Source organism: Budorcas taxicolor, chromosome 3 (assembly GCF_023091745.1).
Source record: "Budorcas taxicolor isolate Tak-1 chromosome 3, Takin1.1, whole genome shotgun sequence".
Classification (NCBI taxonomy): Eukaryota; Metazoa; Chordata; class Mammalia; order Artiodactyla; family Bovidae; genus Budorcas; species Budorcas taxicolor.
The window spans coordinates 54,268,221-54,340,309 of record NC_068912.1 but is presented as its reverse complement, the minus strand read 5'-3'; the positions used below and the strand labels follow the sequence as shown (position 1 = coordinate 54,340,309).

The 72,089-nt window shown below is 39.0% G+C and overlaps 1 protein-coding gene and 1 pseudogene across 1 annotated transcript; both read right to left on the bottom strand.

Moving 5' to 3' along the window:
• Positions 1 to 13,274: 13,274 nt before the first annotated feature.
• Positions 13,275 to 46,333, bottom strand: LOC128045565 (guanylate-binding protein 4-like; annotated as a pseudogene).
• A 1,158-nt stretch (positions 46,334 to 47,491) lies between these two features.
• Positions 47,492 to 67,509, bottom strand: LOC128044640 (guanylate-binding protein 6-like). The gene is made up of 10 exons (XM_052636989.1): positions 67,320 to 67,509; positions 66,421 to 66,548; positions 58,190 to 58,299; positions 57,799 to 57,995; positions 55,988 to 56,233; positions 50,520 to 50,800; positions 49,617 to 49,829; positions 49,194 to 49,296; positions 48,639 to 48,832; positions 47,492 to 47,716 (listed from the first exon to the last, which is right to left on the bottom strand). Exons 1-10 carry the CDS (start codon positions 67,507 to 67,509, stop codon positions 47,492 to 47,494), a joined length of 1,887 nt encoding a protein of 628 aa, XP_052492949.1.
• Positions 67,510 to 72,089: the final 4,580 nt, after the last annotated feature.

Genomic DNA, 72,089 nt, shown 5'->3' with positions numbered 1-72,089 from the left:
AGTAATGGAAAAAGTTTCAGTAGTAATAACAATATGAGATTAAAAAAAGGATGTACAAAAACCCTGTTTCAAGAGACAAAGAAGACCAAGTCACCACATCATTAAGATAAGACAATTTTAAGGTGACATGCCCCAAACATCTGGGCTTCAAAATATACGAACCAAACAGTGAGAGAATTGAGCAACAGACCACTCAACAATAATAGCAGGAGACTTTAATGTCCTACCTTCAGTAATGGGTAGAAAAACCAGACAGAAGATCAGTAACAAAACAGAAGCCATGAACAACTCTATAAATCAACTGGAAGAGGGCAACAGAGGATGAGATGGTTGGTTGGCATCACAGATTCATTGGGCACGAACTTGGGCTAACTCTGGGAGATGGTGAGAGAAGGGAAGCCTGGTGTGTTGCACTCCATGGGGTCGCAAAGAGTCAGACAAAACTTGGCAACTGAATAACAACAACAAGCACCCAACTGAACAGGAGAATACACATTTCCCAAGTGCAGATGAAGTATTTTGAAGGATAGAATACATGTTATCAAACAAATGCATTTTAATAAATGTTTAAAAGACAAATCATACAAAATACCTTTTAGGACTACAATGAAATGAAACTAGAAATAAACAGGAGGAGAAAAACTGGAATAAGTATGGGAAAGTAAACAAACCACTTTTAACTAATAGGTCAAAGATGAAATCTTAAAAAGTATTATATAACACTCAGAGACAAATGAAATAAAAGCACTACATAACAAACCTTACAGTGTATAGCAAGATGGTGTTAATATGGAAAGTTGTAACTTTAAATGATTACAACAAGAGGAAAAGACTCCATTAATCAACAACCTAAATTTACCACGTAAATAGAAAAAGAAAAATTCTGGGGCTAGCAGAACAAATGAAATAAGAAAAGTTAGAGCATAAATTAAAAAAAATAACCAATAGAAAACAAAAGAGAAAATATTTTTTAAAAACTATTTTCTCAAAAAGATAAAAATATTTGACAAATACTGAGCTAGTCTGACTAGGGAAAAAAGAGATGACTGGATGACAAAAAGAAAAACAAATATCAAAGTGGTTACACAGTTACAGATTCTATAGAAATAAAAAGAATTATAATTATACTGTGAATGAATGATATATGCCAATAAACTTGGATAACTTAGATGAAATTGACCAATTCCTAGAACATAAAACCTACCAAGGCTGAATAATAAAGAAACAGGAAATCTACATAGACTTATAATGAGAAAGGAGATTGAATAAAAGAACTTCCAACAAAGAAAAGCTACGAGTAGATGGTTTCACTGGTGACTTCCAACATTTAAAGAACTAACAATGCCAGCTCTTCTTAAGTCTTTCAAAAAATAGTGAAGAGGAGAAAATATTCCCTTACTCATTCTATGAGAAAAGTATTACCATGATACCAAAGCCATGTGAAGATACTACAGGAAAAGGAAAAGCTAGAAGAATATATTCTGTAGTGATTTATGCACAAATTCTCAACAAAATACTGGTCAACCAAAATTGGCCACATATTAAAAACATTATACATCGTGACAATGCAATGTTTATTCCTGAAATACAAGGATGTTTCCTCATACAAAATCATTAATATGTAACACCATATTAGAAGAATAAAAGGGAAAAAGATTACAGGCTCATCAATGCAGAAAAAGCATTTGACAAAATTCAACACTTTTTTATGATTAAAAACACTCATCATTTAGGAATAGAAAGAGACTACCTCAACATAATAGAGGCCATATGTGAAAAACTCACAGGTAACTTCATACTCTGTGATGAAACACTAAAATCTTTTCCTCTAAGATCAGGGACAAGACAAGAAATCCTGTTATTGCCATTTTTATTCAACATAGTATTAGAGGTTCTAGCCAGACCAATTAGAAGAGATAAAGAAATGAAAAACACACAAATTAGAGAGGAAGAGATAAATTATGTCTACTACAGATGACAAGATTTTACAGGAAACAACTCTAAAGATTCCACAAAACACTATTAAAACAAACAGATGAATCAGCAATACTGTAAAATATTGTGTAAACACATAAAAATCAGTTGTCTTTCTATACATTGACAAATGAAAAACAGAAAGGAATTTAAGAAAATTTCATTTTCAATAATATAAAAAAGAACAAAATACTCAAGAATTAAGTTAACCAAGAAGGTGAAAGACTCACACAATGAAAACTATCACAGTCTGCAGAAAGAAATCATAAGTAAACAGAACGTCATTTTGTGTTCATGGATTAGAAGACTTAAAATTATTAAGATGCAAATATCAGCAAAATTATCTACAGATCCATGAAACTCCTGTCAAATCTGAACAATATTTTTTTCACAAAAATAAAGGTCTTTGAATTTTTAAATGAATATAGAATCGCAGAGAATCCTGGATAGACAAAAGGATCTTGAAAAAATAAATAAATTTGGAAGTATCACATTTCCTGATTAAAAAATTTACCATAGAGCTGCATAAACAAAAAAAGTGTGGTTCTAGCATAAAATCAGACATATACATTAAGAGAACAGAAAAAAGAGTTTGGCAATAAATCCTCCCATACATAGTCAAATGATCTTCAACAAGGGTGCCAGGACCATTCAATCTGGAAAGCAGTCCTTTCAACAAGTGTGACTGAAAAAAGAATCAAAATAGACCATGAAAAGAATGAAGATAGACAATCACCTTAACACCATATATAAAACCTAACTCAAAATGTATCAAAGACCTAAATATAAGAGCTAAAACTATTAAAAATCTTAGAAGCAGCACAGAGAAAACCTTCATGTCATTAGATTTGGCTTTCTTGGATATGACACCAGAGCATGGGCAAAAATTGTCAAAAATAATAAAATGGGCTTCATCAAAGTGAAAACTTTACTGCATTATCATTAAGAGTAACAAGGGCAAACCACAGAATAAGAGGGAATATTTCCATACCATACATCTGATAAAGAGTTAATACCCAGAACATATAAGAACACTTAAAACTCAACAACCATAATGAGATTTAAAAGTGGGCAAAAGACTCAAATGGAAATTTTTCCAGAGAAAATACACAAATGGCCAGAAAGCACATGCAAACATGCTCAGCATTACTTATCCTTAGGTGGATGTAATCAAAACCACAATGAGCTATCATCTCATACCCATTAGGTTACTATGAAGAAACCAACCAACCAACCAGCCAACAAACAAGTGCTAGCCAACATGTAGGGATATTGGAACACATGTGCTTCACTGGTGGGAATATAAAAGGGCGCAGTCACTGCAGAAAACATTACAATGGATCATCCAAAGGGAAAAAAAATAAAACAGTTACTATTTGATCCAGCAATTTCACTTCAAGGTACACAAACAAAAATATTAAAAGAAGGAACTTGAACAGATAGTTATATACTTATGTCCATAGCAACTGTGTCCACAATATCCAAAAGGGGAAAACAAACCTAATGTCAATCAAGGGATTAATAAATAAACATAAGGCAACATATCATACTATGGAATGTTATTCACCTGTAAAAAGAATGAAATTCAGATACATGTTACATTGATAAATCTTGCAGACATGATGCTAACTGAAAAAAGTCAGAAACAAAAAGACTAATATTTTATGGTTCCACTTACGTGTGGTAGCTAAAACAGTCAAATTAATACAGACAGAAAGTAAGATAGTATTCACCATGGGCTGGGGCAGGGTCTGCGGGAGAGGGACATTATTGTTTAAGTATATTGAGTTTTCATTTGTTGTTGCTGCTGTGTAGATACTAAGTTGTGAATGACCCAGTGGACTGTAGCCCACCAGACTCCTCTGTCCATGGGATTTCCCAGGTAAGAATACTGGAGGGGGTTACCATTTCCTTCTCCAGGGCATCTTCCCTATCCAGGGATGGAACCCATGTCTCTTGCATTAGCAGGCAGATTCTTTACCACTGAGTCATCTGGGAAGCCCAAGTTTCTATTTGGAATAATGTAAATATCTGGAAATGGACAATGGTGATAAAATCGAAAGTGTTAACCACTTAGTCAACTGTAGCCTTCCAGGCTCCTCTGTCCTTGGAATTCTCCAGGCAAGAATACTGGAGTGGGTTGCCATTCCCTTCTCCAGAGGATCTTCTTGTCCCAGGGATTAAATCCGTATCTCCCACATTGCAGGCAGATTCTTTACTGTATAAACCACCAGGGAAATTCTATTTGGAATGATGTAAATATCTGGAGATGGACAGTAGTGATTGTGTCTGACTCTTTGCAACCCCATGGACTATACAGTTCATGGAATTCCCCAGGCCAGAATACTGAAGTGGGTAGCCTTTCCCTTTCCAGGGGATCTTCCGAACTCAGGGATCAAAACCAAGCCTCCTGCACTGCAGGCAGATTCTTTACCAGCTGAGCCACAAGGGAAGCCCAAGAATACTGGAGAGAGGAGCCTACCCCTTCTCCACTGGATCTTCCCGACCCAGGAATCAAACCGGGGTCTCCTGCATTGCAGGCGGATTCTTTACCAACTAAGCTATAAAAGAAGCCCAAATATCTGGAGATGGACAGTAGTGATAGTTGTACAAAAATGTGAATGTAGTTAGTGCTACTGAATTGTACTTTTAAATATGATAAAATGATAAATTTTATGTTAAGTGTATCCAGTCTAGAGTAACACATTACTTGGCAGAATAATCTTTCTCAAACACATTGGTTGTCTTAGAATTCCTCTATCAATAACGTGCAGTAGCTTTCTAGCGACTATCGTACACCAAATGTGCACTCCACTGCTCATTGGTTCCCAAGTGCTCATTTTTTATCTGCAGGTGTAGAAGAATGATAAGTGAAAAAGGCAGTAGCTGTGTGGTAATTAGGCCAATCTAAAGCTTGAGAAACCTACATGCAGGTCAGGAAGCAACAGTTAGAACTGGACATGGAACAACAGACTGGCTCCAAATAGGAAAACGAGTACATCAAGGCTGTATATTGTCATCCTGCTTAGTTAACTTCAATGCAGAGTACATCATGAGAAACACTGGGCTGGAAGAAGCACAGGCTGGAATCAAGATTGGTGGGAGAAATATCAATAACCTCAGATATGCAGATAACAAAACCCTTATAGCAGAAAGTGAAGAGGAATTAAAAAGCCTGTTGATGAAAGTGAAAAAGTTGGCTTAAAGCTCAACATTCAGAAAACTAAGATCATGGCACCTGGTCCCATCACTTCATGGGAAATAGATGGGGAAACAGTGGAAACAGTGTCAGACTTTATTTCTGGGGGGCTCCAAAATCACTGCAGATGGTGATTGCAGCCATGAAATTAAAAGACGTTTACTACTTGGAAGGAAAGTTATGACCAACTTAGATATCATATTGAAAAGCAGAGACATTACTTTGCCAACAAAGTTCCGTCTAGTCAAGGCTACGGTTTTTCCAGTAGTCATGTATGGATGTCAGAGTTGCACTGTGAAGAAAGCTGAGCACTGAAGAATTGATGGTTTTGAACTGTGGTGTTGGAGAAGACTCTTGAGAGTCCCTTGGACTGCAAGGAGATCCAACCAGTCCATTCTAAAGGAGATTAGTCCTGGGTGTTCGTTGGAAGGACTGATAACTAAAGCTGAAACTCCAATACTTTGGCCACCTCATGTGAAGAGCTGACCAATTGGAAAAGACCCTGATACTGGGAGGGATTGGGGGCAGGAGAAGAAGGGGACGACAGAGGATGAGATGGCTGGAGGGCATCACCGACTCTATGGACACTAGTCTGAGTAAACTCCGGGAGTTGGTGATGGACAGGGAGGCCTGGCATGCTGCAGTTCATGGGATTGCAAAGAGTCAGACACGACTGAGCAACTGAACTGAACTGAACTGAACTGAACTGAAAGCTTCAATCTCTCTTTCAAAAAGGGAAGGCAGGAGAATCTCCTGAATAATCCTTAGCTGAGAAGGGTCAGGTTTTTTGCAACTCCCACAAATGAGGATAAGAATAAGAAAAAAAAATAATGCAAATATCAGTTTATATTATACTGAGAGACATATGCACATATTTAGAGAAAAAAATTTGACAAAATGTTACAAAAAGATAAATTGAGTTGAAAGAAATATGTGATTTCCTCATAATGTTTTTTTTTTTTAACTTAGTTTTTGGCCATGCCCCTCAGCATGTGGGATCTTAGTTACCTAAGCAGAGTTCGAACCTGCAGAGGAAGTGCAGAATCTTAATCACTAGTCCTCCACAGAAGTCCCTCCTTGTAATTGCTTTTTAAAGCAAAGTTTACTTTTAAAAACTAAGTACCAAAGATGCAATTAAACCATAAGTCTCCTGGCATATTTGTGTTTGTCATTTATATTAATTCGATTTTCTACAATATCTATGCATGTCACATAATTGGAATATGTAAACATATTACACTAAAATGTCTCAAATATTCAGTCTTATATTTATAGGTCAAATGTTGAATATGCATTTAATACCATCAAAAATATCAGTTTCCTCAGTTATTACTTGTATGTCCTTACATAGGGATCCTTACCTAGTTAAACATAAATTTTTAAAGAGAAGTATAGGAGTACTGTGAATAAAATTATAGGTCCAGCCTGGAGGATATTTTGAGGATAAAATTGATACTATAATCCTATTTCTTAGTATAGCATGCAACATATGTTTGTTGTGTTAGGTGGAGATTTATTCAAAATAATTGCACTGAACAATTTTGTTCATTGGGTCCATTTCAACACAATCTGCAAATGCTAGGCTACCAAGAAGAAAAAGTCTACAAATGAAAAAAGCAACCGAGTTCAAACACTCTTCCTGCACCATCTCCTTTTGTCTGATTCCTCAGTTGAGGAAGCAAAGAATAGGAAGGTAAAACATGAGCCTCTAACAGTTATTATAACTAATTGTCTTAAGTCATTCTTTCCAGTGAAGACTTAAAGGAATCTGTAGGAAGATGTGAGAGGAGCAACTGCAAACAGCTTTACAGAATCCAGGTTTGTGGCTTCTTAGTTTGAATGAGTCAGAGGACTTTTAACTTCAAATTAACAAAGCTTTTCAATCCTGTTTAGGACTGATCTTCAAAATTGGATCTACAGAACAATCACTGGGCAGAATTGATTCTCCATGTTGAATAAATGTTACAAATGACTCCAATGTAATTATGAAAAACAGACCAACAGACAGAGAGTGATCACAAGGGCCAGTGAGAGGAAATGAGCAAGAGGGAGAGAGAGCAAGAGGGTTTTGAACAATAGTAATTTTTAACAAATAAAGATCAGGGATCTGGGGACAATGCTTACCTCCACATAGAGATTTACAGAGCTCTCACTCTGAAGCTTCCTTAAGTATGATTAATCTAAATATTTAAAAGAAACTATCCCTTTAGCTTATAATTGCTTGCAACCTCCTTAAAGGAGACTGTCTTGTTTTATGAAGTCTATGGAGAAGATTTTTGAGAGTCCCATGAACAGCAAGGAAATCCAACCAGTCAATCCTAAAGGAAATCTGTCCTGAATATTCATTGGAAGCAGTGATGCTGAAGCTGAAGCTCCAATACTTTGCCCACCTGATGCAAAGAACCAACTCATTGGAAAAGACTCTGATGCTGGGAAAGACTGAAGGCAGGAGGAGAAGGGAATGACAGAGGATGAGACAGTTAGATGGCATCACCGACTCTATGGACATGAATTTGAGCAGGCTCCGGGAGTTGGTGATGGACAGGGAAGCCTGGCATGCTGCAGTCCATGGGGTCACAGAGTCAGACACAACTGAGTGACTGAATTGATGCCACCTACAGAGCTTGACAAGCAAGATAGGCAGGTAGGTTCCTATGAGTTTTTCCACCCCACTTGCTGCCCCGAGTTGACTTTCTCAGATAGGACATAGTGTTTCTGGTGATCACTTTGCAGCCTCTACTGTTCTAAATGGAGAGGCTGAGCTTACTGTGAACTAAAGCCAACCACAGACTCCTGCAAGCCAGACAATAGGCAATGTGCCTTCCTGCCCTATCCAATTGTTACCTTTAACCTGAAATCAACTTGGAGTTCAAGCTGAAGTTGCACTAAAAGATATGGACGTACCTGCTCCACACACCACAGGTCCAAGAATTCTTCTCAGTTGCCTCTCACCCGTTGCTCACTCGTGCCTTTCACCTTTTTGTCCTTCATTTATCAAAGGTAAAAAAGACTCAATTACTCATTTCTTCCAGTAAAATGGTGTGGTTTCACTGAAATTGAAAGTATAAATAATTCCTGGTATTTTTAGAGTTATCAGAGTCTTACCAAATCCACTGGTCATACCAGGAATACAGGTGTGTGGTGAAGATTAGAAAAAGTCAGTTACTCAATGGCCACATCCTAAAAAGATATTTCTACAGCTTCTTTTAGGCCTTCCCATGTTGGAAGGCCTTTATAGCTTCTCTTCTCTATACCTCTCTCTCAGTTGGCTTCAGTTTTCTTGGCAACAAGAAAAATAGAAAATCCATAGCACAAATGTAAGCAAAACTGTATAAAACAAGTATATTTCAAGCATTTTTCCCTTAGCTGGGATTCCTGGGTAATTTGGTTAGGGAAGCACTTTTAATATATTTCATAATCTATATACTTAATTTACAATATCAAAAAGGAAAGACACCACTTTGCTGACAAAGGTTTATATATCAAAGCTATGGTTTTTCCAGTAGTCAAGCATAGACATGAGAGTTGGATCATAAAGAAAACTGCATGCTGAAGAACTGATGCACATTTTATGCACATAACTTGAAAGGATGAACAGAAAAATGGTCTCTGCCCCCAGATGAGCTTTTAGGTGTTAAAATACTGAAAATATTTATTGAAAAAGTACTGAAATATTTACCACCTTAAAATAATTACTAGACAGCAGTTAATTATACCTGGATAAGGACTCTAGTAATTACTTGCTATTACCTAAACCAATATGGCCCTACTTTAACAGGGGAGTGTGTGCATCTTTCTGGTATCAGGGTAAAAATGCCAAGTTGGATCCTGAGTCAAGCCCTTAAATGTCTCATTTCCTGACTGCATATCTACTTGAATAAATAGTCCCCCAGAGGGAGATAGAAAAATTCATTTTTATTTTTCTTGTCCTGGAGTCTCAGGATCCTTCTTCCTGAGGATCCAGATCCTCCAGGTAATGAATTCCTGATCTGAAACTGGCTCAGATCAAGACTAGGGATTGAAAAACTTCTTTGGGGCTATAAATTGATCGCCTCCTCATAAGTGGAGAAGGCAATGGCAGCCCACTCCAGTACGCTTGCCTGGAAAATCCCGTGGAAGGAGGTGCCTGGTAGGCTGCAGTCCATGGGGTCACTAAGAGTCGGACAGGACTGAGAGACTTCACTTTCACGTTTCACTTTCATGCACTGGAGAAGGAAATGGCAACCCAGTCCAGTGTTCTTGCCTGGAGAATCCCAGGGACGGGGAAGCCTCATGGGCTGCCATATGTGGGGTTGCACAGAGTTGGACATGACTGAATCAACTTAGCAGCAGCAACAGCAGCCTCATAAGCTATCCTTGACCCCATCCATTAATTGTTTTCTCCCTATTTCACTTGACCATGTTTTATTCATCCTCTTCTGAGTTCTCTGTGGTCAGGCTCCACTGTCACTTCAACATTGCCACACAACTATCACTGCATCCACCTGGCTTCTGATGTGTAAAAGCGAACACCTCACCTCCAGGTGACAGGGTCTCTCATCTCTCCTGGTTAACACCACCAGGAGTCCAGTTCTGAGGTGGCACGTCATCCCACCTGCCCTGACACATAGCAGGAAGGTCAGCATGGAATGTTTTAAGAATGACAGGATCCCTCTCAACAGCGCACATTCTTTTTTCTTTTTTGGCTAGTTTTCCTTCTAAAACCTTAAAGTTCCATTCAGAGACAAACAATGAAGGCTACTGCACTATTTCAAAGGATCACCAGTAAATTTTTACCTTAGTTTAGAAGTGAATATAAGAATTAAAGAATCAAGGCCAAAATGAAACAAAAAGATTAGGATGCAAATTTTGTGTTTTCCAGTCCTCGATTCTTAGCCTGGCTGACGTCATTTCTTGGAGCAAGGAAGAATTCATCATTTAGTGGTCAGTTTCACATCCCATTAGTACTGATTATTAGTATTTTATTATAATTTCTGCTTTATTTATGAATATTGTTTTTACACATTGTTTGATTCTTTATTTACTATTATAATTTCTAATTTAAATTTATTTATTACAAAATTTCAAAGGTAGAATATATAATGTAAACTATGTGTCCTTCCTCCGCCTGATCCCACCCACTTTTCCCCAGAAAGAACCAATGTCACCACTTTTCATGAATTCCTCTTTTTTATCCACAAAAACTACACTAGACTCAAGTTTTGACAACTCATTTTTTTCACCTTAAAATATATCTTGAAGATTTTTCTATAATAGTATATATAAACTCCGTTGTCAAATTATTTCAGTGGCTACATAGACATCTACTACATCTGTGTACTAATTTTACCTTTATATTGCAGCTTTTATTATTTATTTTTATTAACACCACAATTTCTCTCATTTATGTGTGTGTGTGTATAATCGTGTGCATATATTTTCTTAAAAGTGAACATGTTATATCAAGTCATACACATATTAAACATAAGATATATAAAGATCAATTCTCAACAGAAATTTTATAATTTATACTAATGGCAACCCACTCCAGTACTCTTTGCCTAGAAAATTCCATGGATGGAGGAGCCTGGTGGGCTACAGTCCATAGGTTCACAAAGAGTCAGACATGACTGAGCAACTTCACTCACTCACTCACACTCCTATATGAGATAGCCTTTCTTTCCATGCTTTCTCACATAACATAACTTGTTATCAAATATTTTTACTTTTGTCAACCTGAGAAGTGAATGATTATATTATTTACTAATTATGAATAAGTTTGAATATGTTTTAGTTATTTTCTGTTAACTGCTACTCACATAATCTCTTTCACATTGTTTAAATGTGAAACTTTAAGCTTTTCCTATGATAAATACCTCAGATATGCAGATGACACCACCCTTATGGCAGAAAGTGAAGACGAACTAAAAAGCCTCTTGATGAAAGTGAACTGGAGAGTGAAAAAGTTGGCTTAAAGCTCAACATTCAGAAAACGAAGATCATGGCACCTGGTCCCATCACTTCATGGCAAATAGATGGGGAAACAGTGAAAACAGTGTCAGACTTTATTTTTTTGGGCTGCAAAATCACTGCAGATGGTGATTGCAGCCATCAAATTAAAAGACACTTACTCTTTGGAAGAAAAGTTATGACCAACCCCTATAGTATATTCAAAAGCAGAAACATTACTTTGCAAACAAAGGTCCGTCTAGTCAAGCCTATGGTTTCTCCAGTGGTCATGTATGGATGTGAGAGTTGGACTGTGAAGAAACTCAGTGCCGAAGAATTAATGCGTTTGAACTGTAGCATTGGGGAAGACTCTTGAGAGTCCCTTGAACTGCAAGGAGATCCAGCCAGTCCATTCTGAAGGAGATCATCCCTGGGATTTCTTTGGAAGGAATGATGCTGAAGCTGAAACCCCAGTACTTTGGCCACTTCATGCGAAGAGTTGACTCATTGGAAAAGACTCTGATGCTGGGAGGGATTGGGGGCAGGAGGAGAAGGGGACGACCGTGGATGAGATGGTTGGATAGCATTATGGACTCGATGGACGTGAGTCTGAGTGAACTCTGGGAGTTGGTGATGGACAGGGAGGCCTGGTGTGCTGCTGATTCATGGGGTTGCAAAGAGTCGGACACAACTGAGCGACTGAACTGAACTGAACTGATGATAAAAGTTGAAGATGCATTTTCAGAGAGCCTTTTGTCTTTTGGTTTTTTGAACATAAAGGATTTATTTCAGTTTTATGCACTTGGAAGGACTGGTGTTGAAGCTGAAGCTCCAATATTTTGGCCACCTGATGTGAAGAACTGACTCATTTGAAAAGACCCTGATGTTGGGAAAGATTGAAGGCAAGAGGAAAAGGGGACGACAGAAGATGAGATGGTTAGATGGCATCTCCGACTCAATGGATATGAGTTTGAGATGAAAGTGAAAGAGGAGAGCGAAAAAGTTGGCCTAAAGCTCAACATTCAGAAAACGAAGATCATGGCATCCGGTCCCATCACTTCATGGCAAATAGATGGGGAAACAGTGGAAACAGTGTCAGATTTTTCTGGGCTCCAGAATCACTGCAGATGGTGACTGCAGTCATGAAATTAAAAGACGCTTACTCCTTGGAAGAAAAGTTATGACCAACCTAGATAGCATATTCAAAAGCAGAGACATTACTTTGCCGACTAAGGTCCATCTAGTCAAGGCTATGGTTTTTCCTGTGGTCATGTATCGATGTGAGAGTTGGACTGTGAAGAAGGCTGATCACTGAAGAATTGATGCTTTTGAACTGTGGTGTTGGAGAAGACTCTTGCAAGTCCCTTGGACTGCAAGGAGATCCAACCAGTCCATTCTGAAGGAGATCAGCTCTGGGATTTCTTTGGAAAGAATGATGCTAAAGCTGAAACTCCAGTACTTTGGCCACCTCATGAGAAGAGTTGACTCATTGGAAAAGACTCTGATGCTGGGAGGGATTGGGGGCAGGAGGAGAAGGGGACGACCGAGGATGAGATGGCTGGATGGCATCACAGACTTGATGGACGTGAGTCTGAGTGAACTCCGGGAGATGGTTATGGACAGGGCGGCCTGGTGAGCTGCGATTCATGGAGTCACAAAGAGTCGAATACGACTAAGCGACTGAACTGAACTGAAGTGATGTAATCTGGGTTTTGTGTCTTGCTTAGAAAAGACTACCACATTCTGAGATTTTCAAAACTTTTTTGTGTTAACCAACTTGTATAATTTTAATTTTCATGTTTAAATGTAGGAAATCTGGAATTTACTCTGCCATTATATATACATATGTATATTTATATAAATAATATATAATCTTTTTTTTCTAAGTGGCTGTCAAGTTGTCTTAACATGATTTATTCAACAGTTCATTATTTCCCACTAATATGAAATAAAATCATCAAGATAGCTTCTAGAAGTGTTTGTCTCTATCTCTAGACTATGTAAACTGTTCTGTACCTTTGTCTGTAAAAGCTAATCCTATTTAAACAGTGACCTCAGGTTCTTCAGACCCTGGCCAATTAGTTTAGCAGGAGCAGACAGAATTGCAGGTACTTCAGTGGCAATTGTGTCCAAGCTCTGTGAAATCCAGGGAGCTTTATCCTTTTTACTCTTCTCAATTGTTTCTGAGATGATTCATCTCTGCTTTCATCCCCTCAGCTATCCCACTAAATCCTTCAATAAGCAGATTGATCTGAACCTTGATTTGAACCTAAAACAGAGGAACGTAAGAGGAAAATGCAAGGTTTGAAAAATCTTATTTTTTCAAAAATCAGATTTTATATTTAAGAACTTTGCTAAATTATCTGTTTGACACATATAATTATTCTCTCTTATTAGATCATCATGGAGAAGGAAATGGGAACCCACTCCAGTGTTCTTGCCTGGAGAATCCCAGGGACAGGGGAGCCTTAAGGGCTGCCGTCTATGGGGTCGCACAGAGTCGGACACGACTGAAGCAACTTAGCAGCAGCAGCAGTGTTAGATCATCAAAGGGTAATATTTACAGCAGAGAATATCTTCTGAGTTAGATCTGGACAGTGAGAGGAAGAATAGTTCCCAACCTTACTAACATTCACACACCATTAGGGTGTGAATTTTGCTCAGCTGCTAGGGAAGCTCCCCTGGAGTAGGAAATGGGAACCCTCCAGTCCCCTGCCCAGTGATATTTCCTTTCATCTGCTCCAGGAATCAAGGAGTCAGAATTACATGTAGTTGTACAAACTCACAATCTCATATGTTTGCACATTTACTTGGGGCTCTTCCCTTTGAATAACATCTCAATTTCAACAACATGTACGAATATTTCCATTTATATCCCCCTCCTTATCCAGGGAATTTTCCTAAACTATGTGCCCAATGTGAAAATCAGACTCTAATATATGCTGCTGTTCTCTCCTGCCTCTTGTGAGGTGTGTAACTTTAGGCAAGTTATTTAGCCATCCTGTGCCTCCTAGATCTGTAACATCTATAAAAGCAGATTTTTTATAAGCATTATGGAACATTTTTACCAGAATTAAATAAAACTGTTTAGAGAAACAGCTTAGCAGTATGCCTCTAGGCAATAATGCTTCAATATACTCTGGTGTGTTATTATCATTAGGTTTATTATCACCATCAGTGAAGCCCAGGATCACAGTTACATAAAGTGCTATCCCTCTATATGCAATTGTCTATTTATTTGACTTCCTCTTGCATTTTGATCCAGCCTTGAATACAAAGATTCTGACTTTGCATCATAAATCCTCAACGTGACACATAAAATGTTACTTTGTTATATGAAGAAATGAATAATTTCTGTTCTGTCTCTTGTGATTTTAGAAATCCATTTCAGTGGGGTGGGGGATGGACATTTCTCCTCAGGGATAAATACCATGTAGTGGGCCTTAAAAACTAAAGCTGTCATGATTTTTTTATGCTCTCTCATTACCCACACATGGTGTTTTGCTCTCAGATTTTCAAGAGATCCCCAGACTCTATTCTGTAGGCTCCCCATGCTCCCCTTGTTCCTCACCTTCACTCCTTTCGTGGGCACATGGAAATAGTTCCATTGTAACCTTTCCATTGCTTTCCTGTAGAGTTTGTTCCCTCCAGGAACAGAGAAACTTCCTTCTGAAATACTTTTCATTAGGGCCTTTGAAAGTAGATCAAGTATAGCCTGGCAGTATTTAGTAAATGCCTCTTCATTCTGCAGCAATAAAACTTCTTTATTCTTTTTAAATGCCTACAGGGTAAATGTAGAGGAATGTCACCAGAAGCATGGAACAGAGAAGATAAATTTCCAAGGAATATGGTAGAAGAATTGGTCTAAGGTGGTCCTCATGAGAAAACCATTCCAGTGGAACCACACAAGCAATGTAGCCAAAACACAGATGTTTATTCCCAACTCTGAAACCTCTGCGGGCTTCCCAGGTGGCACAAGTGGTAAAGAACCTGCCTGCCAATGCAGGAAACATAAGAGATGTGGGTTCAATCCCTGGATTGGGAAGATCCTCTGGAGAAGGGCATGGCAACCCACTCCAGTATTCTTTCCCGGAGAATCCCATGGTCAGGAGAACCTGGTGGGCTATAGTCCATAGGACCACAAAGAGTTGGACACAACTGAAGAGACTAACCAGGCATGCACACACTGAAACCTCTGCAAGAGTATGATCTGTGAAATACTGTGGTTATCTATTCTCTATCATTCCTAGCAGCTATAGCATCCCATGGCTCTGTCTTCAATAAAACAATGACAACTAATAAAGAAAGTAAATAGAAAGACAACTAATAAAGAAAATAAATATAACACACTTGCTTTTGTTAAGAAAGTTTGCCCATGGAAATCAAATATCAAGGAATGTTGTTCAGTCGTGTCCAATTCTTTGTGACTCCATGAACTGTAGCACACCAGGCTTCCCTGTCCTTCACTATTTCCTGAAGTTTGGTCAGACTCATGTCCATGAAGTCGGTGATGCCATCCAATTATCTCAACCTCTGTCTCCTATCTAGGAACAGGAATGATTATACCCAGCAAACAACCATCTCAGGAATGACTTAGTGGAGTTCTGGAACCATGCGACAATCACTAAAGGAGAAATCAATGCTCAATGCTACTTTTGCTTGAGAAATCAGAGAGATCCTGAAAACTTTCCCAAGCTTTAAGGAAAAAGAAAGAAAAATAGTCCTCTAGCATTCTCTCTCTGTCTCTCATGAGAATCCAGACTACTTTTCCCTGAATAGCAGATAAACCCCAGGCATCACTCTAGAAGGGCAAGAATCAAAAAGGACAAATACTAAGACAAAGTACCATGAGCTTCTTCTGGAATTTCTATCAGTCATCCTTGAAGGACCACCCCCATGAATATGACAATGGATTCCCTTTCACAGGTTACGTGCACTTCCAGCAGCTCCTGGAGCATGTCTGCAGGGAAGCTCATTCCCTGGGTCTGCAGGGAGGCTCATTCCCTGGGTCGTCTGCTCATTGTAGTGATCAGCTGCCTTCTGCACAACTTCTGAATTCTCCAACTGGGCCAGAGTTGTCACTGCATTCTCCAAACAAGGAATTGTTCCAGTATTAATGGCATCCACCTAAGTTACCACCAGAGTAGCCAGCCCTGAATAAAGTAGAAATATGAATAAATATCAAGTTCTCACTCAGTGAGATTCAAGGTTGTGAAATTACAGTTCTTAAACCAGACACACACATTCACACACACACACACCTACTTATTTCCACTGTCGTCACCTTCATTTTCACACTCTTTATTATTCTCTAGTTCATAACATTAAAAATATTAAATATCTATCTTCATCTAACATAATTAGAGGTATCTGAGAAAAATTATTTCAGGTTAACACAAATTAAAAGAAGAATATAAACTGCACAAATAAATTCTACAGGATAATAAAAATAATGTTTATTCCTAATTCCTAAACTGTTCATGGATTTTCAGGGACTCAGAAACTAATAGTTATTTTGGACTGCAGTAAATTCTTAAGAAGTCTCCTTGAGAAAAAGACATAGTATAGAACTTTCCCTGAGAAGACAATGTCCTCTATTTTTATACCCAGCTAGTGATTTTATTACCAATGGTGGGATTTTTCTTAAATTCAGCAACCCCAGATAGCAGTGACAAGGGTTTTGGAAAGGAATTTGTTGATCCCATAATGACAATGAATTTCTAAAACATTTACTTATTTATGTCTGAGGCATGACAGTTTTTAAAATAACTACACACTTCTACTTACAAAACAAAACTACTAAAGAAAATATATTATAAATAATCAACACATAACAGGCCACACAGAAATATAACTTTGAAAAAGCAAACTCACCATTTCCAGTGACCTTCACCCCTTCCCTGAGGGTCTTGGTCCTTGCATGGATAAAGATACAAAAACAGAAATTATTTGATTGTTCCTTGAATTTAGGATCCACTTGTCTTTCCAAAATTTCCTCAATATGGGCTAGGAATTCCTTTTCATATACTGGCTGGACAAAGATGAAACATTTCCATTTTGGAAAAAAGATGCCTGATACACTCCCTGGATATGTTGGAATTTTTAACTTTGGAATTCTGACCTAAAGAAGAAAGAAAACAATAGAGTTTGGCATAAGGCAACTAAAAGTTTTATGAGTAGGTATATTTTTTTATCTTTGGAGTCTTCTATTCTCAATATGACAGCAAATTTGGAAAACTCAGCAGTGACCACAGGACTGGAAAAGGTCAGTTTTCATTCCAATTCCAAAGAAAGGCGATGCCAAAGAATGCTCAAACTATTGCACAATTGCACTCATCTCACATGCTAGTAAAGTAATGCTCAAAATTCTCCAAGCCAGGCTTCAGCAATACGTGAACTGTGAACTTCCAGATGTTCGAGCTGGTTTTAGAAAAGGCAGAGAAACCAGAGATCAAATTGCCAACATCCGCTGGATCATGGAAAAAGCAAGAGAGTTCCAGAAAAACATCTATTTCTGCTTTCTTGACTATACCAAAGCCTTTGACTGTGTGGATCACAATAAACTGTGGAAAATTCTGAAAGAGATGGGAATACCAGACCACCTGACCTGCCTCTTGAGAAATCTGTATGCAGGTCAGGAAGCAACAGTCAGAACTGGACATGGAACAACAGGCTGGTTCCAAATAGGGAAAGGAGTATGTCAAGGCTGTATATTGTCACCTTGCTTAGTTAACTTCTATGCAGAGTACATCATGAGAAACGCTGGACTGGAAGAAACACAAGCTGGAATCAAGATTGCCAGGAGAAATATCAATAACCTCAGATATGCAGATGACACTACCCTTATGGCAGAAAGTGAAGAGGAACTAAAAAGCCTCTTGATGAAAGTGAAAGAGGAGACTGAAAAAGTTGGCTTAAAGCTCAACATTCAGAAAACGAAGAGCATGGCATCCTGTCTCATCACTTCATGGCAAATAGATGGGGAAACAGTGGAAACAGTGTCAGAATCACTGCAGATGGTGATAGCAGCCATGCAATTAAAAGACGCTTACTCCTTGGAAGGAAAGTTATGACCAACCTAGACAGCATATTCAAAAGCAGAGACATTACTTTGCCGACTAAGGTCCGTCTAGCCAAGGCTATAGTTTTTCCAGAGGTCCTATATGGATGTAAGAGTTGGACTGTGAAGGAGGCTGAGCACCGAAGAATTGATGCTTTTGAACTGTGGTGTTGGAGAAGACTCTTGCAAGTCCCTTGGACTGCAAGGAGATCCAACCAGTCCATTCTGAAGGAGATCAACCCTGAGATTTCTTTGGAAGGAATGATGCTGAAGCTGAAACTCCAGTACTTTGGCCACATCATGCGAAGAGTTGACTCATTGGAAAAGACTCTGATGCTGGGAGGGATTGGGGGCAGGAGGAGAAGGGGATGACCGAGGATGAGATGGCTGGATGGCATCACTGACTCGATGGACATGAGTCTGAGTGAACTCCAGGAGTTGGTGATGGACAGGGAGGCCTGGCGTGCTGCGATTCATGGGGTTACAAAGAGTCAGACACAACTGAGCGACTGAACTGAACTGAACTGAACTGATTCTCATAGAACTCCTCTAACACATACATAAATATTAAAAGTGAAACTCCCTAGGATGGCATGTCCCTGGAGAGCAATTTTTGGAAACAGCAGCTCTGAATAAGAAATTTACATCTTCAAAGCACAGAAATACACATGGTACTCAGTTCATTAGATGTTTATCAAATAAAAGATTTAATGAATGATAATAATATCAATTTCTGGTTTACTCCAACTCATCTTGGAAGTAAACCTTAGGAACAAAATGAAGAGAAACTACAAACAAAAGTAATGGAGTAATGATTAACATGGGACATAGATACCGTGTTCAGTTAAGGAAAACTTCATTGATTAAATTCACATAATACAAATAAGACTAGCCATTTTGGGTAGAAACTCTGAAGACTAAAAGGAACCTAAATGTAATTTGAAGAACTTACCACTACTCCATAAGCACAGCAGTTTTTTCCAGTACTCACCCACCTTTAAATGTAATTCATTACAATGACTTACTAATTTAAAATAGTGACCAAGTAAGTAAATATGCCTAAATAATGACTAAATATGTTAGAATAAAAAGAATGATATGATGAGGAAAATAAAATGAAAGATCAGGTTGTTATCAGAAATAATGAAAAAGTATAGGTTGAAAAATCATCAGGTTTTTTAAGGTTTAAAGTCACATTTTGTAGAAGATACAACTATCCACACTTTAGAAAGTTATAGCCTTCCTATCCACACTTTAGAAAGTTATGGCCTTCCTATCCACACTCCAGAAAGTTATTTCCTTGAGAAGAATAAAAACTAAGGAAATATATCTTTCATTATAATTTTAGGCCTAACAATTATCATTGTTTTTCTCAAATCAAATCAGTTCAGTTCAGTCACTCAGCTGTGTTCGACTGTTTGTGACCCCGTGAATTGCAGCACTCCAGGCCTCCCTGTCCATCACCAACTCCCAGAATTCACTCAGACTTGCATCCATCGAGTCAGTGATGCCATCCAGCCATCTCATCCTCTGTCGTCTCCTTTTCCTCCTGCCCCCAACTCCTTCCAGCATCAGAGTCTTTTCCAATGAGTCAATTCCTCACATGAGGTGGCAAAAGTACTGGAGTTTCAGCTTTAGCATCATTCCTTCCAAAGAAATCCCAGGGCTGATCTCCTTCAGAATGGACTGGTTGGATCTCCTTGCAGTCCAAGGGACTCTCAAGAGTCTTCTCCACACCACAGTTCAAAAGCATCAATTCTTCAGCACTCAGCTTTCTTCACAGTCCAACTCTCACATCCATACATGACTACTGCAAAAACCATAGCCTTGACTAGACGGACCTTTTTGGCAAAGTAATGTCTCTTCTGCTTTTGAAGGGAGAAGCATAATAAGGGAAGCAAGCATCTGGTTCTTGAAAAGTCTTAGTTCCCTATTGTATCTGAATGTTAAGGTACAAATTATCTTCAGTACAAACTAGTTTTGAATAATTTCACTTTGTTAAGCCCTATTCTTCTTGGGTGAGCGTAACTGTAGTCACTAGAACTTATCAAGGAATAACAACCTAGATCGCAGTCACCATTTCTATGGCCCTTGAACAAGTTTCGAATATAAAAGCAACCCCAGAGATAATGGACAGTATTTAGTAGATCCCACCCTCTACTTGACTACTCACTGCCTAGGCCACGCTCTGATACCTCTAATCAGCTTCAAGGCATTGTCCAAGTACTCATCTTCTGTGATAGGATAAACATGTACCTTCAACTTCAGGGTGAAATCCCATACAGCCCAGATAAAGTCTGGAAAGAAATCCATATACTCTGTGGAATTTTTTACTTCATCCAGTTTGGAGTGGACTTGGCCCTGGTGATTTCTGGGAGCTCTGACACATAGCTAGGACTTGGTTAAGGAAAAAGAAATTTCTACCCACAATTCCCACAGTTTCCTCATAAAAATGATTATAAACATTCTCCTTTGCCCTTGGTCCCCACTGTTCCACAAAGGCAACTCAGCCACAGGGAAGGGAAATCCAATTCGGTCTCCATTCTCATCAATTTCTCAATAAAACTGGGAAGGATACTGCAGTTTCTCCAGTGCATCATTGTTGATGGTGCTCATGCTGTTGTTTACCAGAGAGCTGCTCAGAAGCACAGCTAGGGCAAAGATCACCCTGGAAAACATATTAGAGCAAGCACTAGCAGTCTTCTCAGAAATTCATTCTTATTTCTTTAATCAGTTTTCCATTTGTTATTTCAGATAGTAAAGTATTGATACAAAGGAAAAAACCTTGAAAACAGAATTAAAAGTAAAATCTGAGTTTTGTCAATTACATTGACATTTCCTGTGTCCTCAGTTTCCTCATCTAAAAAGGAATTCTGATAATACATTCCACAAAGAGCCTCCTTTTTTTTTCCTGAATGGGATAAAATGAGATAGTAAAAAACAACATAGAGTGCCTTTAAGCAATTCATTGTTCAATAATAAGCAATATCACATATTCATTTAACAAAAAGTAAGTCACAATGTATACTATCCTAGTCACAACTGAAAACTCAGAATAGATCTAATTAAATTAAATGTCTATGTACTGTTACTAAACATTACTTATCTTTATTAATTATAAAAAGCAGATAAATATGATAATGAATACACTCAAGAAGACTATTTCATAATATTTACAAACATTTTAAAACACTTGAAAAACAAATACAATGAAGATGACAATATATTCAAAGGGTTTACATATTAGCAGTGAGCCTAAGCAATAAAATTGATAATCACTATATCAAATAAAAACAATGAATATGTCAGGGAGACCAAATAATGGAATAGAAGGATGTGGAGCTTACCTCCTCCTATAGACACTTCAAAAATACATCTACTGTGGAACAGTTCTGGCAGACTGCCTACTGAACCCTGAAAGAAGATCTCATACAATCAACACTGTAAGAAAGATCACCACATAACCAAGCAGTGCCAAGTAGGAAGAAAGAAAACAAGGAATCAGGATAGGAACTGCAGCCCTAGGAGGAAGCTGTGAAAGAGGAAATGTTCCCTCACCCTGGGAACACCCTTAACCAGCCAGGAGATCAACTGGGACAGATAGGGAGTTTTGGAGGCTCAGAGGAGAGAGCACCAGCAAGCTTGCAGCAGGCAGAAGAGAGGGAGACCAGCACAGAGGGTCCATGCCCATCACTGCACTCCCCCTCCCAAGGTATGCCTTGGCTGGTGCACACAGAGGCTGGGTAAGGAAACTCAGGTTTCGGTGGACAGACTTGAGGAGAAGACTGGGACTGGCTCATAAATACAGCCTGAAGGGGCAGGAATGTGGTACAAGCTGCAAACAAGAGTGTTTGCAGGGTGGAGCCCAGATCCCCCATAGAAGCCCTATTGTTACAGCTTGGATATTGAGGCATAGGGCCCGCCATCACAGCCACAATCTCTGCCTGCTTACAGTGGGTGGCCTCCATCTCTAAGAGCTCTGGGAACCCATCAGTACCTGTGAGTTGACCACAGGCAGAGGCAGGGCTGAAATCTGACCCTTGTCCCAGCAGCCCTGTGATCTGTGGTTTACACTGCTTGTAAACTCAGCACCTGTGGGACATCCAAGTAGATTACTGATGCTCTCATGGCTGGGGTGGGTCTGATGCCAGCAGCTGTGAGTGTTGTGGGTGCTTGCACACTGAGGGGGGACCTGGGATCTGGGCTGATTCCACCGCCTCCACAGCAGGTCCAGGTATGTGATGACAGCAGTCCCAGTGCCTGACCTTAGAATATCTATGGTGACAGATCTGCACTGCTGGTTTTATCAGCACAGCACCTGAGGGGCACCCGGGCTGATAGCCTGCATCTCCACAATTGAGGCAGGGCCAAGAGCAGTGCCAAGAACAGTGTACCCTGTAAGCCAGCACAGTGGGTGGCAGGCAGCACCACAGAGTGTACTCCCTGGTGGATTGGTCCAGCAGAGGAATACTCAGTGGCTTTTCTCCCAGCCTCTCCTAACACAGGCCATGTCTCAGAAACAGATGGCTTCATCTCCAACAACTGGGGAGCAGACTCTGCCCCCAGCAGGGCCATGACAACCACAGAGCAAAGAGAAGGCCACACTCGACATCCAGTGCAGGCTCTGTTCACCACAACACTAATCACTTGCCCATTAATGGACCCCACTCACCGAGGAAAGATGGAGGCACCAGGGCTAAGAACAGCACTCTCACCAGAAACATTAGACGCATGCCAGCCACACAGGAACTCTCCCACATAAAAACGGCCCTTCTAGACCACAGCAGATAACCGAATTCTGAATTCTTATCAATTCATTGAAGTTCTCATTTGTTCAGAGAAAAGTAAAATGAAGAAGCAGAAGAACCACTCCCAATTAAAAGATCAAGAGAATTCCCCTGAAAGAACAATGAAATTCTTTGTTTCACTGTCTACCAGACTCTGAGTTCAAAAAGAAGGCTATAAAAACGCTAAAGGAATCAGGAAAGACTACCAATAAAAATGCAGACCCCTATAACAAAAAACTAAAAACTACAAAGAAGGACCAGCTGAAATTAGAAAACTCATTTGCCAGGATAAAAGCTAAGCTAAAAGCAATAAATAGCAAACTAAATAATACAAAAAAAAGGTAAGTGATATGAAAGATAGAATAATGAAAATCACCCAGGCAGAACAGCAGACAGAAAAATGGTGGTGGTGGTGGGGGGAGCAATATATCAGATTATAAAATAATATAAAGCATGCCAATCTACCCAGAGTAGGGATCTAAGAAGAAAGAGAAAGGAGGATTTAAAAAGCATTTGAAGAACTTATGGCTGAAATTTTTCCAAACCTAAAGAAGGAAACAGATATTCAGGTACAGGAAGGAAAGAAGACTCCAAACAGATGAGCCCAAAGAGACCAAACCAAGATACATTGTAATTAAAATGGCAAAATCCACATGATCACCTCAATAGATGCAGAAAAAAGTGTTTGATAAAATTCAACATCCAGTCATGATAAAAAAAAAAAAAAAAACCTCTCACTAATGTGGATATAGAGGGAACAAAAAATAAAGCTGGTGATGTAACCCTTCCAGACTATGCTAAAATATACAGTTATTAACACAGTGTGGTACTAATACAAAAACAGGCATATGGATCAATGGAAAAAAAATTGACCCCAAATAAACCCATACAACTATGGCTCGTTATCTACAACAAAGAAAGGAAGAATATACAAGGAGAAAAGATAGTCTCCTTAAAAACTCATATAGGTAAAGCTGGACAGCCTCATGTAAACCAATGAAATTAGAACACTGTCACATTTTATACAAAAATAAACTCAAAATCATTTAAAGACCTATAAAACATGGTACCATAAAACCCCTATAAGAGAGCATAAGCAAAACATGCTCTGACAGAAATCATAGCAATGTTTTCTTGGCCCAATCTCCCAGTTCAGTTCAGTTCAGTTCAGTTCCATTTCTCAGCCATGTCTGACTCCTTGTGACCCCATGAACCGCAGCACGCCAGGCCTCCTTGTCCATCACCAACTCCCAGAGTCAAGCCAAACCCATGTCCATCGAATTGATGATGCCATCCAACCATCTCATCCTCTGTCATCCCCCTCTCCTCCTGCCCTCAATCTTTTCCAGCATCAGGGTCTTTGCAAATGAGTCAGTTCTTCACATCAGGTGGTCAAAGTATTGGACTTTCAGCTTCAACATCGCTGAACACCTTCCAATGAACACCCAGGACTGTCCTCCTTTAGGATGGACTAGTTGGATCTCCTTGCAGTCCAAGGGACTCTCAAGAGTCTTCTCCAACACCACAATTCAAAAACATCAATTCTTCAGTGCTCAGCCTTCTTTATAGTCCAACTCTCACATCCATACATGACCAATCTCCCAAGACAAAAGAAATATAAACAAAAATAAACAAACGGGTCCTAATCAAACTTAAAGGCTTTTGCACAACAAAAGAAACACAAACATAATGAAAAAACAACCCTTGGACTGGGAGAAAGTATTTGTAAATAGTGCAACCAATAAATACTTAATTTCCAAAATATACAAACAGCTCATACAACTCATATCATAAAAACAAACATTTCAATCAAAATGTGGGCAGAAGATCTAAGTAGACATTTCTCCAAAGAGGACTCGTGTCCGACTCTTTGTGACCCCATGGACTGCAGCCTACCAGGCTCCTCAGTCCATGGAATTTTTCAGGCAAGAATACTGGAGTGAGTTGCCATTTCCTTCTCCAGAAAGAAGACATACAGATGGCCAAAAGCACATGAAAAGATGTTCAATGTCACTAAGTATCAGAGAAATGCAAATCAAAACTACCATGAAGTATCATCTCACATTAGTTAGAATCAGTTCAGTTCAGTTCAGTTCAGTCACTCAGTCGTGTCCGACTCTTTCAACCCCATGAATCACAGCACGCCAGGCCACCCTGTCCATCACCAACTCCTGGAGTTCACTCAGACTCCTGTCCATCGAGTCAGTGATGCCATCCAGCAATCTCATCTCTGTCGTCCCCTTCTCCTCCTGCCCCCAATCCCTCCCAGCATCAGAGTCTTATCCAATGAGTCAACTCTTCTCATGAGGTGGCCAAAGTACTGGAGTTTCAGCTTCAGCATCATTCTTTCCAAAGAAATCTCAGGGTTGATCTCCTTCAGAATGGACTGGTTGGATCTCCTTGCAGTCCAAGGGACTCTCAAGAGTCTTCTCCAACACCACAGTTCAAAAGCATCAATTCTTCAGCGCTCAGCTTTCTTCACAGTCCAACTCTCACATCCATACATGACCACAGGAAAAACCATAGCCTTGACTAGATGGACCTTAGTCGACTATGGCCATCATCAAAAAATTTGCAAATAACAAATGTGGAGAAAAGTTACAATTCCACACTGTTGGTGGAATTGTAAGTTGGTACAAACACTATGGAAAACAGTATGGAGGTTTCTTTAAAAAAAAACTGAAACTGGGGCTAGTATATGATTCAGCAATACCATTCCTAGGCATATATCTTGAAACATCTAATTCAAAAAGATGTTTGCATCTCAAAGCTCATAATAGCACTATTTATAATATCCAAGACATGGAAACAACCCAAGTACCCATGTACGTAATCAACAGATAATTGGTTTATGAAGACATGGTATGTAATTTTACATGTATATATAAATATATGTAAATATAAATATATAAATGTATAAAATATATAGATTATATATGTATATAATATATACATGTTACATATTATAAGTTACATGTTACATATTATAATATGTATAATACACATTATACATAGGTATACATAATACATATGTATATGGGGCTTCCCTAATAGTAACGGTTGGTAAAGAATCTGCCTGCAATGCAGGAAACCTGGGTTTGATCCCTGGGTTGGGAGATCCCCTGGAGAAGGGAAAGGCTGCCCACTCCAGTATTCTGGCCTGGAGAATTCCGTGGGCAGTCCATGATGTCACAAAGAATCAGACACAACTGAGCAACTTTCACTTTCATTTTCACATATATATGTGTGTGTGTGTGTGTGTGTGTGTGTACACGCGCGCGCATGCGCACACTATGTCACTTCAGTCATGTCTGACTCTGCGTCCCTATGGCCTATAACCTGCTGTGCTCCTCTGTCCATGGGATTCTCCAGGCAAGAATACTGGAGTGGGTGGCCATGCCCTTCTCCAGGGGATCTTCCTCACCCAGGAATCAAACCCCACATCTCCTATGTCTTCTGCACTGGCAGTGGGGTTCTTTACCATAAGCACCTCCTGAGAAGCCTACACACATATATATATATATACATATATAACAGCATATTACTCAGCAACAAAAAAGAAAGAAAGAATGCCATTTGCAGCAACATGTACAGACCCAGAGATTTTCATACTAAGTCAGACAAAGACATATATGTTATGATGCCACTTATATGTATAAACTAAAAAAATAATATCAATGATCTATATACAAAAGATCAACAGGCTTAGAGACATAAAAAACAAACTTATGGATATGAAAGGGGAAAGGGAGGGAGGGATGGGATAAATTCAGTTCACTTCAGTTCAGTCGATCAGTCGTGTCTGACTCTGCGACCCCATGAATTGCAGCACGCCAGGCCGCCCTGTCCATCACCATCTCCTGGAGTTCACTCAGACTCATGTCCATCGAGTCCGTGATGCCATCCAGCCATCTCATCCTCGGTCGCCCCCTTCTCCTCCTGCCCTCAATCCCTCCCAGCATCAGGGTCTTTTACAATGAGTCAATTCTTCGCATGAGGTGGCCAAAGTACTGGAGTTTCAGCTTTAGCATCATTCCTTCCAAAGAAATCCCAGGGCTGATCTCCTTCAGAATGGACTGGTTGAATCTGATTGCAGTCCAAGGGACTCTCAAGAGTCTTCTCCAACACCACAGTTCAAAAGCATCAATTCTTCGGCACTCAGCCTTCTTCACAGTCCAACTCTCACATCCATCCATGACCACTGGAAAAACCATAGCCTTGACTAGACGGACCTTAGTCGGCAAAGTAATGTCTCTGCTTTTGAATATGCTATCTAGGTTGGTCATAACTTTCCTTCCAAGGAGTAAGCGTCTTTTAATTTCATGGCTGCAATCACCATCTGCAGTGATTTTGGAGCCCAAGAAAATAAAGTCTGACACTGTTTCCACTGTTTCCCCATCTATTTCTCATGAAGGGATGGGACCACATGCCATGATTTTCATTTTCTGAATGTTGAGCTTTAGGCCAACTTTTTCACTCTCCTCTTTCACTTTTATCAAGAGGCTTTTTAGTTCCTCTTCACTTTCTGCCATAAGGGTGCTGTCATTTGCATATCTGAGGTTATTGATATTTCTCCCCGCAATCTTGATTCCAGCTTGTGTTTCTTCCAGTCCAGCGTTTCTCATGATATACTCTGCATAGAAGTTAAATAAGCAGGGTGACAATATACAGCCTTGACGGACTCCTTTTCCTATTTGGAACCAGTCTGTTGTTCCATGTCCAGTTCTAACTGTTGCTTCCTGACCTGCATACAGATTTCTCAAGAGGCAGGTCAGGTGGTCTGGTATTCCCATCTCTTGAAGAATTTTCCACAGTTTATTGTGATCCACACAGTCAAAGGCTTTGGCATAGTCAAGAAAGCAGAAATAGATGTTTTTCTTGAACTCTCTTGCTTTTTCCATGATCCAGCGGATGTTGGCAATTTGATCTCAGGTTCCTCTGCCTTTTCTAAACCCAGCTTGAACATCAGGGAGTTCACAGTTCACGTATTGTTGAAGCCTGGCTTGGAGAATTTTGAGTATTACTTTACTAGTGTTTTAGATGAGTGCAATTGTGTGATAGTCTGAGCATTCTTTTGCATTGCCTTTCTAACAGATACAAACTACTATACATAAAATATATAAGCAGTAAGGGTTTATTGTATAAACAGGGAATTATATTCAATATATTATAGTAACCTAGTTGAAAATAATCTGAACATATATATTATATATATGTCAACTATATTTCAATTTTATTTTATTTATTTTATTTTATTTTTTATATTTTAATTTTAAAAAATTCCTTTTCTACATTCCCCAGACCCTCAGTGTCCAGAAGGACCAAGGTGTGGCTCTCCTTGGAGTGGTGAGGCACACACCACATCCAGATGCCCTTGGTTTCAAACTGCACTGTGGAGCCCAGATGGAAACCTGCAACAGAAGGGGGGAAAGCAACATTCAGTGACAGCAGATAATGTAAGCAGCCCAGGAGTTATGATATTAGACTCATAGGATTGTAGGTGCCCTAGAATAGAGCATGGTGCTTTCTCTACTTCAAGGATGCTTACTTTTGTGTACCACCTAACAACTCATATCTTTAACAGTTAAATTCTTTCACATAAGTTTGGTTTCTTCATAATTCTAATTTCATTTCCCAGTGTGAGGAAATATCTATGGATGCCCACGTGGCCTAATAGTGTACTAGATGAGAGAAAGGGCATGCTATATGGAAGAAAGTTTTGATTTTTTAACCGTTCAACAATCATGACTCCCTAAAGAAGTTAGGCTAGTTAAATGCATTTTAATTAGATCAAGAACTTAAAATAGTCTGAGGAATAAATAAGACAATTTATTCAATAATTATCTATTAATTACCTACTTAGGTTTCAGGCCTGTGAGAGTTGGGCTATAAAGAAAGCTGAGTGCTGAAGAATTGATGCTTTGAATTGTGGTGTTGGAGAAGACTCTTGAGAGTCCCTTGGATTGCAAGGAGATTCAACCAGTCCATCCTAAAGGAGATCAGTCCTGAATGTTCATTGGAAGGACTGACGTCGAAGCTGAAACTCCAATACTTTGACCACCTGATGTGAAGAGCTGACTCATTTGCAAAGACCCTAATGCTGGGAAAGACTGAAGGCAGGAGGAGAAGGGGATGACAGAGGATGAGATGGTTGGATGGCATCACCGACTCAATGGACATGAGTTTGAGTAAACCCCAGGAGCTGGTGATGGACAGGGAGGCCTGGCGTGCTGCAGTCCATGGGGTTGCAAAGAGTCGGACATGACTGAGAGACTGAACTGAACTAGGTTTCAGACATTGGGAACATGTTCAGGATAAGGAGATACAGCAGTCACAAAAAGAGACAAGAACACCTGTTTTTTTGGAATCTTACAGCCAGTGAGTGCTGAAACTGCTATATAGCCAGTTTATGGACAAGCCAGATGAAATCTGGTCTTAATGGACTGGAGAGTAAGGGATTGGTGGGAAAAAAGCAGACACAAGCTCTCATAAAATGTTGTGGCTACATCTTACTTCTTACTTGTTTTGAAGATACTGTGAATCACAGTTAATTCAAGGGATCTCAGCGGCAGTTAAAACATTTTCTAAGAGGGATATTAATATCACATTACATTTATACTGATTTTTCCAAGTTGTGGGAAAACAAAACTTCTGAGTGTCCTACATAGAACCAAGATAGATGTGGTATCGATGGGTGGTTGATGCTGTTTCTATATTCTCATTTTCTGCCCAAGAGACTCAGTAAATAGTCCTCTGTTTTTCTCAAGACCTTGTACATATACCCAGTGTCTGATACTCTTTACATTAAGCCATACTCACAGGCTTTGTAGGATTTGGATATGCTAGTCTGCAAGGTATTACACAATACCAAGGTACTGGGCTCTAATCAGATTTTTCATGAGGCCTAGCTAAAGCCACATAAAAATAACACTGAACTAATTAATATTAGTGAACCCCATGTCCAAGGAGTGGTGGCTGACGGGCGCAAAAGGACCTAGAGGAGCTATCCCATGTTGATGGTCAGGAAGGGTGGTGGTGAGGATATACCCTTCATCCAAGGTAAGGAGCAGTGGCTGTGCTTTACTGGAGCAGCCGTGAAGAGATACCCCATGCACAAGGTAAGAGAAACCCAAGTAAGATGGTAGGTGTTGCAAGAGGGCATCAGAGGGCAGACACTGAAACCATACTCACAGGAAACTAGTCAATCTAATCACACTAGGACCACAGCCTTGTCTAACTCAATGAAACTAAGCCATGCTCACAGGGCAACCCAAGACAGGCGGGTCATGGTGGAGAGATCTGACAGAATGTGGTTCACTGGAGAAGGGAATGGCAAACCACTTCAGTATTCTTGCCTTGAGAACCCCATGAACAGTATGAAAAGGCAAAATGATAGGATACCAAAAGAGGAACTCCCCAGGTCAGTAGGTGCCCAACACGCTACTGGAGATCAGTGGAGAAATAACTCCAGAAAGAATGAAGAGATGGAGCCAAAGCAAAAACAATACCCAGCTGTGGATGTGACTGGTGATAGAAGCAAGGTCCGATGCTGTAAAGAGCAATATTGCATAGGAACCTGGAATGTCAGGTCCATGAATCAAGGCAAATAGGAAGTGGTCAAACAAGAGATGGCAAGAGTGAACGTCGACATTCTAGGAATCAGCAAACTAAAATGGACTGGAATGGGTGAATTTAACTCAGATATAGCTACTACTGCGGGCAGGAATCCCTCAGAAGAAATGGAGTAGCCATCATGGTCAACAAAAGAGTCCAAAAGGCAGTACTTGGATGCAGTCTCAATGACGACCCTGTATGCAAGACAGGAAAAAAGACACAGCTGTGTATAATGGACTTTTGGACTCAGAGGGAGAGGGAGAGGGTGGGATGATTTGGGAGAATGGCATTCTATCATGTATACTATCATGTAAGAATTGAATCGCCAGTCTATGTCTGACGCAGGATACAGCATGCTTGGGGCTGGTGCATGGGGATGACCCACAGAGATGTTATGGGGAGGGAGGTGGGAGGGGGGTTCATGTTTGGGGACACATGTAAGAATTAAAGATTTTAAAATTAAAAAAATAAAAAACTATTTTAAAAAAAAAAAAAAAAGGACAGAATGATCTCTCTTCGTCTCCAAGGCAAACCATTCAATATCACAGCAATCCAAGTCTATGCCCCAACCAGTAACGCTGAAGAGGCTGAAGTTGAACGGTTCTATGAAGACCTAGAAGACCTTTTAGAAGTACACCCAAAAAAGATGTCCTTTTCATTATAGGGGACTGGAATGCAAAAGTAGGAAGTCAAGAAACACCTGGAGTAACAGGCAAATTTGGCCTTGGAATGCAGAATGAAGCAGGGCAAAGACTAATAGAGTTTTGCCAAGAAAATGCACTGGTCATAGCAAACACCTTCTTCCAACAACACAAGAGAATACTACACATGGACATCACCAGATGGTCAACACTGAAATCAGATTGATTCTATTGTTTGCAGCCAAAGACAGAGAAGCTCTATACAGTCAACAAAAACAAGACCAGGAGCTGACTGTAGCTCAGATTATGAACTCCTTATTATCAAATTCAGACTTAAACTGAAGAAAGTAGGGAAAACCACTAGTCCATTCAGGTATGACCTAAATCAAATCCCTTATGATTATACAGTGGAAGTGAGAAATAGATTTAAGGGACTAGATCTGATAGATAGAGTGCCTGATAAACTATGGGTGGAGGTTTGTGACATTGTACTGGAGACAGGGATCAAGACCATCCCCATGGAAAAGAAATGCAAAAAAGCAAAATGGCTGTCTGGGGAGGCCTTACAAATAGCTGTGAAAAGAAGAGAGGTGAAAAGCAAAGGAGAAAAGGAAAGACATAAGCATCTGAATGCAGAGTTCCAAAGAATAGCAAGAAGAGATAAGAAAGCCTTCTTCAGCGATCAGTGCAAAGAAATAGAGGAAAAGAACAGAATGGGGAAGACTAGAGATCTCTTCAAGAAAATTAGAGACACCAAGGGAACATTTCATGCAAAGATGAGCTCGATAAAGGGCAGAAATGGTATGGACCTAAACAAAGCAGAAGATATTAAGAAGAGGTGGCAAGAATACACAGAAGAACTGTACAAAAAAGATCTTCACAACCCAGAATATCACAATGGTGTGATCACTCACCTAGAGCCAGACATCCTGGAATGTGAAGTCAAGTGGGCCTTAGAAAGCATCACTATGAACAAAGCTAGTGGAGGTGATGGAATTCTAGTAGAGTTATTTCAATTCCTGAAAGATGATGCTGTGAAAGAGCTACACTCAATATGCGAGCAAATTTAGAAAACTCAGCAGTGGCCACAGGACTGGAAAAGGTCAGTTTTCATTGCACTCCCAAAGAAAGGCAATGCCAAAGAATGTTCAAACGACCGCACAATTGCACTCATCTCACATGCCAGTAAAGTAATACTGAAAATTCTCCAAGCCAGGCTTCAACAATATGTGAACCATGAACTTCCTGATCTTCAAGCTCATTTTAGAAAAGGCAGAGGAACCAGAGATCAAATTGCCAACATCTGCTGGATCATGGAAAAAGCAAGAGAGTTCAAGAAAAACATCTACTTCTGTTTTCTTGACTATGCCAAAGCCTTTGACTGTGTGGATCACAATAAACTGTGGAAGATTCTGAAAGAGATGGGAATACCAGACCACCTGACCTGCCTCTTGAGAAATCTGTATGCAGGTCAGGAAGCAACAGTTAGAACTGGACATGGAACAACAGACTGGTTCCAAATAGGAAAAGGAGTCCGTCAAGGCTGTATATTGTCACCCTGCTTATTTAACTTCTATGCAGAGTACATCATGAGAAACTCTGAACTGGAAGAAACACAAGCTGGAATCAAGATTCCCGGGAGAAATATCAATAACCTCAGATATGTAGATGACACCACCCTTATGGCAGAAAGTGAAGAGGAACTAAAAAGCCTCTGGATGAAAGTGAAAGAGGAGAGTGAAAAAGTTGGCTTAAAGCTCAACATTCAGAAAACGAAGATCATGGCATCTGGTCCCATCACTTCATGGCAAATAGATGGGGAAACAGTGGAAAAAGTGTCAGACTTTATTTTCTTGGGCTCCAAAATCACTGCAGATGGTGATTGCAGCCATGAAATTAAAAGACGCTTACTCCTTGGAAGAAAAGTTATGAGCAACCTAGATAGCATATTCAAAAGCAGAGACATTACTTTGCCGACTAAGGTCCGTCTAGTCAAGGCTATGGTTTTTCCTGTGGTCATGTATGGATGTGAGAGTTGGACTTTGAAGAAGGCTGAGTGCCAAAGAATTGATGCTTTTGAACTGTGGTGTTGGAGAAGACTCTTGCAAGTCCCTTGGAAGAGTCCATTCTGAAGGAGATCAGCCCTGGGATTTCTTTGGAAGGAATGATGCTAAAGCTGAAACTCCAATATTTTGGCCACCTCATGCGAAGAGTTGACTCATTGGAAAAGACTCTGATGCCGGGAGGGATTGGGGGCAGGAGGAGAAGGGGACGACAGACGATGAGATGGCTGGATGGCATCACGGACTCGATGGACGTGAGTCTGAGTGAACTCCGGTAGTTGGTGATGGACAGTTAGGCCCGGCATGCTGCGATTCATGGGGTCGCAAAGTCAGACATGACTGAGTGACTGAACTGAATTGAATAAATAATATCATATTATATTAAGTGGAGGGGAAGCATGAGACGAGATGGTCAGGGAAGATCTATGATAATAAACAGTTGTGCAGAGCCTTCAAGAAAAAGAGCTGGCTGGATGAAGAGTCAGCAAGCACTGTGGGCGAGTGAACCACAAGTGCAATGATCTGGGGATAGGAATGAACTCGCAATCTGCAAAGATAAAAAGGAGGCTAGTGTTCCGTAGCATAACCAGTGATGGAGAACATGTAAAAGATGAGCCTGGACAACCTAATAAAACATGGGAAGACCTAAACAGACATTTCTCCAAAGGAGATGTGTTGCTAAGTTGTGTCTGACTCTTTGAGACCCCATGGACTGTAGCCCATCAGGCTCCTTGCCCATGAGATATCCCAGGCAATAATATTGGAGTTGGTTACCATTTCCTTCTCCAGGGGATCTTTCTGATCTACAGATTGTCAAAAAAAAAAGTAAAATATGCTCAATATCACCAATTTTTTAGAGAAATACAAATCAAAACTGCAATGAAGTACCACTTCACATGGGTCAGAATGGCCATCATAAAATGTCTACAAATAACAAGTGTGGAGAAAAAGGAACTCTTCTGCATTGCTTTTGTGAATACAATTTGGTGAATCTACTATGGAAAACAATATGTAGGTTTCTCAAAAAACTAAAACTACATTTTCCATATGATCCAGTAACTCCACTCCTGGGCATATATCCAGAGAAAATTATAATTGGAAAAGATACATGCAACCCAATATTCATAACAACACTGTTTACAATGACCAAGACATGGAAGCAAACTACATGTCCATCAACAATGGGTAGATAAAGAAGATGTGCATGTATATATATATATATATCAGTTCAGTTCAGTTCAGTTCAGTCACTCAGTCCTGTTCAACTCTTTGCGACCCCATGAATCGCAGCACGCCAAGCCTTCCCGTCCATCACCAACTCCCGGAGTTCACTCAGACTCATGTTCGTCGAGTCCGTGATGCCATCCAGCCATATATATTATATATAAAGAAATGCTACTCATCCATAGAAAAGAATGAAATAATGCCATAACATAGAGATTATCATACTAAGTGAAGTCAAAAAAAGAAAGACAAATACCACATGGTATCACTTATATATGGAATCTAAAATATGACACAGGTGAACTTATGAACTTATCTATTAAACAGAAACAGACTCATATATAAAGATATAAATATCAAAGGATAAAGGAGTGGGGAGGGATGGATTGGGAGTTTGAGGTTAGCAGATGAAAACTATTATATATATTAATGTTATAGAATGGATAAACAACAAGGTCCTACTATAAAGCACAGGGAGCTATATTCAATGTCCTGTAAGAAACCAAAATGGAAAAAATATAAAAATGAATGCATATGTATATCTAATTGAATCATTCCACTTACAACATAAAGTAACACAACTTTGTAAATTAATTATACTTCAATAAAAAATAAATTACAGAAAGATAAGTTTGGAGAAATAGGGAAGATTAGGATCAGAGTGGGCTTCTGAGAAGCATGGATTTTGTTAAGATATAATGCAAGTTTAAGGAGGTATTCAGAGCAACTAAATTAAAGGTCACTGATTATTTCAAAGAGTTTATTAGGAAGGTCAAAGAAGAAGCAATTAGGACACTTCAGGGGAAAAAAAAAACCAAGCTTCAGGCAAAAAGAGGAGGTTAGCTTAGTCTAGGGTAGTAAAATAAAAATTGAGAGAAAGAGAGAGATTCAAGATATATGTAGTGAGAGTAAAAAGAAGACTGATATGTGGATTGAATCTGGGAAATAAACTAATAGAGGGATGTAACATTTGGGGCTTGAGATTGGGAGGTTGATGGTACTCAATTGAGATGAAAAAGAATGTGAAAGTAGAAAGTGCATTTAGGAGTAGAGATTGACCAAGACTTTATGGTGAAAATGACAAGTATAAGTGGATATATTTCCCAAAGAAAAAATTAGGTAGTTTTTCTACTTATGTGTCTGAATTTCAGAAGAAATATTAAGGCAAGAAATATCACTTTGAGGGGTATCAGAATAAAATTCTCTGGATATTTAAAGTCCATTGTGAAAGTATAAATAGTAGAAATAAAAGATCCCAGGGCCAAGTCTTGCAGGGACCTTCAATACAGATTGTTAGAAGAAAAGCCAGAGGTTGGTAAAGAGATTGAATAGAACTAAACACAAAAGTAGGAAGAAACTCAGAAGAACCTCAGTTCAGTTCAGTTCAATCGCTCAGTCGTGTCTGACTTTATGCGACCCCATGAATTGCAGCACAGCAGGCCTCCCTGTCCATCACCATCTCCCGGAGTTCACTCAGACTCACGTCCATCGAGTCCGTGATGCCATCCAGCCATCTCATCCTCTGTCATCTCTTTTTCCTCCTGTCCCCAGCCCCTCCCAGCATCAAAGACTTTTCCAAAGAGTCAACTCTTCGCATGAGGTGGCCAAAGTACTGGAGTTTCAGCTTTAGCATCATTCCTTCCAAAGAAATCCCAGGGCTGATATCCTTCAGAATGGACTGTTTGGATCTCCTTGCTGTCCAAGGGACTCTCAAGAGTCTTCTCCAACACCACAGTTCAAAAGCATCAATTCTTCGGTGCTCAGCCTCCTTCACAGTCCAACTCTCACTTCCATACATGACCACAGGAAAAACCATAGCCTTGACTAGACGGACCTTAGTCGGCAAAGTAATGTCTCTGCTTTTGAATATGCTATCTAGGTTGCTCATAACTTTTCTTTCAAGAAGTAAGCGTCTTTTAATTTCATGGCTGCAATCACCATCTGCAGTGATTTTGGAGCCCAAGAAAATAAAGTCTGACACTTTTTCCACTGTTTCCCCATCTATTTGCCATGAAGTGATGGGACCAGATGCCATGATCTTCGTTTTCTGAATGTTGAGCTTTAAGCCAACTTTTTCACTCTCCTCTTTCACTTTCATCCAGAGGCTTTTTAGTTCCTCTTCACTTTCTGCCATAAGGGTGGTGTCATCTGCATATCTGAGGTTATTGATATTTCTCCCGGGAATCTTGATTCCAGCTTGTGTTTCTTCCAGTTCAGAGTTTCTCATGATGTACTCTGCATAGAAGTTAAATAAGCAGGGTGACAATATACAGCCTTGATGGACTCCTTTTCCTATTTGGAACCAGTCTGTTGTTCCATGTCCAGTTCTAACTGTTGCTTCCTGACCTGCATACAGATTTCTCAAGAGGCAGGTCAGGTGGTCTGGTATTTCCCATCTCGAGGAATTTTCCACAGTTTATTGTGATCCACACAGTCAAAGGCTTTGGCATAGTCAAGAAAACAGAAGTAGATGTTTTTCTTGAACTCTCTTGCTTTTTCCATGATCCAGCAGATGTTGGCAATTTGATCTCTGGTTCCTCTGCCTTTTCTAAAACCAGCTTGAAGATCAGGAAGTTCATGGTTCACGTATTGTTGAAGCCTGGCTTGGAGAATTTTGAGCATTACTTTACTAGTGTGTGAGATGAGTGCAATTGTGCAGGAGTTTGAGTATTCTTTTGCATTGCCTTTCTTTGGGATTGGAATGAAAACTGACCTTTTCCATTCCTGTGGCCACTGCTGAGTTTTCCAAATTTGTTGGCATATTGAGTGTAGCACTTTCACAACATCATCGGAGAGAACTATTCGTCCACTTGTGCAAATTATCAGTTTCATTTGGGATGGCATGGTCACTTATATTGTGGAAATATGGGAACTTATAAGCTGATCAAGAAATTGCACATAAACATGTCTAGATGGGAAAGAAACACACCTCCCACACAAGCTATGTAGTAATGCAGGCAAGCTATTCACACCTGGAGACAACTACAGCATATTTAGAAGATGTAACCTCCCCACATTTTTATGTCTGAACATATCAGATAGTTTTAGGTCAACATAGATCCAAATTAGAGTCTTTGTGCTTGTAAGGTTCCTGATCATTGACAGTTACCTTAGCAAAGTACCAAGTTGCTGGAAATATTAAAAAAAAAACATCTGGATGGAATTGTTGTTTGATAATCCATGAAACCCTGAATAATGTGAGCTCCATGAGATCATCCTAGAATCACAAATACATAGCACCTAAAACCTTGGAGATGATATTTATATTCTTTAAGTATTTAGAGGGACCAAAGTCACCATAGCCTCTCCAGGGTCTCAGTGTGGAGCAAAATTCAAAGGTCTTTTGAAAAGCCAGGATTCAAAACTTTGATTAAAGCAAATGTGGTAATGCCAGTAGGACATTTTTTTTTTTTTTTTTTTTTGCTTTAACTTTCACCCATTCCTTCCTGATGTGTCAGCTCAGGGTCTGTCAGGAACTAGTGAGGCCATGCCAGACTTACCTTCAGCCTGTGTTCCAGTAGCCTTTCCTGCTCTTTATCAAAGTTTTCTCTTTCTCTCTCCAGCTTCCGTCTCAGCTGGGCTATGTTTTCCCTGAGACTTCTGTTTTGAGCTTCCATCTGCTGTTGCTGCTCCTATTGATTCTGTCTTAGTAATTCGCATTCCCTCTCAGCTGGCTCCCTCCTCTGCCCAACAAAGGTTTTAGAAAGAGAAGCAAGTAACAGATTAGACTCAAACTCTACTTTCTTGAGATTAGAAACCAAATCAAATTTGAAAAGAGAGTGCGAAATTTCAGAATTCACCTGGTGCCGCACATCAGGAGCAGGTTTGAGAATATGATGGGAAAGGCCTTGACCATCTGGCTGATGTCCAACCACAACTCTGTTATTTTCAGATTTAGCAGTGTGCATTCCACAGAAGTGGAAGCTCATTATTTTGGAAAGATCTTTATTTAATCTGTCAAAGGGCATTGAATGAAAATCCCCACCCTGCTAAGATATGAGCCCCATACCTGCTATGGCCATTGCTGCGTCAGTGAGGGCTTTATCTGACTGCAGGATGGATTTCTCGATTGCCACCTGAGACTGCAGGAAGTTCTGGAGGACCTCATTTGTCTAAGGAATTAAGAAGAACCAAAGCACTTTAGATTCCTACCAAGGAGACTTGTTCTGTACAAATGAGTCCTTCTGTGTCATTTTCACTTTCTGCCTAAAATGTTCCAGGAGCCTCTTACAAAGCATTCAAGTTTCTGAGTGTCATGAGACACTCTGCATGGCTCCTTTCAGTACCCTGCCCAGTGCTATTTTCTTTCATCAGCCCCAGGTATCAAGCAGTCAGAATTAATTGCAGTTGTACAAACTCGCAATCTCATATATTTGCATGTTTACCTGGGGCTCTTCCCTTTGGATAACATCTCAACCTAAACAACATGCACAAATATTTCAACTTATATCCGCCTTCTTTTCCAGGAAATTTTCCTAAACTATATGTCCAATGTGACTGTCAGATTCTAATTTATGCTGCTGTTGTCTCCTGCTACTTGCTAGTGTGTAACCTTAGGCAACTTATTTAAGCAGTTTGTGCTTCCTAGTTCACATATCGGAGAAGTCAATGGTACCCCATTCCAGTACTCTTGCCTGGAAAATCCCATGGATGGAGGAGCCTGATGGGCTGCAGTCCATGGGGTCCCTAAGAGTCAGACACAACTGAGCAACTTCACTTTCACGTCTCACTTTCATGCATTGGAGAAGGAAATGGCAACCCACTCCAGTGTTCTTGCCTGGAGAATTTCAGGGACAGGGGACCCTGGTGGGCTGCCTTCTATGGGGTCGCACAGAGTCGGACACGACTGAAGCGACTTAGCAGCAGCAGAAGTTCACATATAGAAAATGTGGATAATAAGACTAGATGCTTCAGAACAACTTTAGGAGGATTAAGTTTAAATTTTCAGAGAAAAAGCTTAACATTTTGCCTATAGGCAATAACAGTTTTATATATATTCTTTGTATTAGTATTATGTTTATCATCACTACCAGTGCAGCCCAAGATCACAGGTTCATAAGTGTTATCTTTCCATATTTGAGGGTCTATTTATTTGACTTCTGTCCACTTTGATCAGCCTTGAGTATAAGGATTTTGACTTTGCATCATAAATCCTCAGCATGTGGCACATTAAATGTCATGTTATTGGATAAAGAAAATGAATGACTTCTGTTCTCTCTCTGATGGATATTAGAAATTGATACTCATTTTTGGGGAATGGACATTTCTCCTCAAGAATAAATAACATGTAGTAATGGAGTAGCCCTCATAGTAAACTAGAGTCCAAAATGCAGTACTTAGATGTAATCTCAAAAACAACAGAATGATATGAGTTTGTTTCCAAGGCAAACCATTCAATACCACAATAATCCAAATCTGTGCCCCAAAAAATAATGCTAAAGAAGCTGAAATTGAACAGTTCTATGAAGACCTACAAGACTGTCTAGACTAACACCAAAAGGGGACTGGAATGAAAAAGTAGGAAGTCAAGAGATACCTAGAGTAACAGGTAACTTTGGCCTTGGAATACAAAATGAAACAGAACAAAGGCTAACAGAATTTTGTCAAGAGAACGCAAGGTTCATAGAAAATACCCTTTTTCAACAACACAAAAGACTCTGCACATGGACCAACACTACCAGATGGTCAATAGTGAAATCAGATTGATTATATTCTTTGTAGCCAAAGATGGAAAAGCTCTGTACAGTCAATAAAAACAAGACTGGGAGCTGACTGCGGCTCAGATCATGAACTCTTTATTGCAAAATTTAAACTTCAATTGAAGAAAGTAGGGAAAACCAATAGACCATTCAAAAATGACCTAAATCAAATCCCTTATGATTATAGTGAAAGTTACAAATAGGTTCAAAGGATTAGATCTGATAGAGTGCCTGAAGAACTATGGACAGAGGATCGTGACATTGTACAGGAGGTGGTGATCCAAACCATCCCCAAGAAGAAGAAATGCAAAGAGGCAAAATGGTTGTCTGAGGAAGCCTTACGAACAGGTGAGAAAACAAGAGAAATTAAGCCAGAGGCAAAGGAAAAAAGGAAAGATATATCCATCTGAATGCAGAGTTTCAGAGAACAGCAAGGAGAGAAAAGAAAGCCTTTTTAAGTGAACAATGCAAAGAAATGGAGGAAAACAATAGAATGGGAAAGACTAGAGATTTCCTCAAGAAAATGAGAGATACCAAGGGAACATTTCATGCAAAGATAGGTACAATTAAGGACAGAAATGGTAAGGACCTAACAGAAGATATTAAGAAGAGGTGGCAAGAATACACAGACGAACTATACAAAAAAGATCTTAATGAACCAGAAAACCATGATGGTATGATCACTCACCTAGAGCCAGACATCCTGGAGTGTGAGGTTAAGTAGACCTCAGGAAGCATCTCTACAAACAAAGCTAGTGGAATCTGAAAAGGTGATGCTGTGAAAGTGTTGCACTCAAAATGCCAGCTAATTTGGAAAACTCAGTGTGGCCACAGGACTGGAAAAGGCCACTTTTCATTACAATTCCAAAGAAGGTAAATGCCAAAGAATGTTCAAAGTACCACACAATTGCACTCATTTCACATGCTAACAAGGCCATGTTGAAACTCCTTCAAGCTGAGTTTCAACAGTATGCAAACCAAGAACGTTCAGGTTTTCAAGCTAGATTTAGAAAAGGCAGAGGAACCAGAGATCAAATTGCTGACATGTGTTGGATTATAGAATAATCCAGAGAATTCTAGAAAAACATCTACTTCTCTTCACTGACTTCGCTAAAGCTTTTGACTATGTGGGTCACAACAAACTGTGGAAAATTCTTAAAGAGATGGGAATACCAGATACCTTACCTGCCTCCTGTGAAACCTGTATGCAGATCAAGAAGCAATAGTTAGAACTGGACATGAAACAATAGACTGGTTCAAAATTGGAAAAGGAGTACATCAAGACTGTATATTATCACCCTGCTTATTTAACTTTTTGCAGAGTACATCATGCAAAATGCCTGGCTGGCTGAAAAACAAGCTGGAATCAAGATTGCAGGGAGAAATATCAATAACCTCAGATATGTAGATGATACCACCCTTTTATGGCAGAATGTGAAGAAGAATTTTAAAAACATCTTGATGAAGGTGAAAGAGGAAAGTGAAAAAGTTGACTTAAAACTCAACATTCAAAACACTAAGATCAGGGCATCCAGTCCCATCACTTCATGGCAAATAGATGGGGAAAGAATGGAAACAGACTTTATTTTCTTGGTCTCCAAAATCACTGCAGATGGTGACTTCAGCCATGATTTAAAAGACACTTGCTCCTTGGAAGAAAAGCAATGACAAACCTAGATAGCATATTAAAAAACAGAGACACTGCTGACAAAGGTCTGTACAGCCAAAGCTATGGTTTTTCTAGTAGTCATGTATGGATGTCAGAGTTGGACAATAAAAATGGCTGAGCATCAAAGAATAGATGCCTTCAAACTACAATTCTGGAGAAGACTTTTGAGAGTCCCTTGAGAATCAAATCAAATCAGTCTAATCCTAAGGGAAATCAACCCTAAATATTCACTGGAAGGACTGATGCTGTAGCCAAAGCTCCAATAATTTGGCTCCCTGATGTGAAAGACATGGGAATACCAGACCACCTAACCTGCCTCTTGAGAAATCTGTATGCAGGTCAGGAAGCAACAGTTAAAACTGGACATGGAACAACAGACTGGTTCCAAATAGGAAAAGGAGTCCGTCAAGGCTATATATTGTCACCCTGCTTATTTAACTTCTATGCAGAGAATATCATGAGAAATGCTGGAGTGGAAGAAACACAAGCTGGAATCAAGATTGCCAGGAGAAATATCAATAACCTCAGATATGCAGATGACACCACTCTTATGGCAGAAAGTGAAGAGGAACTAAAAAGCCTCTTGATGAAAGTGAAAGAAGAAAGTGAAAAAGTTGGCTTAAGCTCAACATTCAGAAAACGAAGATCATGGCATCTGGTCCCATCACTTCATGGCAAATAGATGGGGAAACAGTGGCTGACTTTATTTTTGGGGACTCCAAAAATCACTGCAGAAGGTGATTGCAGCCATGAAATTAAAAGACGCTTACTCCTTGGAAGTTATGACCAACCTAGATAGCGTATTCAAAAGCAGAGACATTACTTTGCCAACTAAGGTCCGTCTAGTCAAGGCTATGGTTTCTCCTGTGGTCATGTATGGATGTGAGAGTTGGACTGCGAAGAAGGCTGAGCGCTGAAGAATTGATGCTTTTGAACTGTGGTGTTGGAGAAGACTCTTGCAAGTCCCTTGGACTGCAAGGAGATCCAACCAGTCCATTCTGAAGGAGACCAGCTCTGGGATTTCTTTGGAGGGAATGATGCTAAAGCTGAAACTCCAGTACTTTGGCCACCTCATGCAAAGAGTTGACTCATTGGAAAAGACTCTGATGCTGGGAGGGATTGGGGGCAGGAGGAGAAGGGGACGACCCAGGATGAGATGGCTGGATGGCATCACGGACTCGATGGACATGAGTCTGAGTGAACTCCAGGAGATGGTGATGAACAGGGAGGCCTGGCGTGCTGTGATTCATGGGGTGGCAAAGAGTCAGACACAACTGAGCAACTGAACTTAGAACAGAACTAATGTTAAGGGAATCAAAATATGTCTACTACAAAAGAACTAAACATAAAAGAAGGCATAAATAAAACAAATGAAGCACAAAAAATGCCAAAAAGAAAAAGAAATAACAAAATAGTAATGAAACAGTTCTATCTTATGAATAATTTCTTTAAATGCAAATTGATTAAACTCTTCCCTGTCAAATGTAAATGCATTAACTCTCCAATCAAACCAGTAGATTGGCAGAATGGATTAAATTTTAGAAGTGTTCCAACTGTATGCTATCTATAAAAAATCTTACTTTAGGTCTAAGTACACAGAAATTGAAATTGAAAAGAGGAAAGAAGACATTCACAAATAATAGCAGGAGACTTTAATCTCCTACAATCAATAATGGATAGAAAAATCAGACTGAAAGTTAATAACAAAGTAGAGGCCTTGACCAACACTAGACTAATTCAATTAACAAAACTTCATCAAATGACAAAAGAATACAGATTTTCTCAGATGCACATTAAATATTTTCAAGGATGGAATACATGTTATGAAAAAAAAATCTTCGTAATTTTTTAAATGCTTGAAATCATACAAAGTTTCTTTTCTGATCACAATGGAATAAAACTAGAAATAAATAGCAGGAATAGAGCCGGGAAGTTCACAAATATGTGTAAATGAGATGACACCATTTTAACAAAAGGTCAAAGATAAAATCACAAGAAATATTATATAATACTTCTTGAAAAATGAAAATAAAAGCACACACACACACACACACACACACACACACACACACAAAACCCAAATGTGAAGAACCCTGAAATCAGCAACCTGACCTTACTATTTAAATAAATAGGAAAATAAGCAGAATCCGGGACTAGCAGAGTAAATGATACAAATTATTGTGGAGATAAAGAAAATGAATGACATAAAAATAATGCAATAATTTTTTAAAATAGTTAGTTCTTTGAAATAATCAATAAACAAACCCTTGAGCTAGTGAAAGTGAAAGTTGCTCAGTCGTGTCTGACTCTTTGTGACCGCATGGACTGTATAGTCCATGGAATTCTCCAGACCAGAATACTGGAGTGGGTAATCATTCCCTTCTCCAGGAGATCTTCCCAACCCAAGAATCAAACCCAAGTCTCCTGCATCGCAGGCAGATTCTTTACCATCTGAGCCACCAAGGAAGCCCTACTGTTCTTTAATGGGTGTGTGAATTAATCAGTGTTAGCAGTGACCACAGCCATGAAATTAAAAGACACTTGCTCCTTGGAAGAAAAGCTATGACAAACCTAGATAGCATATTAAAGAGTAGAGACATCACTTTTCTGACAAAGGTCAGTATAGTCAAAGCTAGGTTTTTCTAGTAGTCATGTACAAATGTGAGAGTTGGACCATAAAGAAGACTGAGCACTGAAGAATTGATGCTTTTAAACTGTGGTGTTGGAGAAGACTCTTGAGAGTCCCTTGTACTGCAAGGAGATCAAACCAGTCAATCCTAATGAAATCAACCCTGAATATTCATTGGAAGGACTGATGCTGAAGCTGAAGCTCCAATACTTTGGCCACCTGATGCAAAGAGCCAGTTCATTGGAAAAGACCCTGCTAATAGAAAAAGACTGACCACACAAGGAGAAGAGGCGGCAGATGATTAGCATCTCTGACTCAATGGACATGAGTTTGAGCAAACTCCAGGAGATAGTGGAGGACAGAAGAGCCTGGCGTGCTACCGTCTATGGGATTGCAGAGTCGGAGATGACTTAGCAATTGAACAGCAACAAGGCAATTAACAACCTCTAAAAGACTTTTCTTTCTTTAATGATCACTGCATGTTGGTTCTATTATTTTTATTGAAAGGAAATAAAAACAGTATTTCAAAGAAATGTATGCTCTCTCATGTTTATTGATGCATTCCTCACAGTTGACACCATAGGGAAACAACCTGAGTGCTCACTAATGCTTGAAAGAATAAAAAAAGACTTGACACATATACACAATGGAATACTATTTGGCCACAAAAAAGGAGGATATCCTGTCATTGGAGACAACATGGATGGACTTCTAGAACACCTAAGTGAAAAAAGTCAGACAGAGAAATACAAGCACTTGATGATATCCCACATGCATCCAATTTGAAAATGTCAATTTTTTCTTCTTCTTCTTCAATTCAGAGCATCTCTAAGGAATTAGAACACATATTTGATTTGAGTTGTCAGTGGAAACAAATATTTATATAGTATAGTTTGCCTTTACATTAAACTTTTCAATTTATTGGTCACATATTCATTGATACAAAGTTTCTTCCTTTAAAAGGGCAAAGCCATTCTTCCTTTTGAACACTTGAGGCCACAACTGGATGGAGCCATTTAAACTCTTCAGTAAAGATGTGTTAACATCTTTGCAGAGGCACAGACTGTGATACATGAAGGTGTTATGCCAGAAAAGTTTCTTTCATTCAGTTAGCCTTAAATCACCTTAGAGACATTATCTGGTGTCTAAAATCTGAAGTATTACCACAGACCTTTTGAGTATTCATGTCTTTCTGGCAATTGAAAACAGTCACACATGTGTCCATTTTTTGTTTTTCAAGCAGATAATTACCCTGTACATTCTTTGTCTAAACATACCCTATGGAGATATACAGAAAAAATATATATAATTGTTCCTGTAGTCAGAGGAACTTTACTTTTATTTGAAAATAAGTACCAGAATTAGTTACACCTGGTCACATCCAACTGGCTGCCATGTCCAATCATGTTATCAATTGAATGCTTGTGTTCTTCAAAATTCATCTAATGAAACCCTAAATGCCAAATTTTCCCCAGTATAATGTTATCTGGAACTGAGGCTTTTAGGAGGAAATCAGGCATGAGGTTGAGACCTTCATGAATCTGATTAGTGCCCTTAAAACAAAAACCTAAGAGTTTTCTTTCCTTTTCCCAATATGTGAGGACACAGCAAGAAAGCTACCATCTGTAAAGCTGGAGTAGGACGCTTACCAAGAATCCAACAATGCTGGCACACTGCTTCTGGACTTACAGCCTCCAGAATGGGAGGAATAAACATTTGCTTTGCTAGCCACCCAATCTATGGTAATTTGTTATAGCAACCTAAGATAAGACAAACTATGATGCTCATTACTATCATTGTATGTACTTGACTTCTGATTATTTAAATGCCAACACCTGACCTCCATCATCAGGGCATATCATCCCCAATAACATCAAGGCACCCAGGTCTGCAGTGGTACATCCCCCCTTCTGCACGTGCCTACTGCAGCCAGGCCACCACTGAACATTCAACTGTGATGGGATTCCTCTCACCAGGGCATATTCTTAATGTTTAGTGATCTGCTTCTGCTATCTGAAAAGTATAATTCAAACATAGGAAGTAAATGCTACTCTAGCTGTGGTTTCAAAGGGTAACAGGAAAGTTTATACCTTATTTTTGAAGCACATACAAGGAATTAAAAACCAAGGACAAAATGAAAGCAAGGTTAGGATGCAAATTTTATACTTTTTAGTATTCTGATATAATTCATTGAGTAGGCTAATGTCATTTCTAGAGGCAATGAGCAATTTCATCATCTAATAGCAAATTTCACATTTGTTTGCTAGTATTATAATTGTATTACATTTTATGCTTTCCTAGTAACTTATTTACAAAATGGTAATACAATCTTTCTGAAATATGGAGTATATAATGAAAATCATGTGTCCCTTCCCACATGCTGTTCTCCTCAGAAAGAACCAATGATTCCAATTTCTAATGAATCTTTCCAGAGATGTTTTATCTCGATATACATATGGGTGCACATACATTTTTACTGTGAAAATATTATCCATAATATTTGTACCTTATTTTTTCACTTTATAGTATATCTTCAAGTTTGTTCTATATTCATACAAATAGAGCTGAATTGTCCATTTATTGGCTAAATACAAGGTATTTCAGTATTGCACATACATAAAGTATATTACCAATTTTTATAGATGGACTTCTAACCAGATTCCTGATGGACATTTAACTAGACTCCAATCTTTCGCCTTTAAAAGCAGTGCTTCGGTGAACCTCTTTCATGTATGTATGTATATATATGTGTGTGTGTGTGTGTGTGGGGGTGGGTGCTCACATATATAATACATGATTTTCCACATATAGATACATATCCTAAAAGTGAACCTGCTATTTCAAAATGTCCATACATTTATTTTATCTAATATGGGCCAGACATTGATATCCTCTAGTAGCCACTTTTATATTTGAAGCTTTGCTGAACAAAAGTGAAAAAAGCATGCATATCAAAAAGAAGCCAGAACATATATCCATGCTCCATAATTTTTTGAAAGGAGAGCTACTTTTTAAATAAAGAGCCTACCCCTTTCACAATCTGCCCAAGAAGTTTAGCTGGAGAACTCAATATTGAAGTGAGCTCATCACCAAATTTGTCCAAGGCTTTGGTAACCCAGGGAGTATCCTCTTCTTTAGTATCATCAATCATATTTTTTAACTGATTTATTTCTTCACTCATCAACTCAGATTTCTCTCTAAAACCTTCATTAAGCAGAGTTTCTTGGACCTAGAAATAAAGCAAAGAGGGAAGTAATATGTTTTAAATTCTCATTTTTTTCAAAGACTACATTTTGCATTTAAGAACTTTGTCAAACTATCTTTGTTTTACTCGTAAAATTGTTCTCTCTTACTCAATCATGAAAGGAGAGTTTTGTAACAGGGACTATTTCCTGGTTTTGACAGGAACATTAAGAGAAAGTGTAGTTTACAGCCTTGCTAATATTCACACACTATCGGGTTTTGCCAGGAGGCTAAGCCTCACATGAGGACAAATGTTATGCATTTCAGATAAATGTTATGCATTTCAGAGGTAACCTTGGATCAAACTGCAATAATTCTAAAGATGGTAAGAATTATAGAAATCTGTTATAAGGACATCCAGGTAGCCAATGAGAGAATTCTGTCTATGCCACACGGTATCTTAGGTATCTATCCACCTCTGGAGACAATGCAGCAAGTTTAGAAGCTGCCACATCCCAGTGTTTTTAAGTGTGGACATTTTTAATAGTTTTATCTCAGCATAGATCTGTCTCTGGGCCTATGGCTGAGAACAGAGTTCCTGGTAATTGGCAGGGATCCTGAAAGCAAACCAGTTGCTGCTTATACTAAATATATGCTGTTGCAATATCTGTCTAATTGAGCTTCACGGGATCATTTAAAATTTCCCCAAATAGCTACTTAAACCCTATTTATAATTTCCAAGGGTTTGAAGTATCAATACTCATCCTGAAATCTCCAAAGTCTACATGTATAGTAGAAATTAAAGCCTTCTTTTCTAAAAAAGGAATAATTCTAAGGGTTTTAATGAATCAGAAGCAGTAAATGGCAATGATGTTTCCTCCATGGTCTTGCTGTAAACTTCGCACATCCCTTCCTGAGGTCCCATGGTAATGACCATCAAGCACAACTAAGGCCACAGCCTGACTTACCTTCAGCTTATGCTCCAACATCATATTCATCTCTCTCAGTAGGTTTTCTCTTTCATTCTCCAGCTTCTCTGTCAGCTGCGCTATGTTTTCCTGGAAACTCTTCTGTTGTGCCTCCATCTCCTGCTGCTGCTCCTGCAGTTTCTGTTTCAGCAGCTCCTGTTCCTTCTCAGCTATTTCATTCCTGGCCCGCATTTCTGCCCCAGGAAGGTTCAGAAAGGAATAAAAGTAAGATGAAGACAGATCTTTATGCTGAGAGCTCAGAGACCAAACCAAATTAGAAAGAGAGGAGAAATCTCTGAATTCCCACTGCCATACCCCACACCTCAAACCCTGTGTCCACACCATCAAGAGCACATTTCAGAATGTAATGGGAAAGACTCTTTTGGCTGACATCTAACCACATCCAACCACATCTCCTCTTGCTGTTTTCAGATGTAGTAGAGTTGTTTCACAGGAGAGGAAGTTCCTTGTATCAGGAAGACCTTGCTCTCGTACCTATTAGAGGTCACTGCAGGAACCTACCCATCCCACTGTGAGCAGAGTGCTACCCCATACCTGCTGCAGTCTTCTCCCCATCAGTGAGTGCTTTATCTGCCTGCAGGATGGATTTCTCTAATGCTGCTTGTGACTGAAGAAAGCTCTGGAGGACTTCATTTGCCTGGGGAACCACAAAGGAGCATAGAACTTAGATTTCCACTGAGAAGATTAGTGCTGCAAAAACATGTATGTAATTTTTGTTTCATGTTTAAAATCCTGTGGTGGTTCCCAACAGCAAGTCCAGGCTCCATACTCATGTTTTGAGAATACATATCTCTACTCTACTCAGGAATAAATTTCAAGTAGTGGATCTTAAGAGCTAAAGCTGTCATGATATCTCCATGCTCTCTCATTACCCACACCTAGTTCTGTGCTCTCAGATTTTCAGGAGAACCCTCTAGACTCTATTCTGTAGACTCCCCATGCTCTATGTGTCCTCACCTTCACTCCTTTTCTGGGCACTTGATGATAATCCTGTTCAAACCTTTCCTTTGCTTTCCTGTAGAGTTCATAACCTCCAGGAACAGAAAAAGTGCCCGCTGAAATACTTTCCATTAGGGTCTTGGAAATCTCATCAAGTTTAACCTGGCAGTATTTGACAGATGCCTCTTCATTCTGCAACACAAAATCCTCCTTCTTATTCTTTATGATTTCCTGGAAGTGAAATGTAGAGGGATGTCACCAGAAGAACGAAAAAGAAGAGATAAAATTTCAAAGAATTTGATAGAAAGAATGGTCTAACTGCTGTCCTCATGAGAAAAATATTTTGCTGGAGGACATGAAATTAAAAAAGCAATCACAAGTTCTGGTTTACTCCCAACCCTGAAAACTCTCTGAAAGACCACAGGAAAGTTTCTCAACCTCCCTTCAGGTTCTTCATCTGAAATGTTGGTGTTGCATTATCTAATCTCTACGGTTCTTGCAGCTATAATAGTCATTGATTCTATATTCAATGATACAGCAAGGAGCAACTCAGGTTGAAAGTGGTCTGGCATAAGGGTCTGATTAGAGAAATTTGGATTCTTCTTCATGGGATGATGTTCACAGAAAACTAAAGCAACTTAAGAATGACTTTTGGGTGTTCCAGACATACTTGGAATCCAAAGACATATATGCTTTAGGAGGATATATATACTGATTTTTCATCAGAAAACTAGAGAGATTTCTAGATAAACTACTGAGGTTTAACACAATAAAACACAAAATGTACTCCTTGGTAACTCTATCCTTCCTGAGAACACAGACTACTTTTGAGTGAAGGGTGAGCCATGTGGCCTCTAATGGCATTTCTACATTTCATTCATCAAGGGGAGGAAAGAAATGGTAAATATTAAGACAAATTACCACAAGATTCTTCTGGAATTCATGATTTTCATCCTTGAAGGAGTGCTCCATGAAGATGGCAATGGCTTCCTTCTCACAGGCTGCATGCACCTCCAGCAGCTCCTGGAACGTGTCTGTGGGGAGGCTCAGTCGCTGGGCCATCTGCTCACTGTAGTGGTCAGCTGCCTTTTGCACAGCTGCTGAGTTCTCCAGCTGGGCCAGAGATGTGACTGCATTCTCCAAACAAGGTACAGCTCCACTGTTGATGGTATCCACGTAGGTCACAACCAACTTTCCCAGCCCTGAAAAGGCCATCAAATTTAAGGAATAAATATCAAGTCATTGGTCCATAAAATACAAGATTATGGGATTACAATTCTAAAGGCTCTCCCTCTCTCTCTCTCTCTCTCACACACACACACACACACAGAGCCATATCTCCTTTTACTATCATCACCTTTGTTTTCCTACTGACTTCACTTTTATGGTTCTTGGGGCTAAAAAAATTGAAAATCTACCTGCATCCAACATATTAAGGAGTATCTGAAAAATATAGTATCCTACTAAAAACTTGAAAGCAAAATACCTTACATAGGTATTCAGATAAAACAGTGTATATCAGATTTTATTTATTCCTAATTCTGAGGCATTAAAGGTACTTTCAGAGATTTATAGGCTGTTACTGATATTTGAACCACACAAAACTCTCAAAATATTTTTTATTTTCTCCTTGCAAAGAACTTTTATTGTATAAGGTTTCCCCTGAGAAAATGGTATATTCTGTTTTTATACTGAGACAGTGATTTTTATTCTGAATAGAGAAATTTTTCAGATAAATGGAAGTCACAGATATCAGTGACAAAATTTGCAGTTTATGGGAGAGATTTATAATCCCCCAGATATTGTTCAGTTGCTCAGTCCTGTCCAACTCTTCATGACCCTTTGGACTGCAGCATGCCAGGCTTCCCTGTCTTTCACCATCTCCTGGAGCTCAAACTCAAGTCCATTGAGTCAGTGATGCCATCCAACCATCTCATCCTTTGTCATCCCCTTCTCCTGCATCAGGGTTTTTTCAGTAAGTCAGTTCTTTCCATCAGGTGGCCAAAGTATTGGAGCTTCAGCTTCAGCATCAGTCCTTCCAATGAATATTCAGGACTGCTTTCCTTTAGCATTAACTGGTTGAATCTCCTTGCAGTCCAAGGGATTCTCAAGAGTCTTCTCCAGCATCACAGTTCAAAAGCATGAATTCTTTGGCGCTCAGCCTTCTTTTTATGATCCAGCTCTCACATCCATACATGACTATTGGAAAATCCATGGCTTTGACTATACAGACCTCTGTCAGCAAAGTAAAGTCTGTTTTTTAATATGCTGCCTATGTTTGTCACAGCTTTCCTTCCAAGGAGCAAGCATCTTTTAATTTCATGGCTGCAGTCACCATCTGCAGTGATTTTGGAGCCCAAGAAAATAAAGTCTCTCAATGTTTTCATTGTTTCACCGTCTATTTGCCATGCAGTGATGGGACCAGATGCCTTGATCTTCTTCTTCTGAATGCTGAGTTTTAAGTGAGCTTTTTCATTCTCTTCTTTCACTTTCATTAAGAGGCTTTTTAGTTCGTCTTCACTTCCTACCATAATGGTGGTGTCATCTGCATATCTGAGGTTATTAATATTTCTCCCAGCAATGTTGATTCCAGCTTGTGCATCATCCAGCCTGACAATTCGCATGATGTACTCTGTAAATAAGCTAAATAAGCAAGGTGACAATATACAGGCTTGCTGTAGTCTTTTCCCAAATTGGAACCAGTTCATTGTTCCATGTCCAGTTCTAACTGTTGCTTCTTGAGCTGCATAAAGATTTCTCAGGAGGCAAGAAGGCGGTCTGGTATTTCCATCTCTTTAAGAATTTTCATTTTTTAAAAATTATTTATTTATTTTAATTGAAGGATAATTACTTTACAATATTGTGATGGTTTTTACCATATATCAACATGAACTGGCCATGAGTATACATGTCTATTCCCATCCTAGCCCCCTTCCCACTTCCCTCCCCACCCTATTCCTCTGAGTTGTCCCAGAGCACCGGCTTTGGGTGCTCTGCTTTATGCATCAAACTTCCACTGGTCATCTGTTTTACAAACGGTAATGTACACATTTCAGTGCTTTTCTCTCAAATCATCCAACTCTCACCTTCTCCCACTGAGTCCAAAAGTTCTTTATATCTGTGTCCCCTCTGCTGCCCTACATGTAGGATAGTCGTTACTGTCTTTCTAAATTTTGCAAATATGCATTAATATATAGTAGTTGTCTTTCTCTTTCTGACTTACTGCACACTGTATAATGGGTTACAGTTTCATCCACCGCATTAGAACTGATTCGAATGCATTCCTTTTTATAGCTGAGTTTTTCATTCCAATCCCAAAGAAAGGTAATGCCAAAGAACGCTCAAACTACCGCACAATTGCACTCATCTCACACACTGGTAAAGTAATGCTCAAAATTCTACAACCCAGGCTTCAGCAATACGTAAACCATGAACTTCCAGATGTTCAAGCTCGTTTTAGAAAAGACAGAGGAACCAGAGATCAAACTGCCAACATCTGCTGGATCATCAAAAAGCAAGAGAGTTCCAGAAAAACATCTATTTCTGCTTTATTTACTATGCCAAAGCCTTGACTGTGTGAATCACAATAAACAGTGGAAAATTCTGAAAGAGATGGGAATACCAGACCACCTGACCTGCCTCTTGAGAAACATATATGCAGGTCAAGAAGAAACAGTTAGAACTGGACATGAAACAACAGACTGGTTCCAAATAGGAAAAGGAGTACATCAAGGCTGTGTATTATCACCCTGCTTATTTAACTTATATGCACAGTCCATCATGAGAAACACTGGGCTGGAAGAAGCACAAGCTGGCATCAAGATTGTCAGGAGAAATATCAATAACTTCAGATATGCAAATGACACCACCCTTAAGGCAGAAAGTGAAGAACTAAAGAACCTCTTGATGAAAGAGAAAGAGGACAGTGAAAAGATTGGCTTAAAGCTCAACATTCAGAAAACTAAGATCATGGTATCCAGTCCCATCACTTCGTGGCAAATAGATGGGGATACAGGAGAAACAGTGGCTGACTTTATTTTGAGGGGCTCCAATATCCCTGCAGATGGTGATTGCAGCCATGAAATTAAAAGACACTTACTCCTTGGAAGGAAATTTATGACCAACCTAGACAGCATATTAAAAACCAGAGATATTATTTTGTCAACAAAGGTCCTTCTAGTCAAGGCTATGGTTTTTCCCGTAGTCATGTATGGATGTGAGAGTTGGACTATAAAGAAAGCTGAGCACCAAAGAATTGATGCTTTTGAACTGTGGTGTTGGAGAAAACTCTTAAGAGTCCCTTGGACTGCAAGGAGATCCAGCCAGTCCATCCTCCCATCCTCAAGGAGATCAGTCCTGAGTGTTCATTGGAAGGACTGATGTTGAAGCTGAAATTCCAATACTTTGGCCACCTCATATGAAGAGTTGGCTCATTGGAAAAGACCCTGATCCTGGGAAGAATTGAGGGTGGGAGGAGAAGGGGACGACAGAGGATGAGATGGTTGGATGGCATCACCAACTCAATGTACATGAGTTTGAGTTAACTCTGGGAGTTGGTAATGGACAGGGAGGCCTTGTTTGCTGCGGTTCATGAGGTTGTAAAGAGTTGGACACAACTAAGTGACTGAACTGAAATGAACTGAATATTCCATTGTGTATATGTACCACAACTTCATTATCAATTCGTCTCTCAATGGACGTCTAGGTTGCTTCCATGTCCTAGCTATTGTAAGCAGTGCTGCAATGAACACTGGAGTACATGCATCTCTTTCAATTCTGGCTTCTTCAATGTATATGCCTAGCAGTGGGATTTCTGGGTCATGTGGCAGATCTATTCACAGTTTTGTAAGTAATCACCACACTGTTCTCCATAGTGGTTGTACCAGTTTGCATTCCCACCAACAGTGTAAGGGGGTTGTCTTTTCTCCACATCCTCTGCAGCAGTTATTGTTTGTAGACTTTTTCATGATGGCCATTCTGACCAGTGTGAGATGATATGTCAAAGTGGTTTTGATTTGCATTTCTCTAATGAGAGATGTTGAGAGCATCTTTTCATGTTTTTGTTAGCCATGTCTATGTTTTCCTTGGAGAAATGTCTGTTTAGGTTTTTTGCTCAGGTTTTTATTGAGTTGTTCATTTTTCTGGTATTGAGCTACATGAGTAGCTTGTGTGTTTTGGAGATTAATTTTTTGTCAGTTGCTTCATTTGTTATTATTTTCTTTCATTCTGAAAGCTATCTTTTCACCTTGCGTATAGTTTCCTTTTTTGTGCAAAAGTTTTTAACTTTAATTAGGTTCTATTTGTTTATCATTTTTTTTCTTTGTTCCGCATCCTATCTTTGCTTTTATTTCCATTACTCTGGGAGGTGGGTCATAGAGAATCTTGCTGTCATTTATTCCAAAGAGTATACTGCTTATATTTTTCTGTGTCTGTGGAGGCTCAGTCTCTAGGTCATCTTCTCACTGTAGTGGCCAGCTGCCTTCTGCACAGCTGCTGAGTTCTCCAGACGAACCAGAGTCATCACTGCATTCTCCAAACTAAGTACAGCTCCACTATTGATGGTATTCACGTAGGTCACAACCAAATTTCCCAGCCCTAAATAGGTCATCAAATTTAAGGGATAAATATCAAGTCATTGGTCCATAAAATACAAGATTATGGGATTACAGTTCTAAAGGCTCTCTCTCTCTCTCTCTCTCTCTCTCACACACACACACACACACACACCACACACACACACAAACACACAGAGCCATATCTCCTTTTACTATCATCACCTTTGTTTTCCTACTGACTCTTCACTTTTATGGTTCTTCAGGCCTTGGGGCTAAAAAAAATAGTTAAAAATCTACCCGTATCCAACATATTAAGGAATATCTGAAAAATATAGTATCCTACTAAAACCTTAAAAGCAAAATAGCTTACATGGGTATTCAGATAAGACAGGGCATATCAGATTTTATTTATTCCTAATTCTGAAGCTTTAAAGATACTTTCAGAGATTTATAGGCTGTTACTGATTTTTGAACCACACAAAACTCTCAAAATATTTTTTGTTTTCACCTTGCAAAGAACTTTTATTTTATAAGGCTTCCCCTGAGAAAATGGTATGTTCTGTTTTTATGCTGATACAGTGATTTTTATTCTGAATAGAGATATTTTTCAGATAAATGGAAGTCACAGATATCAATGACAAAATATGCAGTTTATGGGAGAGATTTATAATCCCCCAAATAAGATAATTATAAAATATGCACATTTTTTTCATGGAGTGTGAATATCCATAAGCCCAGAATTCCATATAAAATCCAACAGAAATACTGAAAAACACATTATATAAAATATCTGCAGTATGTTGTTACTCATAATAATAGGACAAAAAGACTTACAATTTCCAGTGACCGGGACTCCCTCTCTGAGTGTCTTGGTTTTTGCATTGGTGAAGATGTAAGAACAGAATTCTTTTGTTTTTTCCTGGAATTTAGGATTCAGTTGGTTTTCAGATGCATTCTCAATATCAGCTAGGAGTTTTTTGTCATTTGTTGGTCGGTCAAAGACAAAACACTTCCTTGTTGGAAAGAATTCCCTGATGCACTCTCTGCATAAATTTGATATTTGTACGTTCATATTCTTGCCTAAGGGACAGAGAAACAGAGATTAAAGCAGAAACAGTCTTGCAGCAAGAGAGGCAAAATTGTTCATGACAGATTTGTGTATTCTTGTTGACTTTTATGGTAATAACTCCTTTAAAACAGACATGCAGTACTTCTTAGCACATCAGACATAATCTATGACTGTCTATATCAGACACCAATGATATAACCAGAGAGAAATTTGGGGAGATGTCTAATCCAGTAAAAGAAACCTATGGCTAGCATCCCCAGAACTGAACATGGTAGAATATTTCTCTATTAGATGTTTGCTGTACTAATGGTTAAAAGAATAAAAGGTCAAATATAAATGTTTGCTCTACTTAGTCTTATGTGAGAAATGATCTGTGGGACCAAAAAGAAGAGCCACAAACAAGATAGTGGACAATATCAGAAATGTTAGGAACGAAATTTGATTATTGAAGGAGAACTATTTTGATGTTAAAATTATTTGTACAAAGCTACATATTTTTAGCAAAAACCTCTGAAACGTAAGTGTAACTAAACTGATATTTTAAGATCTCACCATTAATCTATAAACTCTTTGTGATAAAGGATTATGTTTGATTTGACAGTGGGTCTGTCTAGTCCATTTCCCAATAATTCTTTGAAAACCATAAATAGAAATATGAAAGCAAGAAATAAGTAGATTAGAATTAATATTCCTCTCAGGTTTCACAAGGTGCACATCACTATGAATGTAACCCTTTCCACTAACAAGTTGGTGGTGGTCATTTAGTCACTAAGTTATGCTCGACTCTTGCAATCCCATGAATGGTGGCCCACGAGGCTCCTCTGTCCATGGGATTCTCCAGGCAAGAATACTGGAATTGGTTGCCATTTCCTTCTCCAGGGGATCTTCCCGACCCAGGAATTGAACCTGCATCTCTTGCTTTGCAGACAGATTCTTTAGCAACTGAGCTACGAAGGAAGCCCTTAAACTAACATACTATTTGCAAATTATATAATGAAAAAGTAAGTGGGAATTAAAAGAAGCTGTGATTTGAAAACGAAGTGAACATTCTGATAATTATCAGAAATATTGATAAGCCATAGATTAAAAAGCACACTCCAGGTTTATTTAGAACATAAAGTCATTTTGTAGATGATATAACTATACAAGAATTAGAACAATTTATCCCTTTTTGAGAAAAATAACATGTAACTGTGTGATTTTTTTTTCACTACACAGACTTTTCTTTGTAATTTCTTATATTGCAATTATCTAGTATATTGTTTTCCCTACTAGAGAAAAGCAGAAACTAAAATAGGAGCACAAGTGTCTGACTTCAGAAGGATTTAGCACTGAATGTAATCTCGGTGATAAATTAAATATTGCATAAAGAAAAAATTGGCCTTTGAATAATTTCACTCATACTTTTCTTAAGTAAACTTAAAATTCAGTTCCTAGAGCTTTGCAACCCACTTTCTAATCACCATTTCTACAGATGTTAATCTCAAATATAAATGCGACCCTAGAGATGATGGACAGTACTTAGTAGATCCCACGCTCTATTCAAACACCCAATGCCCAGGCCATGCCCTGTAACCTTTAACCAGCTTCAAGGCATTGTCCAGGTATTGATCTTCTGTGATAGGATGACCATTTAACTTTAGCTCCAGGGTGAAATCCCGTACAGCCCATATAAAGTCTGGAAAGAAAGCCACAAATTCTGCGCAATCTTCTTCTCCATCAGGGCTGGGAGAGGACTTGGCTTTGATTAATTGTGTGAGCTCTGTCACATAACTAGGACTTGATTAAGGAAAAGAAATTCCTTACTCACAATTCCCACATTCCTAATAAAAATTAAAAACTTTTTCTTTAGTTCTGAGTCCCCTTTGCACCATTAAAGGCAACTTTGTGACAGGGAAGGAAATGTGATTCCATCTCCATCCCCATAAACTCAGTGAAGCTTGATAGTTCAGTTCCTAGAAGGATACTGCAGGTGCTCCAGGGCCTGGTTGTTGATGGTGCTCATACTGTTATAGATAAAGGTGCTGCACAGAAGCACAGCCAAAGCAAAGATCCACGAGTCATTCTTGGAATCACCCTAGAGAGCACATTAAAACAACAGATTTAAGAGTTCACTTGTAAATTAGAAATTTATTCATAGACTTATTCTATCATGTCCTTATTTATTATTTCAGCTGGCCTAATCACCATGCAAAGAAATTGTTTGAAGACAGACATATTGGCTTTGACAATTACAAAGGCATTTCTTGTGATTACAATAGTGAGTGAAGTGAAGTCACTCAGTCTTGTCCGACTCTTTGTGACCCCATGGACTATAGCCTACCAGGCCCCTCCATCCTTGGGATTTTCCTGGAAAGAATACTGGAGTGGGTTGCCATTTCTTTCTCCAGGAGATCTTCCTGACCCAAGGATTGAATCCAGCTCTCCTGCATTGTAGGTAGATGAGTTACCCTTTGAGCCACCATGTTTTCAAATAAAAGAGGATTCTTCATAGGGATTTTTTGGTCCTCAATTAGAGGAAATAAAATAACAGTACTGGTGTATAGTTATTCTTTGATGAATGTTAGAACATATTCATTATGCACACATGTATTAATCATAAGTGATATAAAATAAACATGGTTGGCACAACTGGGTATTTAAATTATGTCCAAACAATAAATACTGCACATTTCCCAATATTCTTAGATTTAAAAATGCAGCAAGTTTGAGTTAAGATGATAGAATTGGAATAGTAGGACCTTGGGTTTACTTCCTCCAACACGCACATTAAGAATAAATCTACAAGTGGACCCACTCACACAGAGCATGTGCTGAACACTAGTGGAGGACCTCATACACCTAAAAGAACAAGAAAAGTTCTCCACATAACTGGGTAGGATCCTTAAGAAAAGGAAGAAAAGAAAGAAATGGGAGGGGACCAACATCCTGATGGGGAGCTGATGGAAAAGAGAAGTTACCACACCCAAGGAAGCTTCCTCACCAGTGACGAGATCAGTTGAAAAAGTAGGGGAGTTTGGGGGCTATTGAGTAAAGTGCAGATGGTGGTCTGTGGCAGGCAGAACAGAGAGAGAGTTATACAGGTGGTCCATGCCACAGCTGTGTGTGCTCCAACCTGAGACGTGTTTCTGCCAATGGTGGGGTGGACTGGGTGTTGAAGCGTGGGGTTTGGAGCACGAACCTGGGAAAAGGACTGCTGCAGGCTGCATGGAGACAGCCTGAGGGGATGGGAGTGAGGAGCTCCACAGGCAGGAATACTCTTCCTCTAAATGCTCTTAGAGGAAGCACAGACTGCCACGGGAGCAAGGTGCCACTGTTGAGTAGCACACAGAGGGCAGGGCCACCATCATGGCCTCTCTCCCCAGACTCCAGCCCCTGACTCTGTGGGCACTTGGAGGACTCCTGTCAGAGCAAGTATGTGTGCCCCAATCATTGCTGCCTTGTCCTACTTACAACTGAGTGAGCATGTGTGCCTGGTCAGTAGCAACCTCTTGCCTCTCCCTCCTTAGTGAACGAATGTGGTCTAGTCAGTAGCTGTCTTCACCCCCCTCTCTCCTGGGTGGTGTTGAAACCAAAGCTGAGCCCCAGGGGCTGTGGGGCTAAGGAAGAAGAACTGAAACTTCTTTTTATAGCTGCAGAAGCCAAGGGTTAAACCCCCATGAATGGCTTGGAAAAAGTGCCTATAGAACATCTGAATGGACAGTGAGTGCTCCCACAACTGAGATGGGTCTCGCTTTAGTGACTGTGGACTGTGGACCCTTCAACATGGCCCTGTCCTCCAGGGGGATAAGTCCCAGCTCCTCCCACCAGAGGGCAGACCCCAGTCCCTCTCAACAGGAAGATTACATAAGCCCCTGGATTAAACTAACCCACCAAGGGACAGATACCAGAAACAAGAAGAACTATGACCCTGCAAAATAAGACCCACAAGCAGAGTAAGTGAGAAAAAACAGAGAGTACAGAGATTACAGAGATTATATTACAGAGAAATACCATGCAGACAAAGAAAGAAAGTGAAAGTGAAGTCGCTCAGTTGTGTCCGACTCTTTGTGACCCCATGGACTGTAGCCTACCAGTCTCCTCCGTCCATGGAATTCTCCAGGCAAGAATACTGGAGTGGGTTGCCATTTCTTCCTCCAGGGGATCTTCCCGACCTAGGGATCAAACCCAAGTCTCCCACATTGCAGGCAGACACTTTACCATCTGACCCACCAGGGAAGCCCAGTGCAGACAAAGGAGCAAGGTAAAAACCTACAAGACCAAATAAATGAAGAGACTGGCAATCTACTTCCAAAAGAATGACTTCCCTGGAAGCTCAGACAATAAGAAAGATCTGCCTGCAATGCAGGAGGCCTCCTTTCAATCCCTAGGTTAGGAAGGTCCCCTGGAGAAGGGAATGGCTACCCACTCCAGTATTCTTGCTTGGAGAATCACATGGACAGAGGAGCCTGGTGGGCTACTGTCCATGGGGTCACAAAGCTGAATCAGACTGAGCAACTAACACTTTCACTTTCAAAGACAGAAAAGATGATTCAAGAAAAAGAAAGGAGGCATTAATTGAGAAGATAAAAGAAATTTTTAATAAAGATGTAGAAGAACTAAAGAACAAACAGTGATGAATAATAAAATAACTGAAATTTAAAAATATATACTAGTAGGAATCAATAACAGAATAACTAGAGCAGAAGAATAAATAAGTGACCTGGAAGACAAATGGTGGAAACCTCTGCTGTTAAAACAAGATAAAGAAAAGAAATAAAAAGAAATGAGGAAAGTCTCAGAGATCTCTGGGGCAACATTAAATGTATGAATATTCTAACAATAGGGATCTCAGAAAAAAGAGGAAAGGTATGAGAAAATATTTGAAGAGATTTTAGTCGAATTCGCTAACAAGAGAAAGCAATGGTCACCCAAGTCCTGGAAATGCATAAAGTTCCATAAAGGATAAGTTCAACAAGAGACATGCTGAGACATATATTAAACAAATTAACAAGAATTAAATACAAATAAAAATATTAAAAACAGCAGGTGGAAAGCAACAAATAACACACAAGGGAATCTCCATAATGTTATCAACAGATTTTTCAGCAGAGACTCAGAAAGCAAGAAGGAAATGGCATAATATATTTAAAGTGATGAAAGGGAAAAACCTACAACCAAGAATATTATACCTAACAAGGTTCTCATTCAGATTTAATGAAGAAATCAAAAGCTTTACAGACAAGCAAACCTAAGAGAATTCAGTGCCACCAAACCAGCTTTGCAACATATGCTAAAAGAACTTCTCTATGTGGGAAACACAAGAGAAAAGGGAAAAAAGAAAGGAAACAAAAAAGACCAACAAAAAACAAACACAAAACAATTAAGAAAATGTTAACAAAAACATATATATTGATAATTACATTAAATGCAAATGCATTAAATGCTCCAACCAAATGATATAGACTGGATGACTGCATACACACAAGGCCTGTATAAATACCATCTACAGGAGACCCACTTCAGACCTAAAGAAACATACAGACTGAAAGTGAGGGGATGTAAAAAGACATTTCTTGTAAATCGAGGTCAAAAGAAAGCTGAAGTAGCAATATTCATATCCAACAAAGTAGACTTTAAAATAAAGACTGTTATGCAAAATAATGAAGGATACTACATAATGATCAAGGGATTCAATTCAAGAAAAAGATAGAACAATTGTATATATATATATGTACCAACACAGGAGTACCTCAATACATAAGGCAAAGGCTAAAATCCTAAAAAGAGGAAATCAACAGTAACATAATAATAGTGGGGGCATTAAATACTCCACATACACCAATGGAAAAATCATCCAAGTAAAAAATTAAGAGGGAAATGCAAGCCTAAGATGACAGACCGAAGCCTAATAGACCTAAGATGGTCTATTAGGCCAGATAGACTTAATTGATATTTATAGACCATTCAGTCCAAACGACCAGGATACACTCTCTTCTCAAGTACATGTACAACATTCTCCATATTATAGATCAAATGTTGCATCACAAATCAAACCTCAGTAAATTTAAGAAAGGTGAAATCATATCCTGCATCTTGTCCAACCACAACACTAAGAGATCAGTAATTATCAATAATCAGAGGGAAAGAAACTGTAAAGAACACAAACGCATGGTGGCTAAATACTTAATAATGCATTATTAAATAATCAATGGATCACTGAAGAAACCAAACAGGAAGCCAAAAAAGTGCTTAGAGACAAATGACAAAATCATGATGATCCAAAAGTTTTGGAGTGCAGTGAAAGCAGTTCTAAGGGAGGTTTTACCAATACAATCTTACCTTGAGAAACGAGAAAAATCTAAAGTAAACAGCCTGTCATAACACCTAAAATAACTAGAGGGAAAAAAAAAAAAAAAAAAAAAACCCCAAAGTTAGAAGGAAATAAATCACAAAGATCACAGCAGAAAAGACAAAAATACAATAGCAAAGATCAATGAAACTAAAAGCTGGCTCTCTGAGAAGGTAAACAAAATTGATAACCTTTAGCAAGACTCCTCAGGAAAAAAGGGAGAAGATCCAAATCAATAAAACTAGAAAGGAAAAAAAAGACATTCCAATGGTCACTACAGAAACACAAAGGATCACAAAAGATTACTACAAGCAACTATATGCCAATAAAATGGATAATCTAAAAGAAAAGGACAAAGTCTAAGAAAACTACAACTTTCTAAGACTGAACCAGGAAGAAACAGAGAATATTAATAGACCAAGCACAAGTACTGAAATGGAAATTTTGATTAAATATCTTTCAACAAACAAAAGTCCAGGACCAGATGGCTTCACAGGTGAATTCTATCAAACATTTAGAGAACAGTTAACATCTACTCTTATGAAACTCTTTCATAAAATTGCAGAGGAGGAATACTGCCAAGCTCATTCTATGAGCCATCACCACCCTGATACCAAAACCAGACAAAGATATCACATTAAAGGAAAACACATACAAACATCACTGATGAACATAAATGCAAAATCCTAAACAAAGTACTAGTATACTGAATCCAACAACACATTTAAAGATCATACACCATGATTAAGCAGTTTTAGTGCAAGAATTCAAGGATTTTTCAATATTTGCAAATCAATGTGTTACACCACATCAACAAACTGAAGAATAAAAACCATATGATCATCTCAATAGATGCAAAAAAAAAAAAAGCTTTTGACAAAATTCACCAACAATTTATGATAAAAAAGATAGAAAGTGGACAAAAGAGGAAACCTACCTCACTATAATAATGGCCATATATGACAAACCCAAAGCAAACATCATTCTCAATGGTGAAAGACTGAAATCATTTCCTGTAAGATTAGGAGCAAGGCAAAGATGTCCACTACTGCCACTATTATGCAGCACAGTTTTGGAAGTCTTAGCCACAGCATTCAGAGAAGGAAAAGAAAGAAAAGGAATCCAAACTGGAAAGAAGTAAAACTGTTACTATTTGCAGATAATATGATACTACACATGGAAAACCCTAAAGATACTCCCAGAAAACTCCTTTAGGTCATCAATTTTTTTCCTGGTAAAATTCCAGAAACAAAATTAATGCACAGATATCTCTTGTGTTCCTATACACTTACAATGAAAAATCACCTAGTGTAATTATGGGAACAATCCCATTTCCCATTGCATCAAAAACATAAAATCGCTAGGAATAAACCTATCCAATGAGGCAAAACATCTGTACTCATAAAACTATAAGATACAAATGAAAGAAATAAAACATGACACAGATGGATTGGTATAATGTGTTCTTGGATTGGAAGAATGAATATTGTTAAAATGAGCATAATACCTGACACAATCTACAAATTCAATATAATTTTTATCAAATTACCAATGGCATTTGTCACAGAATCACAACAACAACAACAAAAAAAATGTTTAAACTTGTGTGGAGACACAGACCCTGAACAGCCAGAGCAGTCTTGAGAAAGAAAAATGGAGCTGGAGAAATCAGGTTTCCTGGCTTCAGACTATACTATCAAGCTACAGTCATCAAAACAGTGTGATACTGGCACAAAAATAGAAATATAGATCATTGGAACAGGACGGAAAACCCAGAAATAAAGCCATGCACCTATGGTCAATTTGTCTATGACAAAGGAGGCAATAGTGCACAATGATGGAAAGACAATTTCTTCAACAAATGGTTCAGGGAAAACTGGAGAGCTACATGGAAAAAATGAAATTAGATTATTTTTCAACACCATACACACACACACACAAAGCTCAAAATGGATTAAAGACATAAATATGAGCAGGACACTATAAAACACCTAGAGGGAAACATAGGCAGAACAATCTCTGAGATAAATTGCAACAATATCTTTGTTGATCCATCTCCCAGAATAGTGGAAATAAAAACAAAAATAAACAAATGGGACCTACTTAAGCTCAAAATATTTGGCACAACAAAGTAAACAATAAAAAGATGAAAAGACCACCCATAGATTCAGAGAAAATAGTTACAAATGATATGACCGACATGGTATCAGTCTCCAAAATTTATAATCAGCTTATAATACTTAACAGCATCAAAACAAACAACCCAATCAAAAATGAGCAGAAGACCTACATAGACATTTCTCCAAAGAAGACATACAGATGGCCAAGAGGCACATGAAGAGATATTCAACATTGCTAGTTATTAGAGAAATGCAAATCAAAAACACAAAGAGATATCATGTCATACCAGTCAGAGTGGCTATCATCAAGAAATCCTCAAATTATAAATGCTAAAGAGGGTGTGGAGAGAAGAGAACCCTCTTACACAGTTGGTGGGAAGATAAATTTGTACACCCACTCCAACTGTATGGAGGTTGCTTATAAAGCTAAACATAGAGCTACCATATGACCCTGCAATCCCACTCTTGGGCATATACCTGGAGAAAAATATGATCTGAAAGGACACATACTCGCCAATGTTCATTGTAGTGTGTTTACAATGGCCAAGACATGGAAACAACCTAAATGTCCATGAACAGAGGACTGGATAAAGAAGATGTGGTACATATGTACAATGGAATACTACCCAGCCATTAAAAGAATGAAACTTGTTGCTATTTGTAGCAACATGGATGGCCCTACAGATTGTCATACTGAGTGAAGTAAGTCAGACAGAGAAGGAAAAATATCATATGACATCTCTGATATGTGGAATCTAAAAGGAAATTATACAAATTAACTCACAAAAGAGAAAGAGACTCACAGACTTAGAGAACAAACTTATGGTTGCCAGGGGGAAGAACAGGTGTAAGAGATAGTTAGAAAGTTCAGATGGGATAAACACATATTTAAAATTGATAACCAACAAGGACCTACTGTATAGCACATGGAACTCTGCTCAATGTTATGTGGCAGCTTGGATGGGAGGTCATTTGGGGGAAAATGGATATATATATATATGTATATATATGTATGTATGTATGTATGTATGGCTGAGTTCCTTTGCTGTTCATCTGAGACTATCATTACATTGTTAACTGGCTATACCCCATTACAAAATTAAAAGTTTAATAAAAAGTAAAACACGATTTCCAACTCCTCTTTGGGCAGAAATGGAAAACTACATAAATTTAGATATCATACTCAAATAATTATCAAAGTAAGGCAAATAGAAGACATAATTTATTTCATCCACTAGTACAAAGCTAAAATAACAAAACTTCATCTTAAAATATTTTTAGTAGGACAAACACAGACTTTTTATCAGGCATTACATTTAAGTGCATCTTCTTCCTCTCTCCAACCTGTTTCTTTTTCAATCACACTTTAGTAAATCTGACAGCACACATGTGGTCTTGTCAACAAAACTAAAGACATTTTGAAAGCATGACCATTAATTTGGTCACTGATGTCTACAGCACTGAGCCCAAAGGCTTGGATCTAAGCTGTATGGTACTTATTTACTAAATTTAATCTAATCATCCACCAAGTGCCAATAAATAAAAAGTTTTATCTAACATTTTTACCTAACATCTTTACAAAAATGATTTTACCTAGAGGTTCAAACAAACCAAGATTTGCTTCATTTACTATGCCTGAATTTCTAAATTTTATAAATACATCTCAGTAACTAAATTACAAAGGATCATAAAAACACAAGGAGAAAATACAGAATAAAAAGGATTTTTCTGTGACTCCCTGTCTTACCTTTTCAACATCTCCCAGGCCCTCAGTGTCCAGAAGGACCAGAGTGTGGTCTGATTTGGAAGGGTGGGGTACACACCACATCCAGATGCCCTTGGTTTTAGACTGCACTGTGGAGCCCAGAGGGAAACCTGCAAGTGAAAAGAGAGAGCAACATTCAGTAACAGAGGATAATCTAAACAGCCCAGGGCTATAAAGTCAGACTTACTGGAATGCAAGTACCCCAGGATGCACTATTATGCTTTCTCTAGTCCCTCAAGAATGCCCTACTTTGTGTTTCATCTATTTCAGGGAGGAGGAATATTAATTGTGAAAGTGATGCCAAGCATGGGTTCAACATGAAAACGAAAAGGTATCCTTGAAGCAGATAAAAAGGAGGTGATTGATAACGATTATAAGAGCATTTTGAACAAATGGTGAGGTTCAAAGCTGGAGAGAACTGGATTGATGAGAGACATAGGAAAAGGGAGAAAAATTAAAAATTTTTTTTGCCAGACAAAATAGTATTTTTAAAAGAGGAGTTAACCAAAAAGATATAAAATTCAAGAAGGAACATGATAGATATTCAAACACAATTATATATTATTGGGAATATTTCATTAAAAAGTAAAATGGTTTCAAGATAAAGCAGACTACAAGGCAAGAACCCAGTGCTTCAGCAAGTGAAATAAGATAGAATTTAAGGCATTAGTAGGAGAAAATTTTGTTAACAGGAGTAAAACAACAAATATGGTAACAAATGATGGTAATGTAGTGATTTAGTGGTAAGAATTTTAAGGTTAAGTTTAAGGTTGATTTATTGAGAGGAATCTGATTCTCCTTTCACATGCACAGGGAAAAAACTAAGAATATGAGAGATAGTTGGAGTCATGCAATGACCTCTGCCCAAGTATGACACTCACCATGGTTCTGTCCTGCAAGACGGTTCATCAAGTAGGATTTACCCGTACGATACAGTCCTACAATGGCTACTACCACCACTGGATGAGAAATCTTCTCAAGAGTCTCTATAGCTTCCTGGTTCACTGACAGTTGCGCATTGTCATTTTCTACCAGAGAAATAGGGGCCATCATGTCCCGCCCAGATGCCATGGCTACCTGCCAACTTAAGAGAGCCTCCCTGTAGAAATAAAATTACAAAATTATTCCCCAATTCCAAGTTATTCAAAGCACACACCCGCTTAGGATTGAGTGAGACTTCCTTAATTTCCATGAGACAGAATGTAACCTAGAAATAGCATACCGCAGAGGGAATCTTATATCATTCTCCCAAACCACTGATGATGTCGTTAATAAAAGAAAAGGCAACATTACTCTCCATAATTTCACTTCAATAGCAAGAATATAATTCACATAGCTGTTACCATGCACTGAAGGCCTCCAATATCCCAAATCCTATGATACATACCTGACAATGCTGCTGCTGCCACTAAGTCGCTTCAATCGTGTCCGACTCTGTGCAACCCCATGGGCTGCAGCCCACCAGGCTCCCCCATCCCTGGGATTCTCCAGGCAAGAACACTGGAGTGGGTTGCCATTTCCTTCTCCAATGCATGAAAGTGAAAAGTGAAAAGTGAAAGTGAAGTTGCTCAGTCGTGTCTGACTCAATAGCCAGCTATTAATACACTGGTACTTATGGGAATCTACAAATTAGAAATTATTATATACATTTGCCAAGGAGATCAATGGGCCTCACAAAGTCTGAGTGAATAAGTAATAGAACCAGGATTATATTCTAGACAACTGAGCAAATGGCAGACTGGAAAGCTCTAAACTCTTGCTTTTCCAAGCGGACATCAAAAACAACCAAACTGTTGGCTAGAATGACTTTCTGGTAGTTCTATGAAACAATTGAGAGTCTAAAACGATCAAATAAACACCCAGTCAAGAAGCCACATTTAAAATGGTACAAAAATTAGTGGTTTTTGCTTGCCTTTAGCCCAGCAACTCCAGGGTAGTGCAGTCTTTGTCAGAAGGAGGAGATAACCCATTCTCCAGTTTCATCTCTTTATCCAGAAGAAATGGAGCAGATCTTATTTAAAACATTATAACTATAAGTGCATGGTTATAGGGTTCTCAGAAAAATAGGAACTTATTTTAGACTTTCAGCTCTTTCATAGAACTATCAGATGTTATTCCAGCCAACAACTTGGTTATTTTGCTGTCTCCTTGGGGACGCAAGAGTTTTGTGCTGTTGTTCAATTGCTAAGTCTTGTCTGACTCTTTGCAACCCCATGGACTGCAAGAGGCCAGGCTTCCCTGTCTTTCATGATCTCCCAGAGTTTGCTCCAATATATGTCCATTGAGTCAGTGATGCCATCTAACTGTCTTATCCTCCGCTGCACCCATCTTCTCTTGCCCTCAGTCTTCCCCCCCAATCAGGGTCATTTCCAATGAGTCAGTTTTTTGCATCAGGTAGCCAAATATTGGAGCTTAAGCTTCAGCATCAGTTCTTCCAATGAATATTCAGAGTTGATTTCTTTAGGATTGACTGGTTTGACTTTCTTGCTGTCTTCTCCAAGAGTCTTCTTCAGCACCACCGTTTGAAATCATCAATTCGTTGGAGTTCAGCCTTCTTTATGGTCTAACACTCACATCCATACATAACTATTGGAAAGACCATAGCTTTGACTATATGAATTTTTGTGACCAAAATGGTGTTTCTGCTTTCATAGCAAACAGCCTCTTCCAAAACACAAGACATGACTCTAAGCATGGACATCACCAGATGGTCAATACCAAAATCAGATTGAGTATATTCTTTGCAGCTGAAGATGGAGAAGCTCTATGCAGTCAGCAAAACACAAGACAAGGAGCCGACTGTGGCTCAGCTCACAAACACCTTATTGAAAAACTCAGACTTCAATTGATGAAAGTAGGGAAAAACACTAGATCTTGCAGGTATGATATAAGTCAAATCCTTTATGATTATACAGTGAAGTGACAAATAGATTCAAGGGATTAGATCTGATAGATAGAGTGCTTGAAGAACTGTGGACAGAGGCTGCTAACATTGTATAGGAGGTGGTGATCAAAACCATATGTAAGAAAAAGAAATGCAAAAAGGCAAAATGATTGTCTAAAGAGATCTTACTAATAGCTGAGAAAACAAGAGAAATGAAAGGCAAAGAGGAAAAGGAAAGATACATCCATCTGAAAGCAGAGTTCCAAAGAATAGCAAGGAGAGATAGAAAGCCTTCCTCAGTGATCAATGCAAAGAAAAAGAGGAAAACAATAGAATGAGAAAGACTAGAGACCTCTTCAAGAAAATTAGAGATACCAAAGGAACATTTCATGCAAAGATAAGCACAATAAAGGAAAGAAATGGTACGGATCTAAAAAAAGCAGAAGATATTAAGAAGAGGTGGCAAAAATACACTGAAAAACTATACAAAAAAGATCTTCATGACCCAGGTAACCACAACGGTGTGATAACTCACCTAGAACCATACATCCTGGAGTGCAAAGTCAAATGGAAAGCATCACTAGTCAAATAAGAACAAAGCTAGTGGAGGTGATGGAATTCCAGTTGAGTTATTTCAAATCTTAAAAGATGATGCTGTGAAAGTGCTGCACTCAATATGCCAGCAAATCTGGAAAACTCAGCAGGGGTCATGGGACTGGAAAATGTCAGTTTTCATTCCAATCCAAAGAAAGGCAGTGCCAAAGAAAGTTCAAACTACCGCACAATTGTACTCATCTCATATGCTAGCAAAATAATCTCAAAATTTTCCAACTCAGGCTTCAACAGTATGTGAACTGTGAACTTCCAGATGTTCAAGCTGGATTTATAAAAGACAGAGGAACCAGAGATCAGGTTGCCAACATCCATTGGATCATAGAATCAAGAGAGTTCAAGAAAAACATGTGCTTCATTGACTATGCTAAAGCCTTTGACTGTGTGGATCACAATAAACTCTGGAAAAATCTGAAAGAGATGGGAATATCAGACCACCTGACCTGCCTCCTGAGAAATCTGTATGCAGGTCAAGAAGCAACAGCTAGAACCAGACATGGAGCAAAGGACTGGTTCCAAACTGGGAAAGGAGTACATCAAGGCTGTATATTGTCACCTTGCTTATTTAATTTATATGCAGAGTACATCATGTGAAATGCCAGACTGGATGAAGCAAAAGCTGGAATCAAGATTGCAGGGAGAAATATCAATAACCTCAGATATGCAGATGGCACCACCCTTATGGCAGAAAGCGAAGAAGAACTAAAGAGCCTCTGTATGAAAGTGAAAGAGGAGAGTGAAAAACCTGGCTTAAAGCTCAACATTCAGAAAACGAAGATCATGGCATCCAGTCCCATTACTTCATGGCAAATAGATGGGGAAACTGTGGCTGACTTTATTTTTCTGGGCTCCAAAATCACTGCAAATGGTAACTGCAGCCATGAAATTAAAACACACTTGCTCCTTGGAAGAAAAGCTATGACAAAACTAAACAGCATATTGAAAAGCAGAGACATTACTTTCCTGACAAAGGTCTGTCTAGTCAAAACTATGGTTTTTCCAGTAGTCATGTATGGATGTGAGAGTTGGACTATAAAGAAAGCTGAGTGCCAAGGAATTGATGCTTTTGAACTGTGGTATTGGGGATGACTCTTGAGAGTTCCTTGGACTGCAAGGAAATCCAAACAGTCCAGTCTAAAGGAAATCAGTCCTGAATATTCATTGAAAGGACTGATGGTGAAGCTAAAGATCCAATACTTTGTCCACCTGATGTGAAGAACTGAATCATTGGAAAAGACCCTGATGCTGGGAAAGATCGAAGGCAAGAGGAGAAGGGGATAACAGGATGAAATGTTTGGGGAGCATCACTGACTTAACGGACATGAGTTTGAGCAAGCTCTGGGAGTTGGTGATGGACAGGGAATCCTGGCATGCTGCAGTCCATAGGATCACAAAGAGTTGGACACGACTGAGCAACAGAATGAACTGATGGTTTGTCATGGTTTTTCTTCCAAGAAGCAAATATCTTTTAATTTTGTGGCTGCAGTCACCATCTGCAGTGATTTTCGAGCCCAAGAAAATAAAATCTGTCAGTACTTCCACTTTTTTCCCTTCCATTTACCATTAAGCAATGGTACCAAATGCCATGATCTTAGTTTGAATGTCTAGTTTTAAGGAGGTTTTCACTCTCTTCTTTTATTCTCAGGCTGTATAGTTCCTCTTCAATTTCTGCCTTAGAGTGGTATCACCTGCATATCTAAGGTTTTTGATATTTCTTCCAGCAATCTTGATTCCAGCTTGTGAGCCATTCAATCCAGCATTTTGCATGATGTACTCCACATATAAGTTAAATAATCAGGGTGACAATATACAGCCTTGATATGCCTCTTTCCCAATTTGAAACCAGGGCATTGTTCCATGTTTGGTTGTAACTGGTGTTTCTTGCCCTGCATACAGGCTTCTAAGGAGGCAGGTAAGGTGGTCTAATATTCCCATCTGTTTAAGAATTTTCCACAGTTTGTTGTGATCCACACAAAGGCTTTAGCATAGTCAATAAAGCAGAAATCGATGTATCTTTGGAATTCCCTTGCTTTTTCTATGATCCAGCTGATGTTGGCAATTTGATCTCTGGTTCCTGTGTCTGTTCTAAATGTCAGCTGGTACATCTGAAAGTTGTGGTTTCACGTACTGTTGAAGTCTACCTTGAAGGATTTTT

What these genes read in the sequence shown, in the direction of transcription:
- LOC128044640 (XM_052636989.1), bottom strand. Translation starts at nt 67,509, where the DNA reads ATGGCATCTGGGCGGGACATGATGGCCCCTATTTCTCTGGTAGAAAAT. An exon ending in GCCTGGGAGATGTTGAAAAG is followed by an intron (nt 58,300 to 66,420) that starts GTAAGACAGGGA and finishes TGTGCTCTCTAG; the next exon opens with GGTGATTCCAAGAATGACTC. An exon ending in TGTTGGAGCATAAGCTGAAG is followed by an intron (nt 47,717 to 48,638) that starts GTAAGTCAGGCT and finishes CTTTATTTCTAG; the next exon opens with GTCCAAGAAACTCTGCTTAA.